Here is a 72,089-nt window from a genome sequence, read left to right on the forward strand (position 1 = left end):
TTTATGACGCCTGCTCTATGCCAGGCAGGATTCCAGAGTCTCTGTATGTGACTTATTTAGTCCCCATAAAACATTGTGGGTTCAATGCTATTATATGGATCAGGAAACTGAAGCACTCAGAGGCAATCTGGGTGAGTCCTCACTTTTTACCCCTGCACTGTCCAGAAACATGATTATCTGGGGACCAGGGAACCTTCGGTGACATCCACAGATATTCACTGAATGCCAGTCATGTGCTCAGCACTGTGCCAGATGTCCCTGCCCTCTAGGATGTCTCAGGGGGAATAACAAACAAGTAGACAGAAAGCAGCAGCTCATAGCAGCTCAGTGTGGCAGGGGCAGCATCAGGGACAAGCTTCATAGACAACAGTCACCAGCTGATTTATGCCTCAGGTCTCGGAGGGCAGTCCAGAGCCACTGTTAATTAGGAATGGCCCATCCTCATTATTTAGCCTTTGTGTCTCCGACTTTTGAAGCATGCCTCATCATAATTTGCTTTACGATCTTGTTCCCAAGTTTTATAGCAGGAGCTGCCAGTAATCAAAATAATTCTTCTGGCTTTGTAAAAGGGGAGGGTTTGGAATGCTGCTGTCTTTATTCCATTTCCAGAGCAGCACTTGAGATATACTTCTTATTTCCCAACTTTCAGATGTATTTCACTAAATACGCTACTTCTTTCCCCCCCATTCTGTAATGTCATTTTTCTCTTTTACCAAGGATGACTTTCCAATAATTTAAAAGAGCAAAATGTACATGTGCCCACTAGAATATAATCCAGCTAAAGGAGCTCTTAGTTATCTCTGGGTTGTGCCAGGCACTATAGCAGGTGCTTGGGAGGAGCTCAAGGGTACAGTGACAATGTCTTCTGCCAATGGGATGAGTGAAATGTAAAGACCACACATAGAGGGTTATGGGAGTCTGGGGCAGGATGTGGATGCAGCTCTTTGTCCATGCTCCAGGATGCATCATGGAGGGTGAACAGCCATCCCTGTTTGCTTAGGACTCAGGAGTTTCCAGGATGCAAGGTGTTTGGTGCTAACATCAAGAAAGTTCTAACGAACTGTGACAATTTCGTCATTATGGTGTCAAAGAAAATAAGAAGGAGGTCATTAGCTCAAGGCTGTCTTTGTGCCTGGAGAGCAAACCAAAATCCATTTTAATGGAAATTGTAAAACAAAACTTGAGCTTAACCAATCAGAAATCACCAACTAGGGACTCTCCACTGGGTTATACCCAAATAAGGCAAATACCGAGCTGTAGCCAGTCAAGTAATTTTCTGCTTAGCTTCTGTGGTCAGCCTATAAAATCTTGCTGCTCATGCTGTGGAGCAGAGCTCTCTGGAACTTTTTTGGTTTTGAGTGATGCTCAATTCATGAATCCTTTAATGCTCAAAGGAGTGCTGTTAAATAGATTGATTGATTGAGATAGAGTCTTGCCCTGTCACTTAGACTGCAGTACAGTGGCACAATCATGGCTCACTGCAGCCTTGTCCTCCTGGGCTCAGCCTCCCGAGTGACTGGGACTACAGGTGCACACCATCATACCTGGTTAATTTTAGGAATTTTTTTTGTAGTCATAGGGTCTCACTGTGTTGTCCAGGCTGATCTTGAACTCCTGGGCTCAAGCAATCCTCCCACCACTTGGATTGCAGATGTGAGCCACCACACCCAGCCTGTTAGATTTATTTTTTCTAAAGTTTTTCTTTTAACAGTGGATTAGCATGACACTATGCTTTCTGTGAGAACTCTGACCAAATTAGCCATGGATTGTAAAAAAGACAAAAAGGGACAGAAGACCGTGAAAGTCTATGGTCATGATGAGATAGCAGCTCTGGTTATTCAGACCCTTAAGGAATTGTTGGCTGCAGCCCTACTGTTTGTACTGTGGTGAGGTTCAACATTCTCTGTGCCATCTGAGCTGTTTTTATCATTATGAGGCTGGGGGCTGACCTCTGAGAACCTTTCCAAGAGGCCAGACTTGGGAATCTGCTGTTATCCCTGCTGACAGACTGAAAAAGGCTGACTCCTGCTTTCTGGACAACTACTAGTGTATTAATTTGCCATATGAACTAGGACTACCAGAGGGCTGAACATGCATGTCTTCTGACTTGTGTTCCCTGTAAGGGGAAATTTACGTAATGTATTAGGAGGTGAGTGCAACTGAGTGAGAGAGATCCAAGTTTCATGGTAGCCCAAATACAATAGAAATTTGGTTATTTGCACATAAAAATTCAAATGCAGAAAGACTTTAGGGACCCAGTGTTTTTCTATTTATTTTTTCATCATCCCTAGGGTGTGGCTTCATCCATGATATCCAAAAATGCCCCCTACCATGTCTGTTTTTGAGCCAGTGAGAAGGGAGAAGGAGAAAAGGGTTGATGCATTTCTTCTAGGAGCTTGACACAGAGGTTGCCCATAACACTTCTCACATCCTTTTGGTCAGAAATAAGTCACATGGAAAAGCCTGGCTGCAAGGGCATGTGGGAAACATAGTCTTTGTTCTAGGTGGTATATTTAGCTAGCTGTTCTATTATTAAGAAATGAAAGAGATCAGAATATGCCGCCCCAAAATATGCCATTTAAAAAAAGAGATACAGGCTCTATTCAATTTTCTTTTTTTTCAATTAAGAATCAACTGGTACAGGAAGAATTCTCTGTCCTCCTCTTATCTGCCTAAAAGCAGGGGATGAACTTCCCTATGAGAAGTGCCTTGTCTGAACCAGGAAGAATAACTCAGCACGGGAGGCAGAGAGTGGACACTGAGATGAGTTTGCATAAACAGACCTTAGTAATAGCCCTTGTCTTCCATTAGTTTTCCTGTAACTCTCCTAGTCCCTTCCCCACAATTTATTGTCCCTTACAACCCAACCCCAAATAGGAAGAGAGGAAGCGAAACTATCCCTGTTTGCAGATGACATGATTGTATATCTAGAAAACCCCAGCGCCTTGGCCCAAAATCTCCTTCAACTAAAAAAAACTTCATCTAAGTTTTAGGATACAAAATCTATGTAAAAAAATCACTAGCATTCCTTTATACCAACAACAGCTGAGCCAAGAACCAAATCAGGAACAAAATCCCATTCACAGTTGCCCCCCCCACCCAAAAAAAAAAACTCTCAAAATGCCTAAGAATACAGCTAACCAGAGAAGTAAAAGATCTCTACAATAAGAATTACAAAACACTGCTCAAATAAATCAAAGATGAGACAAACAAATGGAAAAACATTCCATGCTCATGGATACGAAGACTTGTTATCATTAAAATGGCCATACTGCTCAAAGCAATTTATAGATTCACTGTTATTCCTGTCAAACTAACAGTGACATTCTTCACAAAACTAGAAAAAGCTATTTTATTATGTATGTATTTATTTACTTTTTGAGACAGGATCTTGTTCTGTCACCCAGGTGGGAGTGAAGTGGCATGATCTTGGCTCACTGAAACCTCCGCCTCCCAGGTTCAAGTGACTCTGTGCCTCAGCTTCCCAAGTAGCTAGAAAAACAGGCATGTGCCACCATGCCCAGCTAATTTATATATTTTTAGTAGATATGGGGTTTTACCATGTTGACCAGGCTAGTCTTGAACTCCTGGCCTCAGGTGATCCACCAGCCTTAGCCTCCCAAAGTACTGGGATTATAGGCATGAGCCACCATGCTGAGCCAAAAAAGCTATTTTAAAGTTTGTATGGTACTAAAAGCAAGCCCAAATAGCCAGAGCAATCTTAAGCAAAAAAGAACAAAGCTGGTACATCACATTACCTGACTTAAACTATACTGCAGGGCTCCAGTATCTAAAATGGCATGGTACTGGTACAAAACAGATACATAGACCAACGGAACAGAATAGAGAGCCCAGAAATAAAGCTGTACACCTACAATCATCTGATCTTTGTCAACGCTGACAAAAACAAGCAATGGAAAAGGGCTCTCTATTCATTAAATGGTGCTGGGATAACTGGCTGGCCATATGCAGAAGATTGAAATTGGACCCCTTTCTTACATTATATAAAAAAATCAACTCAAGATAAAGATTTAAATATAAAAGTTAAAACTATAAAAGCCCTGGAAGACAACTGAGGCCATACCATTCTGGACACAGGAACAGACAAAGATTTCATGATGAAGAAGACAAAAGCAATTACAACCGAAGCAAAAATTGACAAATGGGATCTAATTAAACTAAAGAGTTTCTGTACAGCAAAAGAAACTATCAACAGAGTAAACAGACAACCTACAGAATGGGAGAAGATATTTACAAACTATATATCTGGCAAAGGTCTAATATCCAGCATCTATAAGGATCTTAGATTAACAAGCAAAAACCAACTTCATTAAAAAGTGGGCAAAGTACATGAACAGACACTTTTCGAAAGAGGACATACATGCAGCCAGCAAATAAATGAAAAAAAGCTCAATATCACTGATTTTAGAGAAACGTAAATCAAAACCACAATGAGATACCATCTCATACCAGTCAGAATGGCTATTATTAAAAAGTGAAAAAAATGGCAAATGCTGGTGAGTTTGCGGAGAAAAGGGAATGCTTATACATCACAGGTGGGAGTATAAATTAGTTCAACCATTGTAGAAAACAGTTCCACAAGGTGGCAATTTCTCAAAGAGCTAAAAACAGAACTACCATTCAACCCAGTGATTCCATTACTGGGTATATAGCCAAAGGAATATAAATCATTCTACCATAAAGAAACCTGCACATGTAGGTTCATTTCAGCATTATTCACAATAGTGAAGACATGGAATCAACCTAAATGTTCATCAATGGTAGACTGGATAAAGAAAATGTGGCACATATATACCATGAAATACCATTTTCACACTCATAAAAAAGAGATCATGTCCTTTGCAGGAACATATGTGGAGCTGGAGGCCATTATCCTTAGCAAACTAATGCAGGAATAGAAAACAAATACCACATGTTCTCACTTACAAGTGGGAGCTGAATGATGAGAACTCGTGGACACAAAGAGGGGAAAAACAGACGCTGGAATCTCCTTGAGGGTGGAGAGTGAGAGGAGGGAGAGGATGAAAAAAGAATAGCCATTGGGTACTAGGCTTAGTACGTGGGTGACGAAATAATCTGTACAACAAACACCTGTGACACAAGTTTACCTATATAACAAATCTGCATGTGTACCCCTGAACCTAAAATAAAAGTTAAAAAAAAAAAAAAAGCTCTGTCTTGCTTAAAAAACCCACTCAATCCTTGAGGAATTGCCAAACAGTCTTCCACAATGGTTGAACTAATTTACACTTCCACCCAACAGTGTAAAAGTGCCCCTATTTCTCCAAATCTCTCCAACATCTGTTGTTTCCTGACTTTTAATGATCGCCATTCTAACTGGTATAAGATGGTATCTCAATGTGGTTTTGATCTGCATTTCTCTAATGACCAGTAATGATGAACTTTTTTTCATGTATTTTTTGGCTGCATAAATGCCTTCTTTTGAGAAGTGTCTGTTCATATCCTTTGCCCACATTTTGATGGGGTTGTTTTTTTCTTGTAAATTTGTTTTAGTTCTTTGTAGATTCTGGATATTAGTCCTTTGTCAGTTGGATAGATTGCAAAAATTTTCTCCCATCCTGTAGGTTGCCTGTTCACTCTGATGATAGTTTCTTTTGCTGTGCAGAAGTTCTTTAGTTTAATTACATCCCATTAGTCAATTTTGGTGTTTGTTGCCATTGCTTTATTACTGGGTATATATCCAAAGGATTATAAATCATTCTAATATAAAGACACATGTACACATTTGTTTATTGTGGCACTGTTCACAATTACAAATACTTGGAACCAACTTGAATGCCCATCAATGATAGACTGAATAAAGAAAATGTGGCACATATACACCACATAATACTCTGCAGCCATAAAAAAGGATGAGTTCATGTCCTTTGCAGGGACATGAAGCTGAAAACCATCATTCTTTGGTGATCATTAAAAATTCTGGAGACAACAGATGCTGGAGAGGGTGTGGAGAAATAGGAACACTTTTACACTGTTGGTGGGAGTGTAAATTAGTTCAACCATTGTGGAAGACAGTGTGACGATTCCTCAAGGACCTAGAAATAGAAATTCCATTTGACCCAGCAATCTCATTACTAGGTATATACCCAAAGGATTATAAATCATTCTATTATAAAGACACATGCGCATGTATGTTCATTGCGGCACTGTTCACAATAGTAAAGACCTGGAACCAACCCATATGCCCATCGGTGATAGACTGGACAAGGAAAATATGGCACATATACACCATGGAGTACTATGCAGCCACAAAAAACGATGAGTTCTTGTCCTTTGTAGGGACATGGATGAATCTGGAAACCATCATTCTCAGCAAACTGACACAAGAACAAAAAACAGAAAAACACTGCATGTTCTCACTCATAGGCGGGTGTTGAACAATGAGAACATATGGACACAGGGAGTGGAGCATCACACACTGGTGTCTGTTGGCGGGGACAGGGAAGGCACCGCGGGGGCACATCAGGGGGATGGGGAGGTTGGGGAGGAATAACATGGGGAGAAATGCCAGATATAGGTGACGGGGGGATGGAGGCAACAAACCACCTTGCCATGTATGCACCTATGCAACAATCCTGCATGATCTGCACATGTACCCCAGAACCTAAAGTACAATAAAAAAAAGAAACCATAAATCTCAGCAAATTAACACAAGAACAAAAAGCCAAACACTACATGTTCTCACTCATAAGTGGGAGTTGAACAATGAGAACACATGGACAAAGGGAGGAGCATCACACACCAGGGCCTGTTGGAAGGAAGGAGGCTAGGGGAGGGATGGATAGCATTAAGAGAAATACCTAATGTAGATGATGGGTTGATGGGTGCAGCAAACCACCATGGCATGTGTATAACTAAGTAACAAACCTGCACATTCTGCATGTGTACCCCAGAACTTAAAGTATAATAATAATTAAAAAAGGCTATTGTGGCTACCTTAAAATATATTAAAATGAACCAAAAACCCATTCAATCCCTTTTTCCTTGTTAAAATGGCATATAAGTCCCAGTTTTATGTGCTTCTTTGAGCTTCACTTCTGTGAACTCTCATGCATGTAAATATTAACAAAAACTGTGCACCTCATCTTCTTTTAAATCTGCCCTTTGTTTGTTTAATTCACAGGCCTCCAGGTACAGACTACAAGAGGGGAGAGAAGAAGTTTCTCTTCTTTGACAGAAGGAAGGGGAAAATTAGTATCAGGAAGGTAACTAAAAGTCTCTGCCATATCTCGAAAGTCAACTTACAAGAAGGATGTTGTTGGCTGAGTGCAGAATTGAAGAAAGGGGTGAGAGCTGGATGTGTCAGTGCTGTTAGAGCCTTTAGCATCTATCTCCAGACAACTCAAGCGCGGACCATGTCATTGTATGCCCATGGAGGGCACTTGGTGCCCCCGTCCTCTTTTTCTCCTACTCATTTCTGTGTGTTCCAGGCTGCCCAGCTGCTTCTTTTCAGTATAGAACCAAGAACCCTGCTCATCATGGGGGAGTCTGGGGTTTGATTTTTTTGGTGGAATGACAGGTGCTTCTTCACTAGACTTTAAGCTTCATGCAGCTAAGGAGTATATCTCTTATTTACCACCATTTGGGATTGGTGCCTGGCCTATCCCAATAAAGTACTCGATAGATATTTGTTAAATTAGCAAATGATCTTTCCTTTTCTTATATCTTCACTCCTTAGAAGTGTTAAACTCATTTACTTTATAGCAGATGTTTTTCTTTTTCTTTCTCTCTTTTTTTTTTTTTTTTGAGACAGAGTCTCACTCTATCACCCAGGCTGGGTGTACAGTGGTGCAATCTCAGCTCACTGCAACTTCCACCTCCCAGGTTGAAATGATTCTCCTGCCTCAGCCTCCTTAGTAGCTGGGATTACAGGCACCTGCCACCACACCTGACTAATTGTCGTATTTTTAGTAGAGATGGGGTTTTGCCGTGTTGCTCTCGAACTCCTGACCTCAAGTGATCCACCCGCCTCAGCCTCCCAAAGCGCTGGGATTACAAACATGAGCCACCGTGCCTGGCCAGATATTTTTCAGGTAAACACAGACTTCACATGCACTCCTCATCCTGACCCTGGAATACAGTATCTGTATTTACAAAGTTAATATTCGAATATCTTTATCATCCTTCAGGTGGTGATTTCATGTTCAACTCTCAATGTTTGGGGGAACCTTGGCATTTCCTCTTCCTGTTCACTGTTCTTGCAATAATTTGTGGCACCATTTGCTACTGAATTAAACTTATTTTAGTTTGCTGCTGATCCCCTATGTGTCAGAAAGTTACTTTGCTGTTTAAGAAGCCAGATCAGGCTGGGTGTGGTGCCTCACGCCTGTAATACCAGCACTTATGGGAGGCCAAGGCAGGCAGATCATGAGGTTAGAAATTCGAGAACATCCTGACCAACATGGTAAAACCCCATCTCTACTAAAAATACAAAAATTAGCTGGGTGTGGTGGTGCACACCTGTAATCCCAGCTACTCAGGAGGCTGAGGCAGGAGAATCACTTGAACCCAGGAGGCGGAGGTTGCAGTGAGCAGAGATTGAGACACTGCACTCCAGCCTGAGCAAGATTCTGTCTCAAAAAAAAAAAAAAGGCCAGATTAAACCACACAGTGGGCTGGGCGCAGTGGCTCACGCCTGTAATCCCAGCACATTGGGAGGCCGAGGTGGGTGGATCACAAGGTCAAGAGATTGAAATCATCCTGGCCAACATGGTGAAATCCCCTCTCTACTAAAAATATGAAAATTAGCTGGGTGTGGTGGTGTGCGCCTGTAGTCCCAGCTACATGGGAGGCTGAGGCAGGAGAATTACTTGAACCTGGGAGGCGGAGGTTGCAGTGAGCCGAGATCGCGCCACTGCACTCCAGCCTGGCGCCTGGTGACAGAGCAAGACTCTGTCTCAAAAACAAAAAACAAAAAACAAAAAACACAATGCCCTTGAATTTTTAAAAATATATCAGACAAAGGTCAAATTTTTTAACATCCTTCCAGATCTCTGGGATTTGGGCACTTGAGCCTTTTCTAATAATATATTTATAGGTATAAACTGTAAAGTGTCTTGGATTTTCTCCCTCAAGTCATGTTTGGAGAAGAGACTTAAAAATTATTGACTAAGCCTGGAGCTCATGTGATATAAACTATGAGATTGTCAGGAAAAGACTGCAATTTGGGCTTGTAGGAACAATGCCTAACACGAGGCCCACGGCCACATACTGATATCAGAGAGAGGGAGGATAATGACCAAAAACATATACACTGTCAGCACACTCCTACAGAGAAGGAACTCGCGTTCCAGTGTTTTCCAGGTCATTCTTGTTAAAAAGCAATTATCTATTTCACACAATGAGGATCTCTCAGAGGATGTGGAAATATAGGCAGAGGAGTGGGATGCTGGGAGTAAGTGACCAAGAGAGGAAGGGGCTCTGCAATCAAAACTCTGAGATGTCATTGCTGGGTGTCTCTCCGGCAAGAGCTTGGAGTTGGTTTTAATGAATAAGAATGAGGAATTGGTTTTCCTGGTACCTGGTAACTGGAAACTTACTTTTTTTTTTCATTTACACTCCTAATCACCGAGTACTTATTGTGTGCAAGTTGCTAATTAAACTTTGATTAAAAAGTTGCAAGTCTTTACTTTCTAGCAGTTTACAAGGTAGTTAGAGAGAGTGCAAATGACAGATTCAGAAGACTTATTTTCTAAGACCTTGTTGAATTTGCTATATTTTCTCTCAAAGTTCCATTTCCTTGCTTCAGATCTTGGCTTCTTTTAGGTCAAAGCTAGGTTTGGTTAAATGCAGGAAATAATGGAAGAGGAAAAGCCTAGTAAGCCATTAATGTTAAGACCAAAGTGGACTGTTCCAGTGAAGTGTGGATTTGTATCTCCTGGGAGCCGGCGGATAGGCTCCAAAATGCCCCTGAATCTGCAGTGATTGTTGCATTTATAGAACACTTCTTATGGGCTAAGTGCTTCTGTGGATCATGCAATTTCATTCCTATAACAGCTTTAGGTGGCATTTGGGTATTATTTTTGGACACATTTTACAGATTGGGAAACTGAGGATCCAAGAGCAAAGTTACACAGTTGGGAAGTAGCTGAGACAGATTTCGGACATAGAGAGTCAGATTTCAGGGATGACTTGTGGACTGATGTTCCACACAAGTAAGTACACTTCATCTGTGTCTGGAAGGGGTTCAGAACATGCAGCCTCCAAATATGCCACTTTGGCAATTGATTATTTTGAGTTAAAGGCACTTAAGAAATAGCAGACGCAGGGAGGGTGCTCTGTCCTCCTCTTCTACCTAAAAGCAGGTCATAAAACTTCCCATGAGAAAGGGGACCTCTGTATACCTGGAAGAGAAGAACATTCTCATCACCAGAGACTGAGTTGATAATGAGATGAACGTGTACAAACACACCTGCTAACAGAACTCTTGTCTCCCCTTCGTTGCTTCTATATATTTCCTGGTCACTTTCCCACAACTTACCACCCCTAGAAGCTTGAAACCCTTTTCCTTTGTCTTGACACATCTTTTCAAATTAATCATTGTTTTGTTAAAAAGGCATTTTGATGCTCGGTCCTAACCACTTCTTATGATCTTCATCTCTCCTGTAAAGGCTCCTATGTACATGTAAAAATATCTGTAATTTGTATGCTTTTCTCTGTTTGTCTTATTTCAGCTGTATTCTCAGGCCCAGCCACAGAACCTAAGTGGCAGAGGAAAGTTTCATCTCCCCTCCAGTCTTATTTTTTATTAAATTATCTGAATGATCTCATGCCACACGATCTAAGTGAACAATAGCATCTTCTTTGGTAATGTTAGAAACCAAGGCTCTAATCAGGAGCTAGCTCTTATTTAAAGAAAATAAGCCTGTTCAGGATGAAGCCCTGGCTAGTGTTAACTCAATAATATATAACCTTTCTTGGGAACCTGGAGGGCTGGTGGGAAAAACCATTGAGGACTGTGCAATGAGGATAAAAGGATTGAGGAGTCTAAGTGTTTTCAGGACAGGATTCTGCATGGCCAGCTGGGACAAATGGTTGCAAATTCCCCAAATGGGCCACAGGTACATGGGGTATAACTCAGGGTTTAATCACATGGCTGCCTGTGGGAGGCTCAGCTAGAAGTAGAAAGTCTGACAGGTCCTTCCCTTGTCTGGCCTGAGGTTTTCTGTCCTCCCTGAGGGCAGGGAGCAACACCTGTGCTGTTACCCACACCCCAGTACGGAGGAGAAATTGAATGGTGAAGTGAAGGTGGTGGCAACCTTGGGAAAAACATGTGTCTTTTGGTGCCCTTGAGGGAAGATTTTGTGTGCATAAAAAATGAGTTCTTCTTCAACCTTTTAAGATTAATTTTCATATTTTACCTCTTTAAGTCTAGCAAGTTCCAATAATTGCATGCTTAATTCTAAGCTTTCCTAAGATTAGAAGGTGTGTACTCAGTAAGGAAATGGATTTGCCTTCTTGGCTTGGTTGAGCCAGCGCAGTGACCAGACCTTCATCTTCACCCCACTGGACACGTACCAGGACTTCAGAACACTGTGTTCCTAGGGATGCTTCATCAAGGCTCCACAACTTCAAGAGGGGTGTTGTCTCCTCGTCCATGTCTTTGTATTCAAGTTATGCAACTTCTCATTCTCCTGTCTGCATACAGTCCCATACAATTTGATCACCTGATTGGATTTTGTACTTGATTGGCTCTTAGAACATAGAAATGTCTCTTCTGTCTGGTTCTAAAGACACTGACCTTGATGGAATGTTGTATTTTTTCTATATAATTCTTAAAATCACTTAGCTCTTGCTAAGTTTAAAATAATCTCTGACTGGCTTGGTCTATTTTGTTACCACCTCCATCTCACTGATACCAGAGAAAGGCAGGGCCTAATGTGCCCACTGTGAACAGAAGCAGGAGACTTGATGAGTTTTAGCAGAAGCAGAGACATAATTCCATAGTCAGAGCACAGGGAAGAGGTTTATCACATGGAGAAGTTTTGAGCAATGTAGCTCGACTGGAAAACCTCAAGTCAGTTTAGGGAGGGAGGAAATGGCAGCCTGGAGAGGGTTGTTCTTTGCCAGCGTAGCATTTGGATGAATGGTCATCTCTAAAGGAGAACAGGAAAGGCATACGACTGAGTATGGCATAGATCTGGAAAGATAGTGCTAGAAAGGCCAAGGTTGAGAACGATGTGGGATTTGAAACAAAAATGCCAAAGACAGCCAGAGGACTTTCTAGTGCTAGGCAGAGCAAGAATGACAAGGATGGCCTGGGGTCAAGTGTATGTTAGTCATGTATGCCTGTCTAGGGGGCCTCAAGGGTTCTCTCTGCTACACAGTTAACCTGGTGTGAGCTGGAACTAAAAGGGAACCCTTGGGCGTACATACAACACCATCATTCCAGGAGGAAGAGATTTTTGTGAAGGAGGAAGTAAATTTCGTGTAAAGTGGATTCTGACAAATCACTTTTCCCCTTTGTGAGGCATTCTCCTGTTTATTCTTCCTCTACTCTCTTTGATTTAATGCTACTAGGTTAGTAGAGCCTGGGGATTGAAATACAAAGGCAGCCCATGCTGCCAGCTTGCCTCGACCTGGCACTGAAGGTTAAAAGTTCATGCACTGCTGTGAAGTTGGTACATTGCTCATCCAGGTCATGGGGGTGGAAGCCAGATGTGGGTGTGGGGCTGCAGCCCTGGTTAGTGCTAAAGAGTGTGCAATTGGCATGTCTCTTGTCTCTGAGAAGCTGGAGGTGAGCTGGGCACAGAAGTGAGGTAGAAGGATTCAAGGCATTGAGAATCTGCCATTTATTTCCAAAGGAAACAGCTAACTGTTCTGGAAAATGAATCTGATGAATGTAATTGACATGGAGAAAGTAGAATGACTCTATTCTTTTTTTTTTCCCATTTATTTATTTTATTGCATTTTAGGTTTTGGGGTACATGTGAAGAACATGCAAAATTGTTGCATAGGTATACACGTGGCAGTGTGATTTGCTGCCTTCCTCCCCATCACCTACATCTGGCATTTCTCCCCTTGCTATCTCTCCCCAGCTCCCCACCCCCCACCGTCCCTCCCCTATTGCCCCCCAACTGACCCCAGTGTGTAGTGCTCCCCTCCCTGTGTCCATGTGTTCTCATTGTTCAATACCCGCCTATGAGCGAGAACATGTGGTGTTTGATCTTCTGCTCTTCTGTCAGTTTGCTGAGAATGATGGTTTCCAGGTTCATCCATGTCCCTACAAAGGACCCAAACTCATCGTTTTTGATGGCTGCATAATATTCCATGGTGTATATGTGCCACATTTTCCCTATCCAGTCTGTCGTCGATGGGCATTTGGGTTGGTTCCAGGTCTTTGCTATTGTAAACAGTGCTGCAATGAACATTCGTGTGCACGTGTCCTTATAGTAGAACGATTTATAATCCTTTGGATATATACCCAGTAATGGGATTGCTGGGTCAAATGGAATTTCTGTTTCTAGGTTCTCGAGGAATCGCCACACAGTCTTCCACAATGGTTGAACACTTTTACACTCCCACCAACAGTGTAAAAGTGTTCCTATTTCTCCACATCCTCTCCAGCATCTGTTGTCTCCAGATTTTTTAATGATCGCCATTCTAACTGGCATGAGATGATATCTCAATGTGGTTTTGATTTGCATTTCTCTGATGACCAGTGATGATGAGCATTTTTTCATGTTTGTTGTCCTCATATATGTCTTCTTTTGAAAAATGTCTGTTCATATCATTTGGCCACTTTTGAATGGGTTTATTTGTTTGTTTGTTTGTTTTTTTAAATCTGTTTAAGTTCTTTGTAGATTCTGGATATAGCCCTTTGTCAGATGAGTAGATTGCAAAAAATTTTTTCCCATTCTGTTGGTTACCAGTTCACTCTAATGACTGTTTGTTTTGCTGTGCAGAAGCTCTGGAGTTTAATTAAATACCATTTGTCTATTTTGGTTTTTGTTGCCACTGCTTTTGGTGTTTTAGTCATGAAGTCCTTGCCTACGCCTATGTCCTGAATGGTTTTCCCTAGGTTTTCTTCTAGAGTTTTTATGGTGTTAGATCTTATGTTTAAGTCTTTAATCCATCTGGAGTTAATTTTAGTGTAAGGTGTCAGGAAGTGGTCCAGTTTCTGCTTTCTGCACATGGCTAACCAGTTTTTCCAACACCATTTATTAAACAGGAATCCTTTCCCCATTGCTTGTTTTTGCTGGGTTTGTCAAAGATCAGATGGTTGTAGATGTCTGGAGTTGCCTCTGAGGCCTCTGTTGTGTTCCAGTGGTCTATATCTCTGTTTTGTCATCAGTACCATGCTGTTTTGATTACTGTAGCCTTGTATAGTTTGAAGTCAGGTAGCATTATGCCTCCAGCTTTGTTCTTTTTGCTTAGAATTGTCTTGGCTATGTGGGCTCTCTTTTGGTTCCAAATGAAGTTTAAGGTGGGTTTTTCCAGTTCTGTGAAGAGGGTCATATGTAGCTTGACGGGGATAGCATTGAATCTATAAATTACTTTGGGCAATATGGCCATTTTCACAATATTGATTCTTCCTAACCATGAGCATGGAATGTTTTTCCATCTGTTTCTGTCCTCTCTTATTTCATTGAGCAGTCGTTTGTAGTTCTCCTTGAAGAAGTCTTTTACATCCTTTGTTAGTTGTATTCCTAGGTATTTTATTACCTTTGTAGCAATTGTGAATGGCAGTTCATTCTTTTTTTTTTTTTTGAGATGGAGTTTCGCTCTTGTTACCCAGGCTGGAGTGCAATGGCGCGATCTTGGCTCACTGTAACCTCCGTCTCCTGGGTTCAAGCAATTCTCCTGCCTCAGCCTCCCGAGTAGCTGGGACTACAGGCGTGCGCCACCATGCCCAGCTAATTTTTGTATTTTTAGTAGAGACGGGGTTTCACCATGTTGACCAGGATGGTCTCGATCTCTTGACCTCATGATCCACCCGCCTCAGCCTCCCAAAGTGCTGGGATTACAAGCATGAGCCACCACGCCTGGCCGGGGCAGTTCATTCTTGATTTGGCTCTCTTTAAGTCTGTTATTGGTGTATAGGAATGCCTATGATTTCTGCACATTGATTTTGTATTCTGAGACTTGGCTGAAGTTGCTTATCAGTTTCAGGAGGTTTTGGGCTGAGATGATAGGGTCTTCTAAACATACAATCATGTCATCTGCAAACAGAGACAATTTGACTTTCTCCTTTCCTAATTGAATACCCCTTATTTCTTTTTCTCGCCTGACTGCTGTGGCTAGAACTTCCAGTACTATATTGAATAGGAGTGGTGAGAGAGGGCATCCTTGTCTAGTGCCAGATTTCAAAGGGAATACTTCCAGTTTTTGCCCATTCAGTATGATATTGGCTGTGAGTTTTCATAAATAGCTTTTATTATTTTGGGATACTTTCCTTCGATACCTAGTTTATTGAGAGTTTTTAGCATAAAGGGCCGTTGAATTTTGTCGAAGGCCTTCTCTGCATCCATTGAGATAATCATGTGGTTTTTGTCTTTGGTTCTGTTTATGTGGTGGATTACGTTTATAGACTTGCGTATGTTGAACCAGCCTTGCATCCCTGGGATGAAGCCTACTTGATCTTGGTGAATAAGCTTTTTGATGTGCTGTTGCAATCTGTTTGCCAGTATTTTATTGAAGATTTTTTCATCTATGTTCATCACCAATATTGGCCTGCAGTTTTCTTTTCTTGTTGAGTGTCTGCCGGGTTTTGGTATCAGGATGATGTTGGTCTCATAAAATGATTTGGGGAGGATTCCCTCTTTTTGGATTGTTTGGAATAGTTTGAGAAGGAGTGGTACCAGCTCCTCTTTGTATGTCTGGTAGAATTCAGCTGTGAGCCCCTCTGGACCTGGGCTTTTTTTGGTGGGTAGGCTATTAATTGCTGCCTCAACCTCAGCCCTTCTTATTGGTGTATTCAGGGTTTCAACTTCTTCCTGGTTTTGGCTTGGGAGGGTGCAAGTGTCAGGAATTTACCCATTTCTTTCAGGTTTACTGGTTGTGTGCATAAAGTTTTTTGCAGTAATATCTGATGATAGTTTGCATTTCTGTGGAATCAGTGGTGTTATCCCCTTTATTGTTTTTTATTGCATCTATTTGATTATTCTCTCTTTTCTTTTTTATTAATCTGGTTAGTGATCTGTCTATTTTGTTGATCTTATCAAAAAACCAGCTCCTGGATTTACTGATTTTTTGAACGTTTTTTTGTGTCTCTATCTCCTTCAGTTTGGCTCTGATCTTAGTTATCTCTTGTCTTCTGCTAGCTTTTGAGTTTTTTTGATTTTGCTCCTCTAGCTCTTTCAATTTTGATGATAGGGTGTCAATTTTAGATCTCTCCTTGCTTCTCATGTGGGCATTTATTGCTATAAATTTCCCTCTAGACACTGCTTTAAATGTGTCCCAGAGATTCTTATACCTTGTGTCTTCATTCTTGTTGGTTTCCAGGAACGTCTTTATTTCTGCCTTCGTTTCATTGTTTATCCAGTCAACATTCAGGTGTCAGTTTTTCAGTTTCCATGAAGTTGTGTGGTTCTGAGTTAGTTTCTGAAGTCTGAGTTCTAATTTGATTGCACTATGGTTTAAGAGACTGTTTGTTATGATTTCTGCTCTTTTGCATTTGCTGAGGTGTGATACTTCCAATAATGTGGTCGGTTTTAGAGTAGGTGTGATGTGGTGCTGAGAAGAATGTATATTCTGTGTATTTGGGGTGGAGAGTTCTGTAAATGTCTATTAGGTTTGCTTGGTCCAGATCTGAGTTCCAGTCCTGGATATCCTTGTTAATTTTCTGTCTCATTGATTTGTCTAACATTGACAGTGGAGTGTTAAAGTCTCCCACAATTACTGCGTGGGAGGCTAAGTCTTTTGTATGTCATTAAGAACTTGCTTTATGTATCTGGGTGCTCCTGTATTGGGTGTGTATATATTTAGGATCGTTAGCTCTTCTTATTGCATCGATCCTTTTAGCATTATGTAATGTCCTTCTTTGTCTCTTTTGATCTTTGTTAGTTTAAAGTCTATTTTATCAGAGACTAAGATTGTAACTCCTACTTTTTTTCTCTCCATTTGCTTGGTAAATCTTCCTCCATCCGTTTATTTTGAGACTGTGTGCGTCATTGCACTTGAGAGTGGTTTCCTCGGTACAGCACACCGATAGGTTTTGACTCTTTATCCAATTTGCCAGTCTGTGTATTTTGAGTGGGGCATTTAGCCTATTTACATTTAAGGTTAATATTGTTATGTGTGAATTTGATCCTGCCATTTTTATGCTAGCTGGTTGTTTTGCCCATTGGTTGATGCAGTTTCTTCATTGTGTTGATGTTCTTTACCATTTTGTATGTTTTTGGAGTGGCTGGTACTGGTTGTTCCTTTCCTTGTTTAGTGTGTCTTTCAGAAGCTCTTGTAAGGCAGGCCTGGTGGTGACAAAATCTCTTAACAATTGCTTGTCTATAAATGATTTTCTTTCTCCTTTGCTTATGAAGCTTAGTTTGGCTGGATATGAAATTCCAGGTGGAAAGTTCTTTTGTTTAAGGATGTTGAATATTGGCCCCCACTCTCTTCTGGCTCGTAGGGTTTCTGCTGAGAGATCCTCTGTGAGTCTGATGGGCTTCCCTTTGTGGGTAACCTGACCTTTCTCTTTGGCTGCCTTTAGTATTTTTTCCTTCATTTCAACTCTGGAGAATCTGATGATTATGTGCCTTGGGGTTGCTCTTTTTGAGGAATATCTTTGTGGTGTTCTCTTTATTTCCTGGACTTGATTATTGGCCTGCCTTGCTAGGTTGGGGAAGTTCTCCTGGATAATATTCTGAAGAGTGTTTTCCAGCTTGGATTCGTTCTCTCTGTCACATTCAGGTACACCTATCAAATGTAGATTAGGTCTTTTCACATAATCCCATATATCTTGGAGGCTTTGTTCATTTCTTTTTACTATCCTTTCTGTAATCTTGCCTTCTCATTTTATTTCATTGAGTTGATCTTCAATCTCTGATATCCTTTCTTCTGTTTGTTCGATTCAGCTATTGAAACTTGTGTATGCTTTGTGAAGTTCTTGTGTTGTGTTTTTCTGCTCCATTAAGTCATTAATATTCTTCTCTAAGCTGTTTATTCTTGTTAGCATTTTGTCAAACCTTTTCTAAAGGTTCTTAGTTTCTTTGCATTGGGTTAGAATATGTTCTTTTAGCTCAGAGAATTTTGTTATTACCCACTTTTTGAAGCCTGTTTCTGTCAATTCATCAGACTCATTCTCCATCCAGCCTTGTTCCCTTGCTGGTGAGGAGTTGTGATCCCTTGGAGTAGCAGATGTATTCTGGTTTTGGGTGTTTTCATCCTTTTTGTGCTGGTTTCTTCCCATTTTTGTGAATTTATCTACCTGTGGTCTTTGTAGTTGGTGACTTTCAGATTGGGTCTTTGAGTGGACGTCCTTTTTGTTGATGATGAAGTTATTTCTTTCTGTTTCTTAGTTTTCCTTCTAACAGTCAGGCCCCCCTGCTGTAGGACTGCTGGAGGTCCACTCCAGACCCTGCTTGCCTGGGGATCACCTTCAGTGGCTGCAGAACAGTAAGGGCTGCTGCCAGTTTCTTCTTCTGTTATCTTTGTCCCAGAATGATACCTGCCAGATGTCAGCCTGAGCTCTCCTTTATGAGGTGTTTCTTTGGATATATGGAGGTCAGGGAGCTGCTTGAGGAGACAGTCTGTTCCTTATAGGAGCTCAAGTGCTGAACTGTGAGCTCTGTTTTTCCATTCAGAGCTGCTGGGCAGATATGTTTAAGTCTGCTGTAGTGGAACTTGTAACTGCCCTTTTTCCCCAGGTGCTCTGTCCTGGGAAGGTGGGGCTTTACTATAAGTCCCTGTCATTCTGCTGCCATTTTTCAGAGCTGCCCTGCCCGGTGAGGAGGTAGCCTAGTCACAGTTTGCCAGCAGAGGTGTTGCTGAGCTGCTGTGGGCTCTGCCCAGCTACTGTTTGAACTTCCTTGCAGTTTTGTTTATAGACATGTAGTTAGAACTGCCTCGATAATGGCAGTCTGTCTCAGTAACGGTGGACTGTCTCTGTAATTGCGGACTGCCTTGGTAATGGTGGACTGCCTCAGTAATGGTGGAGTGCCTGGGTAGTGGTGGACTGCCTTGGTAATGGAGGATGCCCTTCCCCCCACAGAACTGGACTGTTCTGGGTCCAGATGTGCTTGCTGTGAAACTCTCAATCCAGAGCATTTCAGATTGCTGGTCTTTGTTGGGGGTGGGACCCGGTGATGGCTCCCTGTTTCAGCCCCCTTTTCTTCAGTTGAATGGGTGACTTTGTCTCCCAGGTGTTCCAGGCGCCAGTTGAAATGGCGCCCAGATTTGTGTGAGTTTTTGTGAGGAGACCCACTGTGCCAGCTGAAACAGCCATGCTGGAGACTTGTGTCGCTTTTCTGCCCGGGAATCTCTTAGACTGTGGGTAGTAAAAACTTGTTTGGAAATGTGGTGATCATTCACCCTTTGCATTCTTGCTGGGAACTGCACTCCGGTGCTGTTCCTAATCAGCCATCCTGGATCGTCTCCAGAGTGGAGAACTTTCTGTGAGACATCATGCCATCAAATCTACTAGTTAGAGCCCCAGCTCCTGTTTGTAAATTCTTGTCTGCTTCGCTCCTCTTCTCTACTGCTCACTCTCCTGCCTCTGACTGCCCCATTCCCAGAACATCTTTCTCTGGACATATTTCTACACCCTAAAGCTATAATTGCTATGGGAAGCTTCATATCAGCCTCCTCAGAAAGTAAATTCTTAAGACGATTTTAATATCTGATAATAACAAGGGTTTTTTTTTTCTCTTAAAAAAGGAGGTCTGGAGATGCAGTCCCTTCCACTCCAACCCCAAGGAATTAATCCTAATGGTGGATTTTCAGACTCAGTCTTGGGTGGAGGCTGAACAGCCTTTCATATTTCAGCCTGGGGCAGGTGCAGTTTAAAAGAGTATTTGCTCTCTTTTTTCAGCAAGGCTCCCTCTCCCTCCTGGGTGTACAGAGTTGAGATGAGTGTGTGTCTGAGATCCAGGTGTCTATGTTTACTGAAGCTGGAACAGCTCTGAGCCTCATTTAATTAAGTCAGTGTCTGATTTTGTTTTCCAAGTTCTTAACTGTGGCAGAAAACACCAACTAATAAAATGCCAGGAAAGTACAGCTTCCCCCAGTAGACCCCAGAATCATGTTTAATAATCATTCCAGTTATTTCTATGGGGGTGCCTTTCTTCCCAAACACTCTGCCTTACAAGGTTGGGGGGGTGTCCCTCAGAAACTGGTCCTGAGCCACGGATTCAGGTGCAAGTGGTTTATGAAGGAAGAGGGGAGGAAGGAGTAGGATTCATAAAGGGTGTGCTGCTAGGGGAAGGGAGTTGTAGAGGCAAAGATGGGAAGGGAAGGGGGCCAAGCAGGTTCTGATTTGTGAAGATCCAGTTTCAGCCTGAGCCAGAGGGGAGCTCTGGAGTGTGAGTTGCACCTCAGAGTTTGTCTTCTGGAGGAAAGGGAGCCTAGTCCCAACACCGGTCAGCCAGAGGCTACCAGCCACCCCATGGGATACAGATGTCCAGATATTTCCACTCTCCACATAGTGAGGTGGTCTCTGGAACCATAAGGGTGATGCTCTGAGTGGCTTGTAGTTATGAGCTGTCAGCAGATGCTGGAGCATGGGAACACAGCACCGGGAAGGGGATCCAAAGGGATCCAAGTAGGGTCAGTGGTGTCTGCTGCAAATGTTCACCCCCTCCCTCTCTAGAGGGCACCTACAACAGGCTCATTCAATGTGGCTAAAAAACTGTTAATCAGAATATGTCACCCAAGTATCCCTGTTTGGCATATCGATTAGTTTCAGCTGGTTATTTTAAGAAACTGCAGATCCAGGAGTAGATCTGAAAAGTTGCCCTTTTGTAAAAACAATGGACGTCTCTAAAGGGAATTTTCATTAGTCATTAGAGCTGCTCTGACAGCTTTTATTATTTGAGGGACTTTCATCTGCATAACAAAACAACCTCTATTCACCATATATTTCCTTCCCTCACCCTCTGTATTAGTCTGTTTTGCATTGCTGTAAAGAAATACCTGAAGCTGGGTAATTTGTGAACAAAGAGGTTTATTGGGCTCAGAGTTTTACAGGGACAAGCATGGTGCCAGCGCCTGCTCAGCTTCTGGGGAGGCCTTTTTTTTTAACTTGCGGAAGAAGGCCACAGGGGAGCAGGCATGTCACGTCGTGAGAGAAGGAGCAAGAGAGAGAGAGGAGGAAGTGCCAGGCTCCTTTAAACAATGAACAGAGTGAGAACTCACTCATTACCATGGGGAGGGCACCAAGTCATTCATGAGGGACCTGCCCCCATGATCCAAACACCTCTCACCAGGCCCCACCTCCAACACTGAGGATCACATTTCCACATGAGATTTGGAGGGAACAAACATCCAGACTATATCAACTTGTGTTGCCCCTTCTACTCCTTTCTGTAGCTTAGGATGCTGTATAAGCCCCAATCATCTGGCCACTTCCTTGAGTCTCAAATGTTGGTGGGACTCCACTGCATGTGTACATACTAATATGATTTTTCTCCTGTTAATCTATCTTCTGTCAGTTTCATTCCCAGACTAGCCAGGGCCCTAGAAGAGTAGAGAGAGGCATGTGTTTTCCTCTCCTACAAACATTTCTGGAGATGCTGCAGTAGGACTTCATTAAGGTGGTGAATAAGCTCTCCGTGTCTTCAAAACAAGAAGGTTTGGCTGATTATTCTGTCGAGACTAGAAGACAGCTGAGGGAGAATTGCTGCTTTCACTTCCTGGGCTGTTTCCCTCCTGAACTGTGGTGGTGCATTTGAGACTGGCTTTCCATTGCCTGAGCTCACACAACAGTGGCCAGCCCTAAGGCACTGGAAAGTCTCTGGGATTGAAATCAGGATTGAAATCAGCTACCACAGTCTACTTTCTGTCTCTGTAGAATTGCCTATTCTGGACAATTTTATATAAATGAAATCATGTAATAGGTGGCTTTTTGTATCTAACTTCTTTCACTTAGCGTGAAGTTTTCAAGATTCATCCATGTTGCAGTATGTATCTGTACCTCATTCTTTTTTATTGCTGGATAATATTCCATTTTTGGGTTTGCCACATTTTGTTTATCCATTCGTTGGTTGACATTTCAGTGTTTCTACTTTTTTGCTATTACGAATAATACCACTAGAAATGTTCATGTACAAGTTTTTGTGTGGACATGTGTTTTCATTTCCTTTGAGCAGATACCCAGGAGTGGAATTGCTGGGTCATATGCTAACTCATATTTACATAGGCCATTTCTGATCTTCTAAGAATCCTGTAAAACAGAAATTATTATTCCCATTTTACTGATGAGACAACTGAGGCAGGGGGCGGTTAAACATCTTGCCAAGGAGACACAGCCAGTAAGTGGCTGAGACTGGATTTGAACCCAAGTCTTTCCAATTCCAAGGCCATGTTTTTTCTTACTATGCTCAAAAGGCAAGGTTTATCTTGGTTTCTGGTCTTACACATGTTAGTGTCAGAAGGCTACTAAGGGCTTGTGGAATCAGCTTCCTACATGTGGCTCTCACTTTCAAATCACAAGAGCTATTCTACTAGGAAGCTGGTGGAGTAAAGTCCAACATGAACTGGACCTAAATGGAATTCTCTCTCTACAGCGATGTTTAGATGTTTCAAACGTGCTAGGACCTCAAATGTAAACACCTTCCTTAGGAATGCCCAAGGTATAAGTTGCTGATTAGTGACTGTTAGTGCATTTTCATCTTCTTTCTTTCTCTCAGCAGTTCCTATCCGACAGCTGTTACTGTAGGAATAAGCTCTGCCTGCTGCTGCCAGATTGTTGTTACAATAACATGCACCTTTGACAATTCGTGGTAGCTTTGTGTTTCTCTTGTTGTGTTGATTTTCACCTCTGGGAGAGCACACAGCGTATGGCGTGGAAGTCGCTGACTTTATAATCATGTGTTCAGGAACCACTGAAAGGAGGTTCTGGTTATGGAAGCAAAGGTAGACAGAATGTGGGGTGTGGTTTCCAAAGTGGAAATACAGTATTTCGCTGGATTGATTTCTTTTTCCAGAATATTGCTATTTATAAAGAGATGGTATGCTAAAAGAGCATCAAAAAGAAATCTGTAGTGACAGTTCACATGTGTATACCATAGAACCTGTTTCTAAAAAGCCAGCTGCTTTGATAATATTTAAGACCATTAATTCTGTGATCTGGGGAAGGAAGCAGACAGGGTCATTAGGCAACCTTACTTTCATTATAAAACTTATATGAGATAAGAAACATTTATATAAACCCATCCCAACACAATCATTTTTAGCATTTTCCTACATTTCCTTCTAGTCTTTTTTTTTTCTTTATGTATAGGATTCAAAACAAATTTGGTTCTAAGACATGTACATAATTTTACATCACCTTGTTCTTTATTATAACTATATGATGTGTATTTTAATTTTCCCCATATTATTACATCATTTTAATAATAATATTAAATGGCATTTAAGCATTTCATTAGATATGACAATCTGTTTTATTATTTGCCAACAGTGGACATTTAGATTGTTTTCTTTGCCTTGCTATATTGTTTATTTTGTTTTGTCTTTTTAGAAACAGCATCCTCCTATGTTGCCCAGGCTGGTCTCAAACTCCTGCCCTCAGATCTTCCCACCTCAGTCTCCTGAGTAGGTGGGATTACACATGCAAGTCCAGACTGTACCTGGCTGCCTTGCTATTCTTAATAACATCTTTTCCTTAGGAGAAATTCTCAGAGGACAAATTTAGAAGGGTCTCTAATGACTGTTGTCAAATCGTTTTCCAAAACGATTGAGCTCATTTCCACTTCTCTTAGCAGTGTGAGAGTGTTGGTTCCACCACGTCTTCACCAGCATAGCACTGGCTGGTATTGGTAAATTCAGGTACTGGGAATGAAGTTGAGCTCAAAGAGAAGATAAATCCTATTCTCTATCTCTGAGGAGTGTTCCAGGAAGGCAGAAAACTCATTTTGGGGAGGGAAATATTGGGATATGTGGTGAAAGGGGGTCATGATGGGGAAGGAAGACTTCAGCAAACTTTTAAAAATTTTGATTTTTTTAATGGATTGTTTCCTACCTCTTGTCTAAGTCCTGGGAACTTGTCATAAATTCCCTGCAGAGAGACGTGTGGGCATGTAAAAGTAAGCCCAGCTCTTTGGGGCCTAAAGGACTCATGATCTTCCAGGGCTGGCCATCCAGGTGCCACTTGTGGGGAAAGCCTCCTTCCTCAGGGGCAGAAGCAGAGCAGAACCAACAGCCATGGAGCAGAGACCAAGGCTGGCTGGAGGCTGGTGGCAGAACATTAAGTGTCATGGTAGCAAAACGGCATTTTCAGAGGAAGTGGAGGTAGCAGCAGTGGGATGGGGGAATGAGGCATCTTTGTGGGGATGGCCTTGCTGGGTCAGCTGGGAGTGTGTTTGTGTCCATGTATGTTTGTGTATAAAGCGCAGCAATGACCAGCACAGCCCCAGGGCTGAACTGGGCTAAAGAGCTGCAGAATAGTTATACAGTAGGCAGTAATAATTGTTATTATATGAAAGCACCTTTATTTGTCAGATTGTTTTATGTGCCAGGCTTGGTTTCAGCTGTTGGCTTCCTGGTCACCCTGGCTGGCGGGGGCTCATCCTGGAAAGGGAGAGGACTGGCCAAGAGGATCCTTACCATCTTCATTCATTCATTCATTCATTCAGTGAATCTTTATTCTGGAGCAAGCCCTGGGGATATGGTTCTGAGCAATGGAGGAGATCCCTTTCTCTTCTTCCTCAGAGCCGAGTCCAGCAGGGCTGGCTTCATGGGTGTCTGACCCATGCAGTTGTACAGGGCTCTGGGCTCAGAAGGGCTTCAATCTTGGTTTAATGCTCTGTGGTTGCCATCTTGAAATTTGTACTACTTTTATCTTTGGATCTGGACCTTATCAGTGACATCTGATAGGCAGTGGAGCATCTGCATGAGTAGAGGAGGCACACACAATGCCCGCAGTGCCTGCTGTTCTCCATTTGCAGGTGTGTTCACAGTGTCCCATAAACATAGAATTCTTGCAGCCCACTGTGGGAGCTCAGTAAGACACAAAGTGAGTACAAGGTAAGTGTGATATGAATGTGTTACATTTACCACTTAGGAAGTGGGGAACCGACAGCACCAAGAAGCCACACTTTCCATTTGAACCAGAATTTGCTTTGACTGCAGAAAGAAGGTGATGGTGTTCTAAGAAACGTGAATGTCCATTGTGCCCTATCAGAACCCTTCTTACTTGTGTTTAGCCAACCACTATGCTGAAAATGCTTACACAGGAGGAAGGAAAAGAGAGGGAAGGCCACAATTCCTCCTTACACATCAGAAACCTGACTGGTAAGAGTGTTCTTAGAATATTCCCATATGGAGAAGGGAGTTGGTTGTGTGCAGCATTCCCGCTGCTTGGGTAAAAGCAAAATATTCATGTTTGTGTAAGGTACAAATTGTGTGCAAATCATGTGATTTTGGTGATTCCACATGTCTGTTAAATGCTCTTATATTTGCATTTAAAATTGCATTTAAAATTGGTATTGTGCAATATACAGAAGAGTGGTAAAATTCATGCTAATAATTTTCTATTTTATTTCTTTTTTTAAAACTTAGAATGACAGTAAATACTAGGTTGGTGCAAAAGTAATTGTGGTTTTTGCTATTACTTTTAATAGCAAATATAATAACACCATGACACGTAGGGCAAGCAAGAGAAATTGCAGAAAATGAAGAAAAAAGTTTTATATTTTAGCGTCTTTAATGACACTTTTTGGCTGTTTTTTTGAACAAAGTTCTCTGCATTTCATTTTTACACTGGTCCTTGCAAATTCAATGGCTAGTCCTGCGGCTGAGTTTGTGACTACAAAGAGGTCAAATCCTCTCTTTTCTTCTTCTTCTTCTTCATTTTTTTTGAGATGGAGTCTAGCTCTGTCTCCCTGACTGGAGTGCAGTGGCATGATCTTGGCTTATTGCAGCCTCTGCTTCCCAGGTTCAAGTGATTCTCTGCCTCAGCCTCCCTAGTAGCTGGGATTACAGGTGTGTTCCACCACACCTGGCTAATTTTCTGTGTATTTTTTATTGGAGATGGGGTTTTGCCACATTGACCAGTCTGGTCTTGAACTCTTGGCCTCAAGTGATCTGTCCACCTTGGCCTCCCAAAGTGCTGGGATTACAGGCATGAACCACTGCACCTGGTCCCTCTCTCTTCGATTGCATCCTGGACCCTGGATACTTCCACTAGCTGATCTGGTCTGGTGGAGATGCCTTAGTAAGAGGCAAGGTTGTGAGGTAGAAAGAACCTGAGACGTGCATTGGTAGACTTGAGTTAGAATCCCATCTCTGGCTAAGTTGCTGTCAGCATGTCATCTACCTGCTCAGCGCTCCTGTCTTCTCATTTTAAGAATGGCACAGTGATGCCTACTTCTCAGGTTATTGTGAGGACTGTCATCATTGTTATCATCATCAGCAGCAGTGTAGGACAGGCACTGGAAGGTTAGGAAGGAGAAGGTACAGGCTTGTTGGGACAGAGTTGGTAAGGCAATGATTTGAGATAGGTAGAGAAACTCATCTACCGATACAAGGTTGTGGCTACCATTCCATTCTGTGGGCCCAAGCTTTAGTTTCCCATCTGTAAAATGGGCACTTACCATTGATTCCCATTTCTGCTCCCACCACCCATTCTGGGAAATTACAAGGGGCTGGAAGAATAGCCCAAATAGCAACTCACAGTCCCAGACTAAGTCACAAAGGGAAGCCCTAAGAAAGGGATATACCATTTCCCAGTCCCAAATTATGTTCAGGTAATTATGCTGATAGGTAGAGCAGGTGAGACAATGTTGATTCATAAATACTTGGTTTACTAGTACTGGGAGCAATTGTTTCAGTGGAGAAATAGGTAGAGTCTGTGTATTGCCTACAAGTTCTGAGTACACAGGCTCAAATAACCCCTTTATGGACAGTGCAGATTCTCCCTTCCATGAGCTTATTCTTTGTTGCAGACATCTTCCTGTATTAGTTTGTTCTCACACTGCTATCAAGAACTACCTGAGACTGGGTAATTTATGAAGATATGAGGTTTAATTGACTCACCGTTCCACAGGCTTAACAGGAAGCATGACTGGGAGTCCTCAGGAAACTTACAATCATAGTGGAAGGTGAAGGAAAGCAAGTACCTTCTTCTGGTGGCAGAGCAGGAGAGAAAGAGAAAGGGGCAAGTGCCGCACATTTAAACCATTAGATCTCATGAGAAGTCACTATCATGAGAACAGCATGTGGGAAATCTGGCCCCATGATCCAATCACCTCCCACCAGGTCCCTCCCCTGACATGGTGGGGATTACAATTTGATGCGAGATTTGGGTTGGGACACGGAGTCAAATCATATCAACTCCTAAACTGCTTTTGAGACAAAGGCAGATTCACCGTGAAATGAATGAAGCTTCAATCCCTCCCAAGACTCCAGAGATGTGTTCATGTGGTCATATGTTTTTGCAAAATTTATAACAGTAGGATTTGGGCTGTGAGTGATTATGCCTTCTGCTTCTTTCCACTCTTTTTCATACACTTCTCCTTATGTCAGGTGCTGCTGGAGGTTGAGTGTGTTGCTATTCACTTGGGTGGTTGGTAAAATATTGCAGAAAATGTTTAGGAAAAGTTATAGATTAGTCTCAAACCTTTTGGAAGGATGGTAGCCAGCTGGTCCATTAAGTTAGGGAGAAAATAGGGATGAGGCTTTCCCGGTTAAGTCTGTTTACCCCACATCCCTTTGTCTCCACTCTGTTTACTCATGTAAATGTTGTGCTGGGTGGCTCTCTCAGTGGGAGATCAAAGGGGAATTACCTGTTAATAGTGTTTACTCTGGGCCGGGAATCTAAAGCTTTTATCATTCGTAAAACCACTCTTTTAACCACGTTAATTATCCACAAGTATGTTAACCTAGAATGTCTGTTGTAAAATCTTGATGGAATAAAAGTTTGGAGAGACAGAGGGTCTGGGTCAATTGGCTGCGTTTTGCCCTCTGAAAGCAACCAACAGCCATCCCTAGCCCACTTGAATCACTGTAATGGTGTGAGAGTGCATTCATTCATCTGTCATTAAGTCAGGGTCTGCAGGTCAGACTTCTGCTGGTGGTGACCCACGTTTTAGGTGGTAACCCCGATGTGATTGAGGGCACATGAGTGCATGCTGGGACCCAGATAAAGGGAGTTGAATGGGGGTAATTAGTGGGAGTTATTGCTGTAGATCTTGTTTTTTTCTCCCTGTGATTTGTGGTTCTTTCTGTGTATAAATATTTCTAGCCACCTTGGCACAGGAGATGCTTCCAGGACACTCCCACCACCCACTGTGTGAGTCTTCCTGAGTCAGGCCTGCAGGTGTAACAACAGAGATTATGTGGCCCTGGAGGAGAAATAAGATCGAACATAGAGCCAGATGCTAGTCTGTGGAAAACCCTTCCATTCATCAGACGTGTAAAGTTAGAAGTAGTGGAATCATTTCTTGCCACTTACTCAAAATAGACGTTCTTTCCTGTCAAGAATATATGTTAATGAAATGCATACAATTATAAACATACCACAATAAATTGCAATGGCTTTTTTTTTTTGGATGGATGTCATGTAATACAAAATTCATCAGAATTTTTGGTTGTAGAGCACAAATGCAAATGTGTGTGGCAGTGCTATAAACAATGAATATGTTTTTGTAGGAAGATGTTTATTTTATGCATTCCAAATATATTGAGCCATTAACAAATTATGAAGCTGAAATTTTTTTTCTAAATTTTGTGTAATAAAAAACAATTTGGATCAACTATGCTAGAGAAAGATTGAATTGTTTTTCTATTCTCTTTGTAGAAAATGATATAAAATCACTGTCTCATAAGAAAGGCAAACGAAGTCTATGCAGCCGACAATGAAGGAAAATAAGATTATAAATGTAGGGCAGGCAGTTAAATAATAAAAATGTCATTTTATAAATGGACTCTGAATGTTTTTCAGCTTTTAAAAATTTATAATTTGTCATTTCTTTTCTCATTAGAAATATCCAATTTTGTACCTAATTTTGCATTTGCGTTTTTAAAAATTGTGGTAAAAAAGCATATCACCTGGAATCCCAGCACTTTGGGAGACTGAGGCAGGCGAATCACCTGAGGTCAGGAGTTTGAGACCAGACTGGCCAACATAGTGAAACCCCGTCTCTACTAAAAATAGAAAAATTAGCCAAGTATGGTGGCAGGCACCTGTAATTCCAGCTACTCAGGATGCTGAGGCAGGAGAATCATTTGAACTTGGGAGGTGGAGTTTGCAGTAAGCCGAGATAGTGCCATTGCACTCCAGCCTGGACAATAACAACGAAACTCCATCTCAGAAGAAAAAATTAATTAAAATAAAAAGCACTTTACATAAAATATACCTTCCTAAATGTTTAAGTATACAGTACAGTATTGTTAAATATATGCACATTGTTGTAATGTGTATTTTCATTAACCTTTTTCCTGCAAGAATGTCCCCAAATTATATAAATTTCAGCACTGAGACCCAAATCCACCCCGACTCCAAGAACTTCTTTCATTGTGGCTCTTTTGAAACCATATATTTCTTCCTTTTTTTCTCTTCTTTTCTTTTTTAGATGACAGCTTTATAGTACCTTTATTGAGATATAATTCACGTATCATAAAATTCACTCTTTTAAAGTGTACGGTCATTTTTAGTATATTCACAGAATTGTACAACTGTCACCACTATCTAATTTCAGAACATTTTCATCATCCCTGAGAAAGAAGCCCTATATCCATTAGCAATCACTCCCTGTTTTCCCTCCCCTTCATCCCCAGAAACCACGAATCTACTTCTGTCTTTATGAGTTCCCTTATTTCAGACATTTCATATGAATGGGATTATATCATATATGGTCCTTTGTGACTGACTTTTTAACTTAGTATAGTTTTTAAAGTTCATCCATGTTGATGCATGTGTCAGAACCGAATTCTTTTTATGACAGAATAATATTCCATTGTAATTATATGCCACTTTTTTCCATCTATTAATGAATTGGTAGATATTTGGGTTATTTCCACCTTTTGGCCAATATGAACAATATTGTTATGAACCTTCCTGTACAAGTGTTTTCATTTCCCTTGGGTTTTTGATTCTACCTAGGAATAGAAGTTCCAATTTCTCCAAAGCCTCACCAATGCTTATTGTGTGTCTTTTTGATTTTAGCCATCCTAGTGGGTGTGAAAAATATCTTACTCCACATTTAGTTAATGCTTCACTTTTTTACTTAGAGCTGTTTCATTAACACATGGAGGGACTTCCATTATACTTGGATTGTAGGGACAAGAATATAGACATTCATAGTTGTTTAAGCGACATACCAACAAATTCAAACTTGTGTAGTTCATTCTCTTCAAGCCTTTGGTCGTATTTGTTCAAACTCTAATTATATTCTTGTCTTATTTCATCTTTAAAGTTTAAAATATCCAGACAATGTGTAGACCCCTCTATTTTACTGCAGGACAACTTTTTGAGAAGGGAGTATTCTATCGCCAGCCATGTGGAACTGTGAGTCCATTAAACTTCTTTTTCTTTATAAATTACCCAGTCTTGTATGTCTTTATCAGCAGGATGAAAATGAGTTAATACAGCAGAGTTCCCTCTGGGAGGTCTCTGAATTTTGAAGAGGTGATGGGTATGAGTAAGAGGATGAGCTGAAAGGGCATTCAGAATAGGAATGACATGTGAGTTATGATGATATTACATTCCTTTATTGGAAGAACAGACAGAAAGGAAGTTCACTGGACTCAGAGTGGCTACCATGGCCAATCCCCCTGGAGAAGATGGACTACAGGAAGTTCTCTGTGCACAGGTGTCCCCTTTCTGTCATGTGACCCTATTTCCTTGGCTACTACTGGTCAGACTAGGCCTTCAAGCCCTGGCCAAATGCCAGTATCTCTGACAAAGGTTCAACCCAGCTCCCTGATCCTCAGGGGTCCACAGATGGCTTTTAGCACATGTGAACACCCTAAAATTATGTGTAAAATGTACTGTTTCCCTTCACATACTTTTCTGGTAAGCATATCCATGACTTGTTACATTATCCATACTTTTATTATATAAAGGGGATAGAGCTTGACCCTGGAAGAGAAGAACCAGGATTTAAGGAAATAAAATGAGATTGACAACATGCACATAATGTACATTTATGAAAATGCATAATTATGTACTCATTTTGTAAGAGTGCAAACAAGAAGGTGCACATTGAGCACTTTGGAGAGGTTGCCTATGGTGGTGGAGGGAAGGTGGGAGATGGGAGTGTGGTCTGGAACTAAAAGAAGAAAAAAAAACCAATATGTAGGCCAGTGGTGGCCTCTCAAGTGACCAGCCTTAAGAACGCTGGTCAATAGAGCACTCCTTGTTGGAAGATGACCAACTGAGAGATGAAACCCTTTCTCCAGGGAGTTTTTGACTGGAGGTTTGGAGAGTGGTGTGAATGGAAGCAATTGCAGGATGAGAGCTGAGCCTGGCAGAGCCCTGGGGAGGGGAGCAGATGCTTGCTTCTGCAGAGGTGACAAGATGGATGGGCTGCCACAGCTGTGCTTGGGTCACCGCAGCGACTTGAGCTAATGCAGAGGGAGAAGCTGCCTCATGATGCCTTCTTTGGTGCAGTCTCACTGCAGATCTGGAATGCAGAGAGAGGCTCCTAGGACTTGCATCCTAGGTTGCTTCAAGGCAACAGCAACACAAACAATGTTTAAATGGTGAGGAGACTGTGAACCTGTGAGTGAAGCAAGGGTCCCAGTGTCTCAGAAAGTCAAAAGCCCACGGGTGTAGACTTGTCCTGTTTTTGTGTCCCTCAACCTGGCTGCTTTTCCAGGTGGGCAAACCATGAGGCCTTGTTTGTGCCCATTGGGTTAATGCAGCTGGTTAACATGCATCAGGCTGAATGTCTGCAGAAATAATAGTGCTGCTCCCAGGCTCTCCTAAGCAGCACATCGGCTCGCTGTTGTTGGCAGAGGCCTGGAGAGGCGGTGTTTTAAAATGGGCTCTGGGTCAAAACAAAAGTTAGATCATTAGGAGAATTGCATTTCTCTGTGGAGGAGCTGGGGCGCACAGCTGGGTTGCTGTGTTGGCTCCTGCCCATTTTGGGAAGGGAGGAGACACATTTATGCCCACATAAATTACACATCGGGTTAATGACAAAGTGCTTATTTCCAGGCTCAATGGAACAGCATGGTTCTTGCCTGTGGTGGCCCTCTGAGGCACTTGCTGCCATTTAAGCATTCTTAATTAGTGGTGTGCTATGAAGCAGTTTGTTATGAGCTATTCCCAGCTCCCTAGGGTGAGTCCATGTTCCGTGACAAGTATGATTCTCCACTTTTTTTTTTTTAAGTTGAGGAGTAGTTTGATTCCTTGAAATATTCTTTTTCAAGAGCAGAAACATCACAATAGATCTCAATTTAGTAAAAAAAATACATGATAATTAATGTCACTTACAGTGTTGGACAAGATGGTCCCATCAAAATGTAGAAGGACCTCATGGTGTGACCTCACCTCCCACTCAAGGAGAAAGGTGTTTTGTTCTTGTTTTGTTTTTCAGCTGTGTGTCCCTGGAGTAGATTGTAAAAGTATATTACATAGTACTTGGCACATATTGTAGGGTCAGTACATATTGGCTATTATTATAATTAATTTATGCAGCACTCAGTTCAGTATCTGGCATATGGTGGGCATTCTAACAATGCTCTTACCTTCCTTCTCTTGCACCTCAGAGAGCGGACTCTTTAGCCTTTGTCTAATCTGCGGAGTCACCAACTCTAGGGGCTGAAATGAAGCCTTACCTCCAACCTGAGGTGTGAATTCTTTTTTTTCTCTATATATTTTTATTATACTTTAAGTTCTGGGGTACATGTGCAGATCTTCCAGGATTGTTACATAAGTATGCACATGCCATCATGGTAATCCCCCTGTCACCTACATTAGGTGTTTCTCCCAATGTTATCCCTCCCCAGTCTCCCCACCCCCTGCTATCCCTTCCTTAGCTCCCCACTCCCAACAGACCCCAGTGTGTGATATTCCTCTTCCTGTGTCCATGTGTTCTTATTGTTCAACACCCACCTATTGAGAGAGAACATGTGGTGTTTGGTTTTTCTGTACTTCAGTCAGTTTGCTGAGAATGATGGTTTCCAGATTCATCCATGTCCCTACAAAGGACATGAACTCATCTTTTTATGGCTGCATAGTATCCCGTGATATATATATGCCACATTTTCTTTATACAATCTGTCATTGATGGGCATTTGGGTTGGTTCCAGGTCTTTGTTATTGTAAACAATGCCACAATGAACATACATGTGCATGTGTCTTTATAATAGAACAATTTATAATCCTTTGGGTATATACCCAGTAATGGGATTGCTGGGTCAAGTGGTATTTCTATTTCTAGATCCTGAGGAATAGCCACACTGCCTTCCACAATGATTGAACTAATTTACACTCCCACCAACAGTGTAAAAACATTCCTATTTCTCCACATTCTCTCTAGTATCTGCTGTCTCCAGATTTTTTAATGATTGCCATTCTAACTAGTGTGAGATGGTATCTCAATGTGGTTTTGATTTGCATTTCTGTAATGACCAGTGATGATGAACATTTTTTCATATGTTTGTTGGCAGCATAAATGTCTTCTTTTGAAAAGTGTCTGTTCATATCCTTTGCCCACTTTTTGATAGGGTGGTTTGTTTTTTCTTGTAAATTTGTTTTAGTTCTTTGTAGATTCTGGATATTAGCCTTTTGTCAGATGGGTAGCCTACAAAGATTTTTTTCTCATTCTGTTGGTTGCTGGTTCGCTCTAGTGATTGTTTCAATCTTTAGCATCCTTGCCTTGTGATCTTGTAGACCTTCTTGAATACTTGATACATGAGAAATTCACATCCCTCTAAGACAACCTATCCTCTCCTTAAGCAGCTCTGATAAAGAAAATTCAGCTCCATCATGAAAGCTGTCTTCTTGCTCCTGCTCTCATAATGAATCAACATATGTTTATTGAGTAATAAATATTCATTGTGTAGGAAGAACCAGTGGAGGATACAAAGGAATTTAATCTATGTTTCTTGACCTTAAAGGAGAGTAAAGAATTACACCTACAGAAAGATAAATGAGAACAGAAGGTGGCTTTGACACAGCGGGAGCTGTGGGGACCAGTTTCCACATCCCTGAGCTTCACTGATTAGGATGGCTGCAGAAAGGAGGCGAGGAATTTGGCTTTCTTGATATGATCTGCCACTAGCTCAGGCTCTAATTCAGTGCAGAAAATTATAAAGAAAACTTAAAAAACTTATTACTATTTAAAAAATGTATCTCAGGATTATGACTGTGGTGTGTCTTAGCCTGGAATTTGTAAAAAACAGGCTGTAAGCAAAGTTGATATGCTAAAGCAGGGGCTGGCAAACTTTGGCCTGTGTCATCTATTTTTGCACAGGCTGAAAGCTAAGAAACCCAACAACTCAGTGATTTAAATCAGGGATTGGCAAACTATGGCCTAGGGGTCAAATCTAGCCCATTGCCTGTTTTGTACCACCCATGAACAAATAATGTTTTTCCTTTTTTTTTTTGAGACAGAGTCTCACTCTGTCACCCAGGCTGGAGAGCAGTGGTGCAATCTTGGCTCACTGCAACTTCCAACTCCTGTGTTAAAACGATTCACCTACCTCAGCCTCCCAAGTAGCTGGGAATGCAAGTGTGTACCACCATGCCTGGCTAATTTTTGTATTTTTAGTAGAGACTGGGTTTCACCATGTTGGCCAGGCTGGTCTGAAACTCCTGACCTCAGGTGATCTGCTCACTTCAGCCTCCCAAAGTGCTGGGATTACAGGCATGAGCCACAGTGCCCAGCCATGGTTGTTCCATTTTTAAATGGCTGACAAAATATTGTAAGAAGACTAATACAAGCATAGCTTGTTTAATTGTACTTCACCTTATTGCTCTTTGCAGATATCATGTCTTTTACAAATCGAAGGTTTGTGGCCGCTCTGGATTGAGCAAGTCCATCAGTGCCATTTTTCCAGCAGCATGTGCTCTTTTTATGTCTCTGTTCTGCGTTTTGGTGGTTCTTAAATATTCCAAACGTTTCCAGAATTATTACCTCTACTACAGTGATCTGTGATCAGCGATCTTTGTTGTATTATAATTGTAATTGTTTTAGGGTGTCATGGACCCTGCCCATAGAAGATGATGAACTTAATCAATCAGTGTTGTGTGTGGTCCCCACTCAGGTCTCCTTCTCCCTGAGACATAACAATACTGAAATTAGAGCAATTAATAACCCTGCAATAACCTCTATCTGTTTGAGTGGAAGGAAGAGTCACATTTCTTATTTTAAATAACACAAATGATAAGAAAGCAAAACAGTCTTATTGCTCATATGGAGAAAGTTTTAGTGGTCTGGATAGAATGTCAAACCAGTCATAACATTCCTTTAAGCCAAATTATCAAACCAGTCATAACATTTCTTTAAGTCAAAGCCTAATCCAGAGCAAGGCCCTAATTCTCCTCAGTTCTGGGAAGCCTAAGAGAGGGGAAGAAAGTTCAGAAAAAAAGCTGGAAGCTGGCAGAGGTTGGTTCATGAGGTTAAAGAAAGAAACCATTTCTATAACATAGAAGAACAAAGTGAAGCAGCAAATGCTGGTGTAGAAGCTGCAGCAAGTTATCCAGAAGACCTAGCTAAGATTAGCAAGAAGGTGGCTACATGTACCAACAGATTTTCAATGTAGACAAACCAGCCTTCTATTGGAAGAAGATGCCATCTAGAAATTGTATTGCTAGAAAGAAGTCAATACTTGGTTTCAAAGCTTCAAAGCATAGGCTGACTCTCTTGTTAGGGGTTAATGCAGCTGGTAACTTTAAATTGGAGCAAATACTCATTTTCCATTCTAAAAATACTGAAGCCCTTAAGAATGGTGCTAAATCTACTTTGCCCATTCTATATAAATGCAACAGCAAAGCCTGGATAAAAGTTTACAGCATGTTTACAGCATTGTTTACTGAACCCTGGAAAGAATTCACCTTCTGGAAAGAATTTACCATTCTAGATACCATTGAGAACATTCATAATTTATAGGAGAAGGTCAAAATATCAACATTAACAGGAATATGGAAGAAGTTGGTTCCAATCCTCATGGATGATCTTGAAAGGGGTTCAAGATGTCATTGGAGGAAGTAACTGCAGATATAGTGAAAACAGCAAAAGAAATAGAATTAAAAATGTAGACTGAAGATATGGCTGGATTGCTGCAATCTCATGAAAAAACTTAAATGGATGCGGAGTTGCCTCTGTCTTTTTTTTTCTGAGATGGAGTCTCGCTCTGTCACCCAGGCTGGAGTGCAGTGGCATGATTTTGGCTCATGCCACCTCTGCCTCCTGGTAGCTTGAAATCCTTCAAGCAGTTCTCCTGCTTCAGCCTCCTGAGTAGCTGGGATTACAGGCTACCATGCCTGGCTAATTTTTGTATTTTTAGTAGAGATGGGGTTTCACCATGTTGGCCAGGCTGGTCTCAAACTCCTGACCTCAACTGATCTGCCCATCTTGGCCTCCCAAAGTGCTGGGATTACAGGCATGAGCCATTGTGCCCAGTGAGGAGTTGCCTCTTATGGATGAGCAAAGAAAGTGGTTTCTTGAGATGGCATCTGCTCCTGGTTAACATGCTGGGAATGTTGTTGAAATGATAACAAAGAATTTAGGATATTATATCAACTTAGTTGACAAAGCAGTGGCAAAATTTGAGAGAATTGACTCCAGTTTTCTAAAAAGTTCTACTGTAGGTAAAATGCTGTGAATTAGCATCACATCCTATGGAGAAATCTTTCATGAGAGGAAGAGTCAATTGATGCATCAAACTTACATGTTATCTTATTTTAAGAAATTGCCACCGTCATCACAACTTTCAGCAACCATCACCCTGATCAGTCAGCAGCCATCAACACCGAAGCAAGACCCTTCACCAACAAAAAGATTACGATTCACTGAAGGCTCAGGTGATTGTTAACATTTTTTTTTTTTTAGCAATAAAGCATTTTAAAATTAAGGTGTGTGTATGTATGTGTGTGTATATATATGTACATATATATATATATAGACATGTGATTGCTCACTTGATAGACTACAGTATAGTGTAAACATAATGTTTATATGCATGGGGAAACCAAAAAATTTGTGTGGCTCACTTTACTGTGATATTTGCTATATTGCGGTGGTCTAGCCCTGAGCATGCAATATTTCCGAGATACTGTGTGACATATGACTATTTTGTGAAATTCAAATGCCTATACTCATAAATAAAGTTTTATTGGAACACAACCATGTCCACCTGCTTACAAATGGTCAATGGCTGCTTCTGTGCTGCAACAGTAGAGTTTAGTAGTTGCAGCAGTAACTGTCTAGCCTGTAAAGCTAGAAATATTTAGCATCTGGTCATTTACAGAGAACACTTGCCCTGCTCTGTACTCAAGATTTATTCAGGATGAGAGCCCAAAGAGCAAACATGGGAGGAAGTAAGGCAAGGAAAGGAAACATAAGGTCATGGGTTACAGAGTGCACTAGGGTTGGTAAGAAAATAGCATGTGGGCAGTTGCTGGACCAAAAGTAAGGAATCCTACTGGGGATTCCATTCAAAGTGGGGAGGGTGGGTGAGAGGTTCACCAGCTTGCTCCTTCCTATCTCTTGGCTTCATCAGCCAAAGTCCTTGCTGTAGGTTGTTAGCACATCTGGATTGTTTCCTGCTCCCTCCAGGGAGCTACTGGGGAAGACTAGGCTGCTGTGGGTCCTGTCTGGCCATTGTGCAGCTGGGTGGACTTTGCCAGCTGATGCCGCATGTAGGGCACCTTAATTGGTGCCAGCAAAGGTGGTGGTGGCAGAAGCCACCATCTGCAACTAAGAGTCTGGCATGAGCCCTTCTAGGATGGCTCTGGGAAGCAAGAGAAGAGGAGGTGGATGGGCAGGGAGGGAGGGTGGAAGGTCTGGGGAGGTGCATAAGCTGGGTTCAGCACATGATGACCCCAAAGAGCTGTAATCAGCTACAGTACCCACCCTCTTGTCAGTTGCAAGGAAAAGATCACATGATGCTTGTTAGAATTAACACTACATGAAATTTGGGCACAGGGTGATGTTTGAGGTGTTAGGTGGGGTTGAGGTTGTAGAGGTCTTGGTGACTCTGGGTTTAGGGCATGAGAAATCCTTCTTAGCTTGAACTTTCCAGTATCTCATGCCCCAGTTATGTCAGAAGGAAAAGGCAAACATTTCCCAAATGGATTTTATTTTTATAGAACCATAAATTCAAGTTGCAGTGAAGGGCTGGCTGAGAAGAGATTGGTTTCTCAGGGGCAAGCTCTGGAAATTTGGAAGCTACAAAAGGATAAGAGTTGACTTTCCTTCCAGGTACCACTAGGCAGTGCTGGGTTGGTCAATAGTGAGCCAAAAGACATAGTAATAAATTGGTACAGTCATTTTTAGGTAGCTTCCTATTCATAAGCCTCAGTTTCCCTTCTGTTAAGTGTGGGATTGAAGAGCATCGTCTTCATGTTTGTTTCAAACTCTAACATTCTACACTTCCAGAATGCCCAGGCCAAAGTTGTGACCCAGGGTGATCCAGCATTGATTCTTTAGCAGTGGGTAAGGTTGTTGATGGGACAAAGCATTTTTAGTGCAAGTCAAATTACTTGAGTGATTGTTGACATTTCCTGAATTTGATGAGGGAGTCCAAATGCCTAGTGAACTATGTGCTGGCAGCTTCATTTCTTTAGTGGGAAAGTTTTTGTTAATAAAAACCAAACCAAACAAAAAACAAGTAAAGTTTAAGTAAAAGGATATAACACAAAAGCCAATTTTTTTTTTAGATGTTACATAATCCACAACAATCTGAATGGATTGAAAAGACTTCATGGAGATGGTTTATAGTTTTTGTGGTCACCCCTGTTGCCAACACTTGTAAGGTTATAAAATGTAACAAGGAAAGGAATAGGTTTGCCTGTCTGGCCAATAATAAATCAAATAACTCCCAAACTGAGCCAAGGGCTAAGAAAGAGAGAGAATAAGCAACACAGAGAAAGAAAACAAAGAATAATGAAAAAGACCCAGGGCAAGCAGGCAACAGTGAAGAGAAAAGTTTCCTGCAAAAGACCAAGAGCAGGAGCCCTTGCCCTTAAATAAGAGGTAGGCACGGAGGTGGGTGACAAGAGCTGTTAATCCTGGTGATGGAGGAGGCACTCGTCCCATCCCATTTATAGAAGATGACAGTGATCATAACAATGGCCAACACTCTTGTGCTCTTGTTCTGAGTGATAATAACAATGGCAATGCTCTTGTGCCCTTATTCTGGGCCAGGTGCTGGGCCAAGACCTTCCCAATGCATCCTTGAAATTTCTACCTGATTTTCCTCATCTCTGATATCCAGTGTCATTGGCTTGGGTCATGGTACTTAGCATCCCTGCCTTGTTCTCCTGCTCTTTCACCTGGGCCAGGTGTGTTTCCTTGGTGCCATTGTGAGTGACCTGATAGGATAATGTGTTTTTCTCATGTGTACTGTCCTTGACCCTAACACAGGGTCAGGCCCCAAATGCATGCTAAAAATGGACTTGATGGAATAGTTAGCATGCTGTTTAGCTAATAATGATACCCAACATTAACGGAGGACTGTGTGCTGGACTCTGTGCTCAGTACTTTATAAGCATAACCTCATTTCATTCCCACAACAGTTTTAGCAGGTATGTTAAAAAAATTTTAAATTGTGGTAAAAACCACATACCATAAAATTTACCATTCTAACAATTTTTAGGTATATAGTTCAGTCATGTTTTAAGTATATTCACATTGTCATGCAGCAGTTCTGCTGAAGTTTTTCATCTTGCAAATCTGAAACCTTAGACCCATTAAACAAAAACTGCCCATTCCCTTCCCTCCCTATCCCCTGGTAACCACCCCTCTACTTGCTGTTTCTATGAATTTGACTACTTTAGGTACTTTGTATAAGTGGACTCCTACAGTATTTGTCTTTTTGTGGCTGGCTTATTTCACTGAGCATAATATCCTCATAATTCCATGTTGTAGAATATATCAGGATTTTCTTTCTTTTTAAGGCTGAATAATATTCCATTGTGTGTTGTATTAGCCCATTTTCATGCTGCTGATAAAGACATACCCAAGACTGGTAATTTATAAAAGAAAGAGGCTTAACGGACTCACAGTTCCACGTGGCAGGGGAGGCCTCACAATCATGGTGGAAGGCAAAGGAGGAGCAAAGGCACGTCTTACGTGGTGGCAGCAAAGAGAGAATGAGAACCAAGCGAAAGAGGTTTCCCATTATAAAACCATCAGATTTTGGGAGACTTATTCACTACCACAAGAGCAATATGGGGGAAACCACTTCCCTGATTCAATTATCTCCCACTGGGTCCCTCCCACAACACGTGGGAATTATGGGAGTTACAATTCAAGACGAGATTTGGGTGGGGACACAACCAAACCATATCATATGTGTACATCACATTTTGTTTATCCATTCAGCTGTTGATGGACATTTGGGTTGCTTCCAAGTTTTAGCTATTGTGAATAATGATGCTATGAACATGGGTGTGCAAATTGGAGATGTGTAATTTTATCTCTACTTTCCATGTATGGGGCTGAGGATCAGGGAGTTGTGCTACTTGCTTGAGGTCCCAGACAGGACGTGGTCAAGGTGGGTTTTGAACCTGGGTTGACCTGACTCTGCAAATTTTGCTCATCACTACTCCTATGCACACTTTTGCTCGGTGGAGCCCCCGAAGTAGGGCTGGAAAGCTCTTTTGCAGTTAATGAAGGGCTAAGGTTTATTTGTGGGAATTTTTCTCAGGCCCTGGAACTTATCCTCAACATTCTCCTGTGCTTTGCAGAAAACCTATCACTGGAGGCAGTTTAGGAATGAATTGAAGTGGAAATGACAATTGCTGTTTAGGTGGAAGTACAAAAATCCAAAGAAAGTTGCAGAGGTGATTTAGCACTCCCTTCACTTATTTCTTTAAACATGTATGAAAAAACATTTCAAAGAGTTCACATAAATGTGTGCACATGTGCAAGCACACACACATTCAGAGAACAAGACTGTGAGTTCTAGAAATAATCCAAGTGGTAAATGACCTTGGTCTGCATATATCATAAACCGTGATGTCAAATTATTGGGACAAATTTGCTAACAGATGTGATCTATTTAGCTAAACAGATATTAATTTTCCAGCTCTTTGACCTGCTGATAAATTACAGCCTGTTGGAGATACATCATGACAAGTTACAGTAAAAGCTGATGTTGCATGTGATTGTCAAGACACAATTCAAACGAGATGATTCTTGCCACATATGTTGTGGTTTGGTTCAGAAAGTATCCACAATGTAGGTTGTAAAGAAATGATTTTTGTTTTACATGGTAAAGACATTTTATTAATATACCTAAAATCACTGTATTAATCCAAATGAGTTGCTCAGTATTTGGGGCCATTTATCATTTCTGGGCCAGGTTTTGGAATTGTGTCCTGTTTTTTGGAATGGTGCTTTCCTCTGGCACTTCTGCAGAATCTTTTGACACCACATACCTGCCTTGAAATGTTGCTAGGCTACAAAATAAAGTCCCTCGGGCTGGTCTAAAATACATGTCCCTTTTGTGTGGTGTATGACCATGATTTGGAGTTTCCAGTGATTGAAAAGTTGCTGTCAATCTGAGCTTATGTTTTTTTCATCTGTGAAAAGCAGGTTTCTCTACCTTGAAGCTGTTCAGACTTTAGTCCATGTAATTTCTTGCTGGTTGCCTCCTTCCTGTGCATTGTAGGATGTTTCACATCATCCCTGGCCTTTACCCACTAGATGCTAATAGCACTCCCCAGTTGTGCTAATCAAAAATATCTCCAAACATCACCAAATGTCCCCTGGGGGCAAAAATTGACCCCTTGATATCTGCAAACCCCTGCATGTTGCCCTGGTTTTAAGTATAGGTGCAGAGTTATTTCACATGCATTTTCTCGTTGAAGTAGCTATTAACATAAATATTTTTACTTGTAATTCTGGCAACAGCCTGGCAGGAAGATTAATGGAGAAGAAAAAAGCAAAAATATCCTCCTGTGATATTGCAGGGCACTGAATTACATGCTATTGAGGTGCTAATAAAAGAAACGATGATAAACAGAATAATCTTCAGTTAAATACCATGCTCCCTGTGGATACCTGCTTCCTGTTTTTTAGTGTCCCTCAACTATAGCTTATCTTCATAGATCAGCTAATTGTATGTTCCTTTTTGACCTTCATTGATTTCACCCAGTGTTTATTCCCTAGTATTTCATTTCTTATTCTCTTAATCAATAAAGCTTTGCTACCCATTTGTCATTAAAAATGTTAGTTTGTTTTTCATTCCATATCTCTGGCTGACTTCCTGCTTGGATGAATGGAGAAATCTATTTGACTTTGATGGAGCTAAGATTATATTGCTAGTAGTCATTGTTTTTTGCATGACAAATCTTGTTCAAATAAAAGTGGTAGAATTTTGGCCTGTGCAGATGAGCACTAATACTAAGGACAAACACAATATTCTATTAACAGGCTGAGAATAATCTCTTACACTAGGCCCCAGGATATATCATTTGGTTTACATGATAATATAATTTGGACTGTTAATGTAAGAATTTTATACTTCTAAAAAAATTACTTGACCCTCTTCACTTTATAAATTAAAACATTAAGTTCAGACAAGAAGAAAGGTGACATCATCAAGAATGTACAACCAGAGAGTTCCAGAAATAGGATGAGAGGCCTCTGTGGAAGGTGCAATGACAGTCCTAATTCAGGGGTTGGCAAACTATGGCCCTCAGAGAAAATCAGGCCTGCTGCCAGTTTTTTAAAATAAAGTTTTATTGGAACACACTCATCAGTTTACTTATCATCTATGGCTGCTTTCATGCTGCAATCACAGAGTTGGGTAGTTGAGGCAGATATAGTATAGTCCACAAAGTCAGAAATACTTACCAAATGGCCTTTCACAGAAAAACGTTGCATGGCCCTGGACTAATTCTACTATCTTTGCAATATTACATTGCAGTACTCCCATTCCTCTTGGCCCTGACTCTGGGTTCAGCCATATGGGTTGCTTTGGGTTGGCCTGCCCTGTCGCCTCTGCTGTTGCTATGAAAAATGCCCAGGCTAGCCTCCTGGAGGAGGAGAGGCATGTGGAGCAGAAGCAAGTCATCCAAATCATCCCAACAGAAGCCAGCCAAGATCAGCTGTCAGCCAGCCAACCCCCAGACAAGTCAGCAAGGCCCATCAAGCACAGCAGAGGTGCCAGCCAATGTGCAGTAAGTGCCTCTTGTTTATGTAGAACCGTCATGGTATATAAAATAGGTACATCTCTCTTGAGAAGAACTCAGATTCTAGAGGTAGATAAACCTGGATTTGTGTCCTGAATGTGCCACTTTTTAGCTGTATGACCTTGTTGTCTCTCAAATCACTCAGGTTACCTCTTAGATCATGCTGCCTCTCCAATCTCTCTTAGCTTTTCCCCTGACATGGCATCCACGGAACAGCAGGGTGATATGGGGGTGCAGCACTGAGCCACCATGGGAGGCGCAGTTTCCTTGGAGAGTGGTCTAGATGAACCCACAGTGGACTTGGCAGCAGTGAGAACAAAACTACTGTTGTGCGAAGCCACGAGAATTGTGGCGATGCTTGCTACCACAACTGAGGAAATTCTTTTTGAAATTTTTCCTTTTCTTTTGAACTAGAAATTACTACAAATGGAAAACGTTGTAGTGGAGAGAATAAATCAACAACCAATACATAGTTGTTGAATTGGTTGTTGATTTATTCTCTGCACTGTGTACCATGGAATAATGGGGAAAACAAGGCTTTTCAAGGTCAACTACTGGGGTCCAATCCAGGAATTGCCACTAAATAAGTTGTGTGACCCATGGAAGTCACTTAATCCTTTGGATCTTCAATTTCTAGTAAACTGGGGATAAGCCCGTATTCTTTGCAGGATGTTGCGAGGGATTTCACATAAGTTATGACGGAGCATCCAGAGTCCTGGTGGACACGTGGGACTGTGACCTGCAAGGCAGACAGCATGGAACATTCTGGAGCCTAGGCCAGGATGGGATGCACAATAGCCTAGCACAGCCACAGAACCTGGGTCGCAGTTGGGAAGAGCCTAGGCTACTTCCAGGAAAAGCGAAGCAGGAGTTCCAGAACTCGGAGGCCGAGAAGGAAGTGTGAGGAGAGTCGGGGGATGCCTGTGGGCACATGGGGTAGGGGTCAAGGTAGGCAGAGGAGAGTCCTAGTGCAGGGCCTTGGGGTCGAAGAGATCTGGGTTTGAATCCTGGTTCTGCCCTTTTTACTTGCTGTGTAACTGTGGACAACTTGTTTAACCACTCTGAGCCTTAGTTTCCTTGTCTGAAATGGGACTAATGAGAGTATCAATCTTGTAGGATTGTTGTGAAGAAAAAATGAGAGAATATCTATAAACTATGCATGATAAGTATTTACTTACTTTATTATTGGGGCCATTTTTACTTTATTATTGGGGTTAATCTATAAATTCAGGGCTGGGCGCAGTGGCTCACGCCTATAATCCTAGCACTTTGAGAGGCTGAGGCAGGCAGATTATTTGACGTCAGAAGTTCCAAACCAGCCTGGCCAACATGGTGAAACCCTGTATCTATTAAAAATGCAAAAAAAAATTAGCTGGGCATGGTGGCAGGTGCCTGTATCCCAGTACTTGGTAGGCTGAGGCAGGAGAATTTCTTGAACCTGGAAGGTGGAGGCTGCAGCGAGCTGAGATTGTGCCATTGCACCCCAGCCTGGGCAGCAAGAGCAAAACTCTGTCTCAAAAAAAAAAAATTCAGGAGATCTGTCAGCAGGCCCAATTCAAGTGGTATCCACCTAGCACATATCCATCTGGTACATGCAGCAGCAAAATTTTTGTTTGTTTGTTTGAAATGGAATCTGTGTTACCCATGCTGGAGTGCAGTGGCGTGATCTTGGATCACTGCAACTGCTGCCTGCTGGGTTCAAGCAATTCTCCTGCCTCAGCCTCCTGAATAGCTGATAAATAAATAGATGCCTGCCACCATACCCAGCTAATTTTTGTATTTTTAGTAGAGATGGGCTTTCACCATGTTGGCCAGGCTGGTCTTGAACTCCTGACCTCAGGTGATCTGCCTGCCTTGGCCTCCCAAAGTATGGGGATTACAGGCATGAGCCACTGTGCCCAGCCAAGTTTTCTTAAAGGGAACATGCTAGGTGGGAGAGGTGGGGTGGGCAACTGACCTGTTGCTTGGCTAATGTGATGGTCAGCTTGCTTGGCCAGTATTTACACGTTAAGCAAGTAATATTTTGGAAATAGACTGAACTTGTTGTCATAATAAGTTCTGGACCTGTTGATACTGAACAAAATGGTGACCTGTGGGAGCTATGAAAACCAGATAACCTAATTTGATCTTGCCTGAATTCCCTGTAAAGGAAATGTGACTGCTCATGATCTACATCTCCTAGCTCAGAGGAATTCAGTGTGAACTTGAAGTCTCTTGGTGGCTTTAATGTTCTTACTTTTTTCGGTGGGGGCAGTGAGGGAAGAATAAAAACTTCGTAATTTATTCTCTTTTAATTGCACAAAGGTAAGAATCCTGCACAGATTAAACTGCATGGCAATTTGCATTTTTACTTAGGCAATGTTAGCCATATGGGGACCAGGAGAAAGAACGGTTAGATTTTATGCATGATGTCCATGTTCCAACCAAATGCCTCTGGTCCCTTTTAATTGTTAAGTGCCTCTGGGGTTTTAGCTTTTTGGAAGGATCAGGAAACAATATTCTAAGTGAGCCAAGTTCCAGAAAGGGAGGGTGAGAGCAGGAAGGTTTTTCCCCCTTGCATTTCCCTGGCAAATGTCATTTGAGATGTACATAGATAAAATGCCCAGCTTGGATCTAAGCAATGGCTAGCAGATGAACTGACCAGAGCCTGCTGGGAAGGCAGAACAGAGGCCCCGAGTGAAGGCTCTGAAATGGTTCTTTTGAGACAGAGTTTTGCTGTTGTTGTGCAGGCTGGAGTGCAGTGGTGTGATCAAAGCTCCCTGCAACTTCCGCCTCCTGGGCTCAAGGGATTCTCCTGCCTCAGCCTCCCAAGTAGCTGGATTACAGGTATATGCCACCATGCCTGGCTAATTTTGTGTTTTTAATAGAGATGGGATTTCTCCATGTTGATCAGGCTGGTCTCAAACTCCTGACCTCAGGTGATCCACCTGCCTCCGTCTCTCAAAATGCTGGGATTATAGGTGTGAGCCACGGCAGCTGGCCTGAAATGGTTCTTAATAGCTACTTGTGGGTATTCGGGGATCCCATTTCAAGTTTACAGTTACATTGTGGGCAGCAAAGTCATACCACTTGATTAACCCATTTATGCCTGAGGTTGAAATTTTTTGAATTTTTGTAATCAAACCTTGGGGATGACCTTGAGCAGTAGGATATAAACAATTCCCACATGATTAGCATTCCAATAATGGAACACTAGGGATAAATGGGTCTTAAAGATGTTGCAAACAAAGCATGCTTGGAGCCAAGAGTTAGTGTGTCATGTCATTAAAGAAAAGATAACTTTTCATAACAAGAAAGAGATGTCCTATGAATTAATTTCCCAAGTACTCATTCTTGCTATGGGCATTGCTCTGTGCCTGAGACAGGATTTAAACTCAAAGAACTGAAATGATGAAACAGAAACTCTTCATGATTTTTAAGGTAATATGATGGGCTCGTATTCACTTTGGAAGTCTTTGAATCTAGTAGCATTTTTCTCCATTACTAAGTTGATAATGCAGTCAGAGTAGTTGATAAAATACTTTTATGCTATAAACATAAAAGCAGATGTGGCCCTGGTTGTGTACTGAATTCACAAACAGAACTCCTGCTGTTAGCCTGAAAGGAACCTATCACTTAGGAATTCAGATAACTGTTTTAAAGCATATTCCAAAAAAGTAAGCAATATTGTAGAACAAAAATGCCTCAAATTTGGAGATAGGACTTCTAAGGGCAGCTTTTATTTTTGTCCCTTTTGATATACTCCTGCTTCTTTTTATGTCTTTTCCATTGTTTGGAGATATGTGATCCTTTTGAAATAACTTTCTAATTTAGTCTAAGTTTTATATAAAATTAATTTGCTTGGAGCGAAATTTATTTCGCTGGGTAAATGCGAAAGAGAGAGCTAGGTTCTTGTCCCTTGTCATTCAATGGAAATGTGTGCGCAGTCGGTGGAAACAGAAACTGGTTGACTCGCAAACTGCCTGATTTCTATTCTACCTGCATCCGAGGCATTAAAGTGTGTGGGTGTGTGTCCACGTGTGTGCACACACGTACATGCATGTGTGCTTACGTATTTTAAAGCAAAGTTTTGTTGAGACAGAACTTTCTTGAATCTCTTTGATCCCAAGTATTGCAGTTACAGTTGTAACGGACATTATCCTTGGTTTTCACATTCCATGCGTAAGATCACAGGAAAAGAATTCAAAGTAGGAAAAACCAAAGCAATGTGCAATTCTCTGTTCCATTAATGTGGCTTTTGGAGTTGGAATGTGATCCTAACGGAACAGGAGTGGGGTTTGTAGTTTGCGTAGCTTTAAGACCCAAACTGCAAGCCAGTGTGTGCCAAAAGGTGTTCAGGCAAAGGCCTTGGGGAGCCAGTACCCTTATCATTCTGGCTCATGACTGGCTTCCCAGAGATTCTCAAGAACCCAGGGGCTGGAGACAGCTTAGCATTTGGAAGAAAACCAGTACACACATTGCAGACATATAAATAAAGTCTGTGATTAATAGGTTAGTTAAGAGGCTTTTAGGTGTAAAACAGGAAGCCTAAAAATAAATGTGCAGGTATATTTGGATTTCTAAATGGATGAGAGAAATGGAAGATTATGAATGGCTGCTTTTCCAAGCACAATGAATACTTCCATCTCAACACACTCAATTAACGCTCAGCTCTTAAAAGGACGTCATATGACATTCCTTTGATGATCCCATAACTAACCATTGGTAAAGGGTTTCTTCCCCAGGTGGTGGTCTTTGATGGGGTTAGGAAAGCTGCCTGCCAGCCCGGGTCTCATTGCAAACGTGCCATTTATCATAAAAAAAATAGCAGGATTCTAGTATTTTCAGAGCTGACATCATTGGTTCGTTTGATTTTGTGGCTGTGTTTTGTTCTTGTCTCGCCTGAGCCTATCCTTAGGTGATCTACTCATTTTAAATCTTTAAATGAACCGAAGCTACATTTTGTGTGGCTAGGGATGACACCCCTGTATATTATTTAAAATGTTTTAGAGTATCACAAACCTAGGGGTAGGATCCTCAAATTGCAGAGGAAAAAAAGAAACCAGATTTTTATTCATTTTCTTTTATTTATTCTTGTCATAATTTTTCATCTAAGAATAAATTTTTCTGAATAAGACTTTTTTCTTCTTTAAATAATTTTACCTTCCAGACATTTTTTATTCGAGAATGGTTATAGTCTTCATGATTCTACTCAAACTAGACCTTACCATTTTTGAAGGGCAGAGATAGTCCTTTAAGTCTTTCTGCAGGTAAGGTCATAGGCCCTGTGGTGGGGAATATATGTATTTTTTCTTTTTTTTCTTCAGACCTCTCAGGGACGAAGGCAATATTTTTAATGCATACTCCATACCACTTGGCACAGTTCTGGGTTCATGACAAATATTCAAGACATGATATTTAACACCATATATATAATCTGTGTGTGTTTACTTGCTTTGTTTGATTTATAGTCAATGATCCTGGAATCTATAGGTTTCCTTGGAGAACTGAAATCAGATGAATTTTAAATCCACTTGTTTGCCTAGACACTGTTTTCATGGCTGGATAGGTCCTGCACATCAGTAGTTTATAACTCATCCCTGTATCTGACATGCAGTGGGGGTTGGAAACCACTCACCTAGACCATGGAGACTATTTCTGGCCCATTCCTAGAAAGCCTAAAGGACAGACTGAATGTATTCTTTAAAGGCATCGGGTTCTTTTTTTTTCTAATTTAATGTTTGTTTTCAGTTCAGGGGTACATATGCAAGTTACACAGGTAAAGCGTGTCCCAGGGGTTTGTTGTACAGACTATATTGTCACCCAGGTATTAAGCCTGGTATCCATTAGTTATTCTTCCTGATCCTCTACCTCCCCCCTACCTCCACCCTCAGGTAGGCCTCAGTGGCTGTCCTTCCCCTTGATGTATCCGTGTGTTCTTATCATTTAGCTCCCACTTATAAGTGAGAACATGCAGTGGTTGGTTTTCTGTTCTTGTATAAGTTTGCTAAGGATAATGGTCTCCAGCTCCACTGGTGTTTCTGCAAAGGACATGATCTCATTCTTTTTTATGGCTGCATAGTATTCCATTATATATATATATGTATACACACACACACACACACACACACACACACACGTACACACACACACACATTTTCTTTATCCAGTCTATCATTGATGGATTGATGGGCATTCAGTTTGATTCCATGTCTTTGCTATTGTGAATAGTGCTACAATAAACGTACACATGCCTGTATGTGTCTTTATGGCAAATTGTTTATATTCCTTTGGGTATATACATCCAGTAATGGGATTGCTGGGTTGAATAGTATTTCTGTTTTTAGGTCTTTGGGGAATCGTCACCCCGTCTTTCACAATGATTGGACTAATTTACACTCCACCAACAGCGTAGAAGCATTCTAAAGGTAGGAGTTTCATAACTAGTTAGCAAATTTGCTTCTGGGAACATGAAAAATCTTGAGAGACAAGTACTTTGTTAACTGAAGCTCTTTTGTAGTGATATCCTGGGTTTGGCCTGAAATTGGTGCTTGGTCAGGAAATGATTTTTCATTGCATAATTTAAAAACCATTTTTGGCTGACATTCTGATCCATGTGCTGCAATGACCATACACATGCATGTATGTGTCTTTGGCAGAATTGTTTATATTTCTTTGGGTGTAGACCAAGTATTGGGATTGCTGGGTTGAATGGTATTTCTGTTTTTAGGTCTTTGGGGGGAATCATCACCTTGTCTTTCACAATGGTTGAACTAATTTACACTCCACCAACAGTGTAGAAGCATTCTAAAGGTAGGAGTTTCATAACTAGTTAGCAAATTTGCTTCTGGGAACATGGGACATCTTGTTCCCAGATGTTCCCTCAGATTTGTGGCCTGGGAACCTGCTGGGAGTAAACCTGGGAGACCTAGTGCAGTCACTGACAGAGAAGGTGACAACAGAAGGTGGACTGCGGACGTCTCCAGGAGGAAGCTGGTTGATGGGAAGGAAGGTGGAAGATTTATGGACAGAAAAAGGAGAGTGATGTCCAAAAAATGGAAATGAGGTAAAGAGACAGTTGGATTGGTTACAGCTCAGCGTTTGTGATTTGAATACAGTTTGAACACTTGGTCTTCTTTGATTGGCCAAAACGCAGTGATTGGCACAGGAGTAGGTTATAGTCTGTGTACACTTCCAGTAAGGTTATAGTGCAGTGTGTACAGAGAAACCCTTAGGCTGAACTTAAAACACGTAAGGAGGCAGTTTTTTTTTATCTAAACTTGATTTAACAATTTCTTCCCTGATCCTGCAGAGGTAGTCCCAATGCCCAGGCCCTGCCCTCTGCTCCACCTGGAGTGGCCACTCGGGGAAGAGCAAAACATGACTTCTGCCTCTTGGCTCCTAACTCTAGACATTGACTCTGTTTTCTGGAGTGAGGTTACCACCACCAGCCTGGGCTGGGGTCTGTCCACGGGTGGCTCCTTCCTCCACCTCAGCTTCCCAGGACAGCGTTGACAGAGAGAGGGGGAGGCTTAGCAGATGCTGAGCTGCTGTCTTAGCAGTCCTCTCGCAGCTTTTCCTGGGAGTCCCATGCCTTGAGCACACCAGGAGCTACGAGGATCATCACAATTTCAAGACCAGGGAGGAACGGGCACTCATGCCTTTGGCTCACACAATCTGGATGTTCCATTGGTTTATAGGTTCATAGAATGTGAGAGTGGGGAGCGCTGCAGAGATTTTGTAGCCGATCCTCTGCCTTTTAGGAAAGGCTCAGAGAGCATGGGTCCAACTAACTAGAATGAAGGATGGGAAGTGCTAGGCTAGAGGCTCACATGGCCCATGGCTCACATACCAGAAGGTATGTGTCTTGTCATTGTCTGTCTGGCAGTCCACGGCAATGGCTTTTTCAGAGAGGCCTGATTTGCGGTTAACTGAGGGTACCTTTCTTTCTGGATCGTGGCAAAAAAATCCAATGATGTCCTTCTTGAGTCTCTGGTCTTAAAATAAAAAAAAGATAATTACTTAAACAGACTTTTTTTTTTTCTTACTCTTCATTTTGTCCTGATCTCTACATAAGGTAGGTCTTTGAGGTTTTATGAACACGGTCTGTATATTATATTAAAGCTCTAATTTATGAAAGTAGCCTTTATACCTGGTCCCTCTTTCCTGCATCCCTTTCCCAACACTTTTTTTGGTTACAGTTTTAGCTCAGAAAGGCAGAGAAGAAAATTAGAAGAGACAGCAGGAAGGTATAAAAACGTGGAACTGTGATGGTGTCTGCATCCCACTCATGGACCTGATGGGGCTGGCAGCATCGGGTGAAGAATGGAAAGTCTGTCTTTTATTCTTCATGCCCTTTCCAGGGGAACCCTCTGAGAATAGGAAGCTAAGAACTTACTTTAGCATCCAAAGAAGATCCAACAGTAAAAGTCAAATCTAGAAAGGCAACTTTGTTAGCGGAGAGTCGGGGAATCATGTCCATGAGACAAATTAATTTAATTACCTGGTGCTACTGCTTCATTTGCAATGATTATTTATTCATCGAGCTGGCTAAATTATGCCCTTATCATTCACCACCTCATTTCGCTACCCTGGAGATCAGAGATGTAGATCTCTTGTGTGTTCCTGGGAATGAATTAAACCACCCCTTTAATCCAGCACCAGGCTTTGTGCAGCAAACATTTGTTCAGCTGCCCTGGGAGGCGGGCTGGGTGGAGAGCAGGCACTTACCTTGCTCCTTAGGTATTTCCTCTGTGAGCTGAAGATTAATGCATGGATTCACCTCCTTCAGCTCATTTCATTTCAGTTGTGAAGAAAAGATTCCAGGCACTGAATGTAAAATTGAACATGACATTCTGACGTTCTTTCTTCTGAGAGCTGTGTTGGTCTTAGTTGCTGTGAGTCTCTGGACATGGAGCTTACAGGGAGTGGGGTTGCTCCTGGTCATGAGCATCCTCCGAAGTTCTCCCCAGTCCACTTTACCTGCTCTGGGCTCACCTCTGAACATATCTCAGTCCACACAGGCAGAGATTCACTGCATCTGGAACTTGGCTCCTCCCAACCTGAAGCAGCATGAAGGTTTGGTTTGGGTGGGGTGGGAAGTGCCATGTGAAACAAAATTGGTAAGAAAAGAAAGCTTAACAGTTTCCCAACCCAGTCTCCCACTCATGGGAGCAATCCCTGCATCCCTGGCTCTGGACTGTCACCAAGGGGTAGCTAAGCCCATGCCAGACAGTAGACTTGACATCACCCAATGCTGTTGACAATATGAACTTCCCTGCCCTATCTAGTTGCTCTGAGTTGCTTGTTAAAATTCCTTTCTGTTCCTGTGGCTTTTCAGTACAACCCTCGTCTTTTCTTTGCAGTTTCTCTTAGCATCAGCCATAAGCATCTTTTGTTTGCATCTCATTCTGTGTGCTCTATAAGCCTGTGAGTAAGGCCCCACAGGGGTTTACTTCCTGTGTTGTAAAGGGGTTGCTTCCACCCCTTGAATTGAACTGTTTTCAACCCTTCAAGAACTTCACATTACTCTGATTATAGCTCTTATACAGTGTGGTTTCCCCTGCCACCCCAGGGATAGAGACATTTTTGGTTGTCACAACTCAGGAGCTACTACTGATGCTCAGTGTACAGAGGCCAGGGCTGCTCCTATACCCGCTGTGTGCACAGGAAGCCCCCACATGGAGATCTCTCCGGCCCAGGGTGTCAGGAGTACTGAGGTTGAGAAGCTCTGCTCTAATGCTATATCATGAACCACAGTTTGGAATTTTCATGAACATACTGGAGCAGGCCTGGTGGTAAGCACATGGTATCTCTCGTGTCCAGCACAGAGCTGAGCCCATGGCTGGCGCTCTCAGGGATGCTCATACTGGAGGAGATACGATCATACCATCTGCTGTACCACGGCCTAGGTGTGACTCCAGCTGTTTCCCTGAGCACTCACTACTGAGTGCTGAGCAACAGGAATGTTTTGGAGCTGAAGGTTTCCCCAACTCTTTCAACTTTTTTTGACTCCTCTCCCATCGTCTATGGAGAAAAAAATAAGCTATGTTTTCCTTCAAAAACAGGGGAAGAAAACATAAAATAGTTTTTTTTTTTCTTTTAGTACTAAAGACAATGATTTTCTGCAGGTCAGTAAAGCTGAATGGTCTTGTTGCAGAAATCTGTATCTCCAGTGAGAAACCACTTTGGAGCTTCGAAAGGACAGCCAGAAGCTATTGCTTCATCAGAGGAGAACATGCTACTCTTTGCTTTTTGACCCAAAGATACTCTCTGAAAATGCAGAGTGCTTGTGGCACTGCCAGGGCCTTGTCCTCTCAGGGACATATGAGGGTGGTTCACGTCTGTAGATTGAGAGTCGGGGAGTAAGAAGAAAGGGGACGAAGTGAAGCCATCATTCTGGATTGTCTGGACCTCAGCTAGACATTTGTAAACGTTATGGGGGAATGGAGGAGCTCAGAGAATTTCAAAATCTAGCAGGGGTTTAAACTTAAGAATCACTCTGCCTTCTTTTACAATAACTCATGTGTTGGTTTGATTTTACTTATTTTGAAAACAGCTGGTGATGTGAGTTAACAACATTTTATCACTTGGTATCCAAGTGGGTTGCAAATCAAATCAAAATTTCTGCTGCCTAAAATGATAACTCTTTCTCTGACCAGGGAAATCTTGATTCCTAAGACTGATAAGACTTGCACTTATAGTCCATGTTTTCTTTGGCAACAGTCGGGTACTAATATATCATCCTTCTCTTTGAGAGGTTAGTCCAGCTCCAGCCCTTCAGATGAAGAGGAAGAGGAGGATGTTGAAAACTGACTCACCTGAGACAATGGGCCCCATTGTCTGATGGGATTGTCTGATGCTTTATGAGGACTTCTTCAGAAAAAATGGAGAATAATTGAAGAAATGTGTTTTTATTAGCATTTCTATTAGTTATTTTTCCTGGAAAAGGCAATTTGATGGGAAGTGAGGCATAAAGAAGGCAGAATTATGATGTTGATGTGAAGTCAGATTTACTTTTATAATAGCTTTATTGAGATGTAATTTTCACACTTTACAATTCATTCATTTAAAAATATACAATTTAATGATTTTCAGTCTATTCAGAGAGGTGTGCAACCATTACCATTATCAATTTTAGAACATTTTCATCATCCCCTCCAAAAACTTTATTATCTTTAACTATTACTTCCCATCTCCTCACCCTCCCTAACCCCCAAATCCCCCACCCCTGGTAACCACTTATCTGCTTTCCATCTTTATGGGTTTGCTTATTCTGGACAAGTCACTGAAATGAAATCATACAATGTGTGGCCTTTTATGCTCACATCTTTTACTTAGCATCATGTTTTCAAGGTTCATCCATGTTGTAGCATGTATCAACATTTCATTACTTTTTATGGCCAAAGAATATTCCATTGTATGCATAGATCACATTCTGTTTGTCCAGTTCATTGTTGGTATACACATCACTCAGCAAAACCCCCAGGTGCCTGTCGAGTGCTCAGCCAATAAAAGGATAAATCCAGTAGTTCAGCACATATTTACTGGTGCCCTATACCATGTGTCAGTTGCTGTTTTAGGAGTTGGAGATTTTCCTGTGAATGAAGCAATGCTCCTGCTCTTCTGGAGCTTGCAACATGCTGGGAAAGATGACAGGGGACAAATGAACTGGGAACATGTTGGGTGATAGTTAGAGCTATGAAAACCACATGGCAGGGTGGGGAAGATGGAGAACATAGGAGGGTCGTGATTTTACATATGAACATAGGTTCATTTCTATTGCATAATCCCAGTACTTCCCAGGGAAGTGGGAGCAGAGCAAGAACGAACCCAGTGTAAAAAAAAGCAATTTAAAATCTAAGCTGTTGGAACTCTAAAGTATTTTGAGCCTTAAAGGAATGTGATTATGGGGCCTGAGTCACATGACAGGCAGCTGTAAGGTAGGCAGCTGGTAACCTTTGTTTCTCTGATTATAGATTAGCCTTCTCCCTAACTGCATTGTTTTATAAAATGTTGTAAATGACTAAAGGGTAACAGGGAAGACCCTTTCCTTCTTTGCTTTTGATCTTCTTTTTAGATTACCTTCTCCTACCTTTCTTATGCAAAGACTTTATGGCTATCACTTTATCTGAAGATGGAATGTTAAATATACTCTTCATCACATCACTATTCAGACAAGCAAAGACAGGGCATCAGCCTAGATGCCCATCAGTGGTGGACTAGATAAAGAAAACATGGTACATATACACCATGGAATACTGCACAGCAATAACAAGAATGAAATCATGTCCTTTGCAGCAACATGGATGCACCTGCAGGCCATTATCCTAAGCAAATTAATGCAAGAAGAGAAAAGCAAGGCAGTGGCTCATGCCTGTAATCCCAGTACTTTGGGAGGCTGAGGTAGGTGGATCATGAGATCAGGAGTTTGAGACCAGCCTGGTTAATACGGTGAAACCCTGTCTGTGCTAAAAATACCAAAATTAGCCGGGCATGGTGGTGTGTGCCTGTAATCCCAGCTACTGGGGAGGCTGAGGCAGAAGAATGGCTTGAACCCAGGAGGTGGATGTTGTAGTGAGCCGAGATTGCACCACTGCACTCCAGCCTGGGTGACAGAGCAAGACTCTTTTTTTTTTTTTTTTTTTTTTTTTTTTTTTGAGACAGAGAAAAGCAAATACTGCATGTTCTCGCTTATAAGTGGGAGCTAAACATTGGGTACACATGGACATAAAGATGGGAACAGCAGACACTGGAGAGGAAGACAGGAAGAGGGGCAAGAGCTGAAAAACTGTTGGGTGTTGTGCTCACTACCTGGGTGACAGGAATGTTCATACTCCAAACCTCAGCATCACCCAGTAGGCTCATGTAACAAACTTGCACATACCCACTGAATCTAAAATAAAAGTTGGGATTATTTTAAAAAATAAATTGAAAAGGAGATGAAAACAAGTTGTACAGAAAGGAAAACAGGCTGTAATTAAATTGTTGTCACTGATAAACTAGCCTTGTATAGAAAAATGTCGTTGTCCTATCAGATTTCTTTGTTTTCTGCCTGTATAAAAGCAAGAACTCAACTTTTTTTTTTTTAAAATTTTTTTTATTTTTTATTTTTTTAGAACTCAACTTTTAACTTTGGAACACTCATTCTGTTTTTCTGGAGTCTGTCTCTCAAATGGCTATTCACAGTTTTTCCCTTGAATAACCTTTTTATAACTGGATTCTGAACCTTTGTTTATTTCAGGTTGGCGCCACATCTCTTATTTCCCAGATGGTGCCACTGACATCATCAGGTCAGCCTGCATGCTAATGCAGGGCACTGTGGTCCATATTTCTCTGCTTTTTTACACAATTTCTCTTGTCCAGTTGTTTTAGAGAAAGTGCTAACTTTCCTTCTCTTTCCTGAATCCTCCGTACTCTGAGCTATAATTTTTTTAAATTTTAATTTGTAATTTTTATTTTTGAGACACGGTCTCACTCTGTCGCCCAGGCTGGAGTGCAGTGGCGTGATCTTGGCTCACTGCAACCTCTGCTCCCCGGGTTCAAGTGATTCTCCTGCCTCAGCCTCCCAAGTAGCTGGGATTATAGGTGTGGGCCACCACGCCCAGCTAACGTATTTTTAGTGGAGATGGCCTTTCAACATCTTGGCCAGACTGGTCTTGAACTCCTGACCTTGTGATCCATCCACCTTGGCCTCCCAAAGTTCTGGGATTACAGACATGAGCCACTGAGCCTGGCCTGAGCTATGAATAATATACATGAGAAGCTCATTGTCATTTTGCCATTTGATGCTTTTGCAGTCATTGACTATTCCCCTTTTTATTGGTGGCATTTAATTTTTACCAATTGATAGTGGAAGGAGCTTGCTTGTGGTGCCTCATCTGAGGCCAACCTTTGCAAGCTCCTGGAGGTTTCCTAGTGCTGGAGGAGGAGCTTGTGCAGGGAACTGCTAATTGTGTGCTGTGCATGCATACCTATCACTGACTGCTTCAAATCACATCTAGCCGAATGCCTCAAAGAACGCTTGTTTTCCTTAGCCTACCTTCTCTTGCAATGCTGACAACCTGGCTTTTGAAAATTATAGTTGAGAATTTGCAAAAGTTGTGAAGAATAGGTCCCAAGCAGAGAGGGTTTTTTTTTTTTTTTTTAAACTGATTTATTCTCTGTGTGCAGATTTGTGTATCTGAGAAAACTAGGAACCATGGCTTGAAGTCTACTTAGGGGAAAATAACTTTGCTACCATAGCATTTTCATGAAAATGTTTTTTCATCCTTAAAAATTTACAGCTGAATCCATTGAGCCTTAGTCTTTCTGTCTCGGCCTTTAGGACTGGGTGGGGGTGGGGGGAACAGGACATCTGACATTTGGAACCACTAATGAGACCCCGTGGAGTCAGTGGGGTGAGATCAAGGTTCTTCCCATTGGCTCCACGACTTGTGAGGAGGCTTTCTGCTTTGCCTCCCGGGCAGTCTGGGGAACAGAATGCTCCCTAGGGTAAGTTATTCATCCAAGTGAAAGTTGCTCTCTGCCTCCGGGAGAAACACAGGCAGCGAAGCTCACAGAAAACCCGGCGTCTGAGGCACATGGACATTTTCTCCTTAATTAACTGGGTAGGGTTCTTGCACAGAAAAGTGAGACAGTGTTTATGTATTTATTTTTAACTTTTGTTTTAGGTTCAGGGATACATGTGCAGGTTTGTTATAGAGGTAAACTGCATGTAAAACGAGTATCGCAGGTTCTCACTCATAAATGAGAGCTAAACCATGAGAACATGTGGACAGGAAGAGGGGAATGACAGATGCTGGGATTACTTGAGGGTGGAGGGTGGGAGAAGGGAGAGGATCAAACAACTACCTCTCAGGTACTATGCTTATTACCTGTGTGGCAAAACAATCTGTATGCCAAACCCCTGAGATGTGTAGTTTACCCATACAGCAAGACTGTGTTTTACAGTCTGTAAGTAACTGGGGACAATGCTGTGAGGAGGGACTCTATCCCCAACAAAAAGAAACATCATCAACATGTTTATGATAGTGGTGTCGTCACTCTTACTGATAAAGCACCAATGTTGATAAACGTCTATTTACCAAAATTGCAAATTAAACCAGTCTTTATTTGGGGCTTAGTTTTATTTCAATTTAAAAAATTGCTTAGGTTACACATGTTGCTAAAATATAAAGATCCAAAGAGTAGAGATGAAAGATAAACAGTAAAGAATAATTATCCCTCTCACCTCTGATTCTCAATTCTCCTCTCTTAAGGCAAGTAGTGTTCCATGTGTTCCAAAGATATCTGATGTATCATCAATGTTGCAGCAAATGCTAAATTATTGCATGTAAATAGCATGCAGACAGCTGGGCCAGGACTTGCGTCTTGCTCTTACCACCTCACTCCTAGGAGCCGCTGTCTTTACTTCTCTCATAAGGCTGTTAGCATCGAATGATTCTTATAAATCCCAGGCCCCGCTCATAATTAGTGCTCAGTAAGTGGTGGCTATGTGAACAAAAATTGATAAATTATCTACTAAATCAGAGTTGCCAGATAAAATGCAGGACACCCAGTTAAAATTTCAGATAAACAATGAATGATTTTTTTTTAATAAGTATGTTCCAAATAGTGCATAGGATATACTTCTACCAAAAAATTATTCACTGTTTATCTGAGTCTAATTTAACTGGGCATTCTACATCTTTATTTGCTAAGTCCAGCAACCCTACAGTCAATGTCAAATTTTGAGCAAGTGCATGTGAAAGGCAGTGTCCTAGAATGTTGAAATTTGAGTGCTAGAGGGGGACAGAGAGATGATCTGTGAGGGTCTCACACTCTCATTTTTCAGGCATGAAGGCCCACTGTTAGCCCTCTGAGTTCCTATCACCTCAGCCAAAGGCAAGAGAAGGTTCGAGAATGTTCTGTTCCAGGCTCAGCCTACTGCTGCACTCATTCACTGCCTCCTTCTCCCTGTCCCTCCCTGCCCCTCATCCTTCCTTGAAAGTCTGGAACCAAGAACCAATCTTCAATGACAGTTGTGGGATTGCTACAGTGAGGGGAGAAGAGGGGATGCAGGAGGAAGACTATTTACCATGTCCCGGGGCAAATGGATGGGTCTTAAAAGGAGTGGGTGTGCAGATGGGAGTGCTGGACACAGTGACAAAGGACTGGACAGAAAGGGACATTTTTGGTCAGTCTCTCGGGCTTTATGAAACTCAGGACCAGTCTTAGACTGTTAATGTGTGAGGTCCTCCCCTTCTCTTTCTCAAAACAACAAAAACCAACAAAAAGAAACATGCCATGCTGTTGGTGAATGTTGCATGTTGAGGGAGAGAGGAAGAACCATTTGATACTTGGTAGCTGATAGTTCAGTCCTCTCTTAAAAGCATGTTGTGATTATGGTTTTTATGGATAATATGGACATTAAGTAAACATGTTTCAGTGGAAAAATGTAAACACCCCTTCCTCTTTCCCAATAAAATACCACTCTCTAATTTAGATTGAAAAAATTGTTTTGGGTCTGATTTTAATGAACAGACCATTTTCTTTTCTTGTGCTGTCTGGCTTTCTCTGTCGTGGTCCCTGTCTCCTTTCCCTCTGTAAATCACTCCTGCCATCCCCCCCACTGCCATCCCAAGCCATTTCTAGAGCACTTCTGAGATTCCTGTCAATTCCAGTTTTCATAAAGCCGAAGAGAAATTCCATTTATTTTATTTATTTATTTTTTAAGACATTGTTGCTTCGGAGAGAAATTCCATTTATTGCATGGGATATAGGATCTTCTTGTAGAGTGGCAGCCCAGGAAGGCAGGCAGGAGGGAAAAAAAAGTGTTTGGAGACTGTTGCCTTTCCTGCTCACCTTCACTGTAGAGAGGATGCCAGTGGCCACCCAGTGGAAGCCGTGGTGGAGTGGATCCGGACTTGCTGGCGGCGTGCATCAGCAAAGCATAATTAGAAGAGAGGTGTGATTTTGGAGGTGAAATAGAAAGCAATAGCAAAAGACATTTTATGATACTAACATGTCTGGGAATAGTTGGCAAAATTATTTTGATCTTGTATACTTGTTGGCAAGCTTATTTCTGGAGATATTTTGTTTTCTTTCCTGCATCCTTCTGAGGGCAATTGTCAACTTCTTGGGGAAATCATTTCAATATGGCAGTTACTAAAATGCTAAGATTAGTTTGGTCTCTTAAAAAGGTTTTGCATTTTTTTGTGTGTGTTTTTTTCATACTTTTCATCAGATTTGCTTTAGGATGAATACTAAACAGGTCCTTTCAGGAATGGTACATGCAAAGACATGCACAGTGAAATGTAACCCACCTTTGTGAATTCTGGAAGGAAAATCTGACAGATCAGCATGGGGCTGACATGTTATAAAACTTCCTAAGGCCTTTAGGCAAAGAAGACATAAGAACCACAGGCCTGGAATATTACCATCAGTAAGTTTGGACTTTAATGAAGTAAAACATGGTCCTCACTTAATGGTGCCAATTAATTAATCTTTGGTGTGCTCAGTGAATTTAATTATTGCAAAGTCATGATTTTCTTCTGTAAAAACCAGGACAGTGGTTGACTATCTTGCCCTTTAATTTATCTCAAAGTAAAATAAAGTGGAAAGCATTTTAAAAAATATTAGTCATTAATGAAGTAGAGGATGAACTTGCATGTAATAATAAACCCATCTGTTTAAGAGTTGGTTTGACAAACTAGGTTAACTCTATGTGACTGCAAAGTCTCATTTAAAGAATTGGTGCATTTATGATATATTTTATGTGAAAAGAAATGAGCCACCAATTCCTTATAAATGAAGTCAAGTTATAATAAATAAGAAAGATCTACAGAGATTACATGTTTGGCCTATGTTTAGTAGCTTAGATATAGACATAGTTCAAATGTTGCTTTTACTTAGAGACTAATAAAAGTTTCTAATTTATGTTCCAAGATAATTTAGATCTAGCACACACAATTTTCTTTGGCTTGTTAGAAAATTTTGCTTTTAAAAAATATTCTTTATGTATATAAAATAAAGAAGCTAGCCTGAGTTAATGGGAAAAAAACTAATAACAAAAGATGAAAACCTTGAAAATGTGTTTTCTCTGATTTAACTGACTGGCCTCCTTGTGGTCTTTATAGTTTCCATAAATATGCTAAAATCCTCTGTTTAACATGTTGTCTATTTTTTCCACTAGATTTTTAAAGTATCTGTTCTTTATTTTTAATTTTTGTGGGTACATAGTAGGTATATATATTTATGGGGTATATGAAATGTTTTGATACAGGCCTGTAATGCATAATATTTCCATGTGATGGAAAATTCATGGAAAATGGGGTATCCTTCCCCTCAGCCAGTTATCCTTTACAAACAATCAAATTTTACCCTTTTAGTTATTTTTTAAATGTACAATTAAATTATTATTGACAATTGTCCCCCTGTTGACCTGTCAAATGTTAGGTCTTATTCATTCTTTCTATTTGTCTACCTATTAACCATTGCCATTCCCCACAGCCTCACATTACCCTTCTCAACCTCTGATAGCCATCCTTCTGTTCTCTATCTCCATGAGCTCAATTGTTTAGATTTTTAGATCTCACAATTGAGAACATGTGACATTTGTCTCTCTGTGTCTGGCTGATTTCACTTAACATAATAACCTCCAGGTCCATCCATGTTGTTGCAGATGACATAATCTCATTCTTTTTTATGGCTCCATTGTGTATAGGTACCACATTTTCTTTATCCATTTGTCTGCTGATAGATACTTCAGATGCTTCCAAATCTTGGCTATTGTGAGCAGTGCTGCAGTAAACATGAGAGTGCAGATATCTTTTCAATATATCATAGTTATTTCAAAGTTCATGTCTGATGACTTCAAATGCTGGGCCATCTTTGTGTCTGCTTCTGTTGATTATTTTTTGTCTGTGGATCATATATTTTCTTTTGCTTCTTTGTGTGCCTTACAATTTTTGATGTATGCTTGGTATTTCGTATAAAAGAACAATAGAAACTGAAGTAAAGAGAATATTTCCAGAAACGGGTGTGTTCTTCCTTATTTCAGGCTGATAGAGTGAGGTGGTGACTCAGTCCTATTGGTAGTTTAGCTAGGACTGGCCATCACTGCAGCTTTGACTCAGTTCAACACTGGCTTCAAATATTTTGGGAGCAGGCACAGAGCATTCTCTTCTGTAGGGCATTCGGATTCTGTAGAATCTGACCACTGTTGAGGTTAGGAGAGCTCTTTATTTATTATAGCTGAATTGCCAGTTTTCCTAATGGTAGGATCTCTCACTTTTTTAATAATCCACTTCTAGCTTTTTGGGGTCTCAGATACCTCACTTTCCCCCACAGTCCTGCCCTAGACATTTTGTACCTAAGAAGATTTCTCTCTACTTTCCTGGATACTGTAGGGAAGTTTTTCTCAGCTCTCTGCAGCTGAGATTGTTTAGTGCCTTGGATTGCCATTCTCCTCTTCCTCTACCTTTCAGAGACTTGGAGGAGGCCCTGTGTGCCTCAGGAAAATCTCTCTCAGTTCTGCCTCCAGCTTTTAGTGTACTGCCCAGAGCACTCAGTGAAGACCTGTGCAAAGACTGGGCAGACAGGTGCAAGATCTGCTCTGGGACTGGGAATCCTGGAATTCTAATCTGTCATTCCAGTTCACTGTGATCTTTAAGTGTTTATTCAAGTTTTGACTGTTTCCTCTTTACCCCCGACCCTTGGAGCATTTATCATCTTGTTGCTCAGCCAGAGGGAAGAGCAGCCACAAGTCTCTTCTCTTCTGTGAACGGCTGGCCATTTTCTAGAGTGAAGGTTTAGCTCACATGCATGTATAGCTTATTCATACTGTTTGGTTGTTAGACAAAAGGTAGTGGTCTCTCGCAACTCTCGACTTAGTAACTAGAAGCAGAAATCTTCTTCATTATCTTTAAATATAAAATAAATCCCCACCTTGACTTAAAATGTTTTGACATCCATGTTTAATGCTCCCTCTTCTCTGCCTATTAAAATACAAATGGTATTTTAGATCCAGATTAAGTTTCATCTTCTCTGTGAAGCCTGACTAATCACTCTGTGTTTTTCTCACTTCTGAATTCTCTTAGTACTTAATATCTCTATAACTCCCTTGGTATTAATAACATAGCTGTGCATTTTTAGGTGTTTTGCCTGGCTACGTCCTGCCTCCCATCCAGCAAGTCCAAGTTTTGAAAAGTTGGGCGTATTCATATCAGCAGAATTTGTTGACTTTATATATTCATTCATTTGGCTCCCAAATGCAGAGGCACAGACCACAACTAAGAAGAAGCCAAGAAGAGCTGCTGAAGTTTAAGAGGAACAAAAAGGTTAGAAACTTTTCCTTTGAAAAAGGAAACCAAAAACTACCTATTTTATCATCAGTTCTTCCTGAGACCATAGCAAAAAGCAGAAAGAAGTTATTAGACAATCCACAGTCACCTGGAGATTGCAGGAAGCAATAAAGCAAGCAGCATGGCTCTGTGGAAAGCAAGCCCAGCCATGTCTCTTTCATTTTCTTGAGAAACAGTGGCTAGTCACAGAGGCAAGGGGATGAGATGGGCGTGATCTACCTGGAGTTAGTAATGCTATTTCCCTTTAATTCTTCGTGAGTCTAAATCAAGAGGTTGTGGCAGAGACTGAGAAGGAAAAGTCCCCACACTCTCAAGGAAATACTGCCAATTTTATAGCCATAGTAAGCAGTGAAAACCACAAGTGGCTTTAAATCAATCAACGACAACTTGCTTCATTGAGCGTATCTCTGAAGGCCAACCAATCAGCGCCAACCTGATGCCTTGAAAATCAGTCAATTGATGCCAATCGGTTCCAGTGTCTGCCAGCAGCAAAAAGGCATTTCTGAGGCTGACATTTTCCCACACATGCCTCTTCTCCCAAACTCCGTAACAAATCAGTAGTTACCTTTGCTCAAAGAGGTCTGTTTCAATGATCATTTTGCTCACTTAAGTCTCATATGACCAGCGTGGCTCTCCCTTACTTATGTAGGTAATAAATTCAATATTTTAGTTTCAGCTTCTGAGTGATGGTCTCATTCATTGACAATGATTTTGGTGGAATTCACAGATGACACCAACATCATTTGGAAGACCATTGCTTGGTAGAGCTCTATGGATTCTTTGGGCTAACAGACATGTTTATTAGACCACCTGTGTCCCCATTTTATTTGTCCTTCTTTTGTGTTTGCTGCCAGGTATGTCTGTCTCAACAACGATTTGAGCTTTAACTTATTTCAACAAGTTCTTATTGATGAGTTTATTTTGTTACCCTTTGTAACCAATCAATGTCTGACTTACTTTAATAAACTTTGGTTGTTGAATTTTTTTGATATTCTGACTCATGTCTTAGGATATATTTAAGGTCATTAGACCTATGATAACATATAAAGTAATTAGACCTTTTAGTTTATGGACACATAATTTGTTTTAAAAAGTCAGACTTAAATATATGTGTAAAATCATTAGAGGCTTTGGTTTGTAGTTGCACTATTTGGTGAATTTTTTTTTTGGCATTTACCTGTTTATCCTTCTTGTCTGTTGAACACATAAGGAGGTGCTCCTGAGGGAATAATGTAGGTGCAGGCTGAATACGTCTTCTATCCATTCCAAAACAACCTTGAAGACTAATGGTTGGAGTTCTGTTAGACTGATGGCCAATTAACGTAAAGGTGATGGATCAAACTCTGTGTTGGATTCCCTTTGAACTCTCCATAAAGACGCTCTTTTTCAAGACAGTTGGAGATTGTTTTTGTTGAGTTCATCTTTCGGAGTCAACAGTTATCTGCATGATCCCTTCTTAGGTCTTCTCCATTTGTCTATGTCAAAATTTCACTCTCCTCAAGAAGAACTGTTTTCTATAAGAAGTTGCGCTGTCATGCTAACTTGGTAAATGATAAACATATTTCTGATTTAGAATAACGATGCCCATTGTGGGAAGCTTTTGATATATCAAAATGAATACTTTTAAGAAGAACTCCAGAAAAATTAGGAAATAACGTTCAAAGGTTCAATGATTAACTTCTTTAAAATGGATAAGCCAAGGGGCCAGCAAAACAAAATGCTGGCTTCAAGGTTATTTTCTCTCCAAAAAGCTCGAATTCACTTGTGTTGACACCATTCAAACCCACCTGCTCTGCATCTCCTTCTCTCTGAATTATCTTCCCCATCCACTTTATCTTTTATTTTATATCTATGTAAATGTAAATATAATATATATATACATATACACATATGTATTTATTTCCATGGCTTTTGGGGTACAAGTAAATTTTGGCTACATGGATAGATTGTGTAGTGGTGATGTCTGAGATTTGAGTGCACCTCTCACCCAAGTGGTGTACATTGTAACCATCCACTTTACATTTCTTCTCCTTCTTCTGTTCCTTCCCCTGACCTCCAAAATCGATTATTCTTCAGCATTTTCTCAAGAAAAGAACCATCGCTTTATAAAATTGCTAGACCAAAAGACTGATATACAGAAACTGAATTTAAATCATGGTCTACAGCAGAGTTAAGCTCTAATTAAGAATTTTTTTCCCTCCCTTCCCCTCCCCTCCCCTCCTCTTCCCTGCCCGACAGGGTCTCACTGTGTTGCCCAGGCTGCTCTTGAATTCCTAGCCTCAAGTGATCCTCCCATCTCGGCCTCCCAAAGTGCCAGGATTATAGGCATGAGCTACCATGGCTGGTTAATAAAAGCTTTTTAACCCTCAGAGAAACAGAAATTTACTGTAGAGTTTGACATTGTATTAGCAGCTTGTTATTTTGGACTTTCAAATTTGTACCAACTAGTTTATTGGATTGACAACCCCCTCATATGGAGAACCTGGTTAAAAAATCAGGATAGGAAAGACGAAGAGGTAATGTAATTTACCTAGCTCTGTATAATAATGTCCTTGAAAGGATAAGCAAAACATGCAGTGTATTAATAATTAACTCAAGATGGATTAAAGACCTAAATGTAAAACCCCAAACCATAAAATCCCTAGAAGAAAACTTAGGCAGTACCTTCAGGACATAGGCATGGGCAAAGACTTCATGACAAAAATGCCAAAAGCAATGGCAACAAAAGCCAGGATGGACAAATGGGATCTAATTAAACTTAAGAGCTTCTGCACAGCAAAAGAAGCTATCATCAGAGTGAACAGGCAATCTACAGAATGGGAGAAAATGTTTGCAGTCTACCTATCTGACAAAGGTCTAATATCCAGAATTTACCTATAAGGAATTTACACATATTTACAAGAAAAAAAACAACCCCATCAAAAAGTGGGCAAAGGATATGAACAGACACTTCTCAAAAGAAGACTTTTACGTAGCTGAAAAACATATGAAAAGAAAACCCAACATCACTGATCATCAGAGAAATGCAAATCAAAACTGCATTGAGATACCATCCCACACCAGTCAGAATGGTGATTATTAAAAAATTAGGAAACAATAGTTGCTGGTGAAGCTATGAAGAAATAGGAACACTTTTACACTGTTGGTGGGAATGTAAATTAGCTCAACCATTGTGAAAGACGGTATGGTGATTCCTCAAGTATCTAGAACCAGGAATACCATTTGACCCAGCAATCCTATTACTGGGTATATATCTAAAGGAATATAAATCATTCTACTGTAAAGACACATTCATGTGTATATTTATTTCAGCACTATTTATAATAGCAAAGACATGGAACCAGCCCAAATGTCCATCAATGATAGACTGGATAAAGAAAATGTGGCACATACACACCATGGAATATTATACAGCCATGAAAAGGAAGGAGATCATGTCCTTTGCAGGGACATGGATGAAGCTGGAAGCCATTATTCTCAGCAAACTAACATGGGCACAGAAAACCAAATACCACATGTTCTCACTCATAAGTGGGAATTGAATGTGGAGAACACATGGACACAGAGAGGGAACAACATGCATCAGAGCCTGCTTAAGGGTGGGAGGTGAGGAGAGGGAACTTGGAGGATGGGTCAATAGGTGCGGCAAACCACCCTGGTACACATATACCTATGTAACAAACCTGCACGTTCTGTACATGTATCCCCCTCCCCTTTTTAAAGAAGATATTAAAAAGAAACAAACAAAAACAGGCAGTATATTACTTTAGGCCACTGCAGAAATCTTTCCCATAAAGGATATGGGACAAAGATTTAAAATGGCAAAAAAATAAAGAATCAAGAGGAGATTTAAAACAGACTCCAGGAAGCTTTCAGACAGTATTCAGGCTAGATATAGGAGCCCAAGTAAAGGGAGCATTGTCCTATCTTTTTGTAAATGTAAGATTTAGACCTGATATAGAGGATTCGGTCGTAAGTAAATAAATTGGAATAGAAAATTGCCAATTTAGAAGATCTCCTACACAAGGAAGGCTATCTTAGAAAATAAATAAGTTAGAAATGAAAAGAAACTTCTGAATCTCTAGATATAACAATTGACCCTTGAAATAAAAAAGGACAAAAACAGGAACCAGAAGTCTGAATAAAGATACCTGTAGATATTTGCAAGCATCAGGGCTATGAGAAGAACCAATGCTCCATATTAGCAAAGTGTGCAATAACATTGTATCTCAAAAACAATGTGCATGCACTAATCAAAAAATACTTTATTACTTAAAAATGCAGATACAGAGACACAAAGTGAGCATGTACTCTTGGAAAAATGGTGTGGATAGAGTTGCTCAGCAAAGGATTTCCACAAACCTTCAAGTTGTAAAAACCACCATCAAGTGAAGTGTAATAAGACAAGGCATGCCCGTATATATCCAGTATCAGGGAGCTGCTGGGGTATGAGTACAAGTAATGTGTATCACTCTCAGGCCTGGCCTATAAAATCTCATACTCAGGAAACTTCATGCTCAACTCTCCTTTCTTGGTTTGATGAAGGTGAACACAGTGACCTTAGAAGACAAAAACCTAGCATATGGTAGACCCATAAGATGAAAGAAGCCAAAGTCTCATGTCAGTTTTGGTCCTTTGGGAAACATATGCCAAGAAGGAATTAGAAGTTCAGTGGATTTATTGGGGGAAATGCTTCTGAAGGATCTAAGGGAAGGGAAGGATGAATAGGCATGGAGAGCCTTCAGATGGGGCAGCAGGTCTGTTACCTGTGAAAGAGAAGTTTCTGGAAGGAGATTGGACGACACAGGGAGGGGAGCATCACACACTGGGGTCTGTAGGGAGGAAATAGGGGAGGGACAGTGGGGGTGGGGAGTTGGGGAGAGATAGCATGGGGAGAAATGCCAAATATAGGTGATGGGGAGGAAGGCAGCACATTACATTGCCATGTGTGTACCTATGCAACAATCTTGCATGTTCTTCAGGTGTACCACAAAACCTAAAATGCAATAAAAAAAAGTCTTATCTTGTAGTTTAGCACCCCATTTGGCAAGGAGGATGTAAACCCAAGAGGGATGTGGGGCACAGATAATCCCAGGAATAAGGTGGCAGCCGAATTTCTGAAGATGTCATCAGTTACCTCTATCCTAGTGAAATGAACCAGTCCTCAAACCCCATATAACGGTTCTTTCTTGAGCCAATCCTAATACCTCCTGTGTTAGTCCAGGTCCTCCAGGAAGCAGATGCCATGATACAGTTAGAAGTGCAGGAGATTTATTGAGGGAAATTCTTGGGAGGGGGAAAGAGGGGAATGGGTGGGGGGTGCAAGGAGAACCTTCAGATAATGGTTCTTGGTTTCCTGGTTTCCTGAAGAAGGAAAGAGGGAAGGAAGGCGGGTTTGGTAGGAAGAGCCTCCGACTACAATGCAGCTCTGAGAAAAATCTCAGTAAGGGAAGCCCTTGGGCAAAGGTTGTGTGCAGGGTGTAAGAGTCTGGTTCCAGAAATTCTGGTGGGCTCAGTGATGGGCTGAGAGCCTCCTGGGGGAGTGTGGGCTTGGTGTGAAAGCTATGGTAGATTCCAGGGGTGCAGCAAATAAAGGCTGTTAGCCCAGCACACTCCTCATGGCAGGTTTTCTCTTGTGGGGGATCTGAGTGGTGACCACCTCTGTGGCACCCCAGTTTCTGAATTATGAGTTGGAGGAGAGTTACCTACTGACCATCAACACCCATTTTTAACTTAGGTAAGTAAGAGATAGACTATTTTAAGGGACTGACTGAGTTTTGCTATATAGTGGTTAGTGCTGTCTAATCAACAGGGGATATTGCATTAGGCAGCCTATAGTATGGCTCCTGATGGCCTCTGCCATCTGGTATCCTACCTTCGTGTGTGGGCTGGGTCTAGACTCACTTCTAATGAATAGAATGTGATAAAAGTGATGAAATGTTACTTCTGAGATAAGGTTATATAAAGACTGTAATAGGCTGGCTACAGTGGCTCATGCCTGTAATCCCAGCACTTTGGGAGGCTAAGGTGGGAGGATAGCTTGAGGTCAGGAGTTTGAGACCAGCCTGGGTAACATAGTGAGATCTCCCTCTCTACAAAACAAAACATTTAGCCAGGCATGGTGGTGTACACCTGTCATTCCAGCTACTTGGGAGGCTGAGGCAGGAGAGCTGCTTGAACCTAGAATGTCGAGGCTGCAGTGAGTCATGATTGTGCCACTGCACTTCAGCCTGGATGATAGAGTGAAACCCTGTCTCAAACAAACAAAAACAAAAAGACTGTCTTTCAGGAAGCATATGCCAAGAAGGAATTAGAAGTTCAGGGGATTTATTGGAGGCAATGCCTCTGAAGGAGCTAAGGGAAGGGGAGGATGAATAGGCATGAAGAGGCTTCAGATGGGGCTGCAGGTCTGACACCTGTGAAAGAGAGGCTTCTGGAAGGAGATTAGGCAAGAAGTCTTTTTTCTTTTTTTTTCCCCCAGAGACAGATTCTCACCAGGGGAAGGGGGCACTTCGTCTCCAAGCTCTTACACTAGGGGAGCAAGCAGCTGTGTTTCGAGGAGCCTTCTGGAGGGGCCCACGTGGCAAGGAACTGAGACCTCTTGCCAACAGCCAATGAAGACCTTGGCTTGTCCAAAGGCGAGTGAGCACAGAAGTGGCTCCTTTGAGACCCATCAATAGTGATGTGAGTGATCTTGGAATACAATAAAATTAATGAATCAATATCTAATCTCTCGCCCTTGAGCCTTGAGATGGCTTCAGTTCTGGCCAGCATCTTAGTTACATCATGAGAGAACCTGAGGCCATCACCCAGCTAAGCCCAGGTTCCTGACCCACAGAACTCGTGAAATGATAAATATTTGTTGCTTTAAGATTCTGAGTTTTGGGGAAATTTGTTATGTGGCAACAGATTAAAAATACAAGTATATAAATGTTATTCTGGTGAAGCAGGTTTCTACTAAACTAATGTTTAGGAACGTTAAGACAGAATCTGCGAGCTGGGTGAAGCCTTGAGTCATCTACTCCAGTGATTCTCTTCTTGGCTGAACATTAGAATAACTCATGGAATTAAAACTGGTACTTGGGATCCATTCCAGATCATTAAACCAAAATCTCTGGAGAAGAGGCATGGGCATCAGTATTTCCAAAAACTTCTGAGGTGATTGAAATGAGGAGCCAGAAATAAGAACCACCAGGCTCAAGCTAATTCTCAAGCTTTAGTATAGTGTATATTTATCTGGGGAGTGGTTCATTTAAAATGTGGATTTCCAGAGCTGGGCACAGTGGCTCACGCCTGTAATCCTAGCCCTTTGGGAGGCCAAGGCAGGCAGATCACGAGATCAAGAGTTCAAGACCAGCATGGCCAATATGGTGAAACTCCGTGTCTAATAAAAACACAAAAATTAGGTGGGTGTGGTGGTGCACACCTGTAGTCCCAGATACTTTGGCTGCTGAGGCAGGAGAGTTGCTTGAACCTGGGAGGTGGAGGTTGCAGTGAGCCAAGATCTTGCCACTGCATTCCAGCCTGGGCAACAGAGAGAGACTCTGTCTCAAAAACAAAAACAAAAACAAAATCTCCAAAACAAAAACAAAACAATGTGGATTTCCAAGACAGGTGCCATGGCTCATGTGTGTACCCATAGTCCCAGCTACTTGAGAGGTGGAGGTGGGAGGATGGCTTGAGCCCATGACTTCATGTGTAGCCTGCGCAACATAGTGACACCTCAGCTCTGAAAAAACAAGCCCCAGGGGATTCAGATTCAATAGGTCTGGGAGGAGCCAGGGAGTCTTCGCATTTACCTTCTCCCTGGTGATTTTGGTCAAGATGGCCTGTGAACCACACTGAAGGGTCCTGGACTGGCCCTGAGGAGAGGGATACTGTGATGTAACCCAAGTTTGTGACAGAGTGTTGGCATTAAAATGGAAAGAAAGGCTCTGATTTAAGAAACAATGAAAGGGAGATGTCGACAGTTTGGCAATTACCTGAGATGAGGGAAAAGAAGGAATCATTGGTGATTCTGCAAGTGTAAGCCCAATGACTGGAGAGTGATGGAAAATGACATTCTTTATAATATTAGGAGCACAGAAAACACAATGCAGCAAAAAGATGATTACTTGCATGCTAGACACTGAGTTTGAGAGTGAAGGGCAAGCAAATAAGATGACCCGTGTTGTCTCTGGTACTAAATAATGTAGGTACCAAAATCAGGATTGGAAAGCTGGGAAGCAGGGAAAATAAAATTGAAAATGACTTTTAAAAAAGGGAAAGAATATTATTACAAATGTAGCTTGAAAATTGCTATGGAAAACATGGGG

This window comes from Sapajus apella, unplaced genomic scaffold (genome assembly GCF_009761245.1).
Source record: "Sapajus apella isolate SASKATOON/1434 unplaced genomic scaffold, GSC_monkey_1.0 scaffold13, whole genome shotgun sequence".
Lineage (NCBI taxonomy): Eukaryota > Metazoa > Chordata > Mammalia > Primates > Cebidae > Sapajus > Sapajus apella.